The sequence below is a fragment of the Trichoplusia ni genome, chromosome 11 (genome assembly GCF_003590095.1).
Source record: "Trichoplusia ni isolate ovarian cell line Hi5 chromosome 11, tn1, whole genome shotgun sequence".
Classification (NCBI taxonomy): Eukaryota; Metazoa; Arthropoda; class Insecta; order Lepidoptera; family Noctuidae; genus Trichoplusia; species Trichoplusia ni.
Window position 1 is genome coordinate 1540308 of NC_039488.1, and position 72089 is coordinate 1612396.

The 72089-nt window shown below is 35.5% G+C and overlaps 7 protein-coding genes across 11 annotated transcripts; 4 read left to right on the forward strand and 3 right to left on the reverse strand.

The window, feature by feature from the left end:
- The first annotated feature begins 11114 nt into the window (after nucleotides 1-11114).
- Nucleotides 11115-12268, forward strand: LOC113498776. Its single transcript, XM_026878919.1, has 2 exons — nucleotides 11115-12036; nucleotides 12144-12268. The coding sequence occupies exons 1-2, from the start codon at nucleotides 11637-11639 to the stop codon at nucleotides 12266-12268; spliced, it is 525 nt and encodes a 174-aa protein (XP_026734720.1). The 5' UTR covers nucleotides 11115-11636.
- Nucleotides 12269-16175: 3907 nt separating this feature from the next.
- Nucleotides 16176-20694, reverse strand: LOC113498715 (protein max-like). 4 transcript variants are annotated; one of them, XM_026878837.1, is made up of 5 exons: nucleotides 20490-20693; nucleotides 19470-19538; nucleotides 18862-18972; nucleotides 18352-18475; nucleotides 16176-17999 (listed from the first exon to the last, which is right to left on the reverse strand). In XM_026878837.1, exons 1-5 carry the CDS (start codon nucleotides 20529-20531, stop codon nucleotides 17830-17832), a joined length of 516 nt encoding a protein of 171 aa, XP_026734638.1. In that variant the 5' UTR covers nucleotides 20532-20693; the 3' UTR covers nucleotides 16176-17829. The 4 variants fall into 4 exon arrangements, with proteins under 4 accessions (XP_026734638.1, XP_026734637.1, XP_026734639.1 ...); XM_026878836.1 differs by having other exon boundaries at nucleotides 18847-18972; XM_026878838.1 differs by lacking the exon at nucleotides 19470-19538 and having other exon boundaries at nucleotides 18847-18972; nucleotides 20490-20694.
- Nucleotides 20695-23694: 3000 nt separating this feature from the next.
- Nucleotides 23695-25597, forward strand: LOC113498620. Its single transcript, XM_026878699.1, has 3 exons — nucleotides 23695-24145; nucleotides 24520-24599; nucleotides 25298-25597. The coding sequence occupies exons 1-3, from the start codon at nucleotides 24040-24042 to the stop codon at nucleotides 25517-25519; spliced, it is 408 nt and encodes a 135-aa protein (XP_026734500.1). The 5' UTR covers nucleotides 23695-24039; the 3' UTR covers nucleotides 25520-25597.
- A 70-nt stretch (nucleotides 25598-25667) lies between these two features.
- Nucleotides 25668-28972, forward strand: LOC113498619. Of its 2 annotated transcripts, none has more exons than XM_026878698.1 (3): nucleotides 25668-26075; nucleotides 28421-28512; nucleotides 28656-28972. In XM_026878698.1, exons 1-3 carry the CDS (start codon nucleotides 25964-25966, stop codon nucleotides 28962-28964), a joined length of 513 nt encoding a protein of 170 aa, XP_026734499.1. In that variant the 5' UTR covers nucleotides 25668-25963; the 3' UTR covers nucleotides 28965-28972. The 2 variants fall into 2 exon arrangements, with proteins under 2 accessions (XP_026734499.1, XP_026734498.1); XM_026878697.1 differs by having other exon boundaries at nucleotides 25694-28211.
- A 69-nt stretch (nucleotides 28973-29041) lies between these two features.
- LOC113498618 (testis-specific serine/threonine-protein kinase 2) lies at nucleotides 29042-30575 on the reverse strand. Its single transcript, XM_026878696.1, has one exon. The coding sequence runs from the start codon at nucleotides 30262-30264 to the stop codon at nucleotides 29224-29226; it is 1041 nt and encodes a 346-aa protein (XP_026734497.1). The 5' UTR covers nucleotides 30265-30575; the 3' UTR covers nucleotides 29042-29223.
- Nucleotides 30576-31557: 982 nt separating this feature from the next.
- On the forward strand, nucleotides 31558-41971 carry LOC113498617 (exocyst complex component 5). Its single transcript, XM_026878694.1, is given in 15 exon segments — nucleotides 31558-31646; nucleotides 31719-31850; nucleotides 32199-32306; nucleotides 33269-33466; nucleotides 33721-33969; nucleotides 34247-34464; nucleotides 34692-34919; nucleotides 35323-35482; nucleotides 37233-37376; nucleotides 37675-37763; nucleotides 38225-38385; nucleotides 38388-38413; nucleotides 39230-39386; nucleotides 40490-40662; nucleotides 41271-41971. Coding segments are annotated over 15 exon segments (2172 nt in total). The 5' UTR covers nucleotides 31558-31613; the 3' UTR covers nucleotides 41367-41971.
- Nucleotides 41972-54980: 13009 nt separating this feature from the next.
- On the reverse strand, nucleotides 54981-56022 carry LOC113498707 (ATP synthase subunit d, mitochondrial-like). The gene is made up of 3 exons (XM_026878825.1): nucleotides 55869-56022; nucleotides 55383-55601; nucleotides 54981-55232 (listed from the first exon to the last, which is right to left on the reverse strand). The coding sequence occupies exons 1-3, from the start codon at nucleotides 55985-55987 to the stop codon at nucleotides 55052-55054; spliced, it is 519 nt and encodes a 172-aa protein (XP_026734626.1). The 5' UTR covers nucleotides 55988-56022; the 3' UTR covers nucleotides 54981-55051.
- Between the last annotated feature and the right edge of the window lie 16067 nt (nucleotides 56023-72089).

The window sequence follows — 72089 nt, forward strand, 5'->3', positions numbered from 1 at the left end:
CTGATATAAGCAAACTCGATTATATCGTAGATGGGTTATCCGTAAGTGCTTTTATTGTTTATCAATGTTATATGAACTTTTTTATGTTGTCCAACTGCTTGGTTTTTAGTTAAGGTAGATATACTATAGCAACGAACAACATCGCCTTTCCCGGTGTGGAAAAATCCCGCGATTAGTTATCGGTACTAAAAAGGCCTGTGTTACTAAAAACTTTTTCGAAACACTAGGCCTACGCTACCGCCACATTTTAAAGTATAATTTTTGCGAGGAGTACACCGTGTAATTCGCTGTCACGCTTTCACAACCATAGGAATATCACTATAACACTTGTCTGGCCCTTCTTGGTGTAAATCTTAATGTCACACAACCTGATACCAGTTATGTTGCTATGCATACATTGAAGACACCTTTTCCGCAAACTACCTAATGAATAAGTCCTTAAAAAAATAATAACCTACACTTTATAGGTGACATGGGAGTGTACATTCGACGGTGACCCTGTTTATAGATTTGACATTGTGGACGACGGGTCATTGTATTTCCCATTGGGACTGTCCGACTTAGGCGAGTAAGTTCAGTACATTTTAAAATACATACTAATTTTTTTCTTGCTTTTAATTGCAACGTAAGGTTTGCAGAAAGGTTTTGGTAAAACCGTGAGCTGTTTAATTTTGTGACGGTTTTATTCCACAGGTATATTGTAAAAGTAAACGTAGGAATAGTTGGCCAAGAAAGTACAGTTCAGGCGAAGACACGTGTCACAATAGTGGAAGCTCATCTGCCTGTTATCGAAGTAAGTTGTCACAATAGTTACTTCAATATCATACAAAACATTAAAGTCATCATCATTTGTCTCAAAGAACCCTCTGTTGGTGATAGGCCTCCCGTAGTGTATACTATCCCCCGTCTCCTAGCAATATTAAAAAAAATAACGGAAATTCCAACAAGTGATGAGCAAGCTATAATGTTTGACTTACATCGAAAACTGTTTATAAGCGTATATTATGTAAACTATAATATGTCTCTTGTGGCCCTGTATATTTTTTACTTATCATCATAATAACAAATTTGCTGCTTAAAACCACCACTATAAGTATACCGCGATCGTTTTTATTTTAACCTATTAAGTGAGATAATTAACTATTCATATAATATGTTTACATTACCTACAAAGATCACCGCTTTAGACAAAACAAAACACATTCTATTGTCTATGGGATAAAAGTGAGAGACGATTCGTGGCATTTAAAAGCACCGCATTTAAAGAGGAGATAGATTAACAATGACCATATATTATAAAGGCGTATTTTTGACATAATTTATGATTTCTTAGGATTAGGTATTTTGTTATTATTATTTTTTATTACTGTCCCATTTATTGCATTTACAGGTGGACTTAATGCCAAGGCTATTGAATGAAAATAGTGTTGTAAGTCTGGATGCTAATGTGAGTGACATGACCCCCGGATGTTCCATCAGTTGGTACTTCACATCTAAAGAATGTCTTCAAACGAATTCACCAGCATCAAACTGTAATGATAATGAGGTGAGTTTATAATAAAGAAGCATTTTGACAGGCTTCGGCGGTTTTAAGATTACCTACATTTTTGTGGTATATTTATTGCATTATTTTTTTATTGCATTTTCCGCGTAGTACTGGCCTAGCAATAGTCCTATATTACAATCAAGGAACATAAAAATATCCCGAAACCAAGAATTCAAGCTTCTCCTAAGCGAAGAACACGCTTTTAATACACAATAAAGTACTCTCACGGTAACCTCTCTTTAAAACATCGCGAACAGATTATTAACAAATAATAATCATAAGTACGATGTTAACAAGTTCACAACCCGCTATTAACATGACAAGCATCGTATTATTCGGTAAAATCGTTCCAAATAACTTGGATTATGAGAACAATATTCAATTATTTAGAACTAGCTGTTGCCCGCGACTTCGTCCGCGTGGTTACAAGATATAAATACATTCACACAATTCCACATTTTCCATTGTTTCGTTGCTCCTATTAAGTCGCAGCGTGATGGTATATAGCCTAAAACCTTCCTCGATGAATGGTCTATTCAATACATTTTTTTTCAATTTGAACCAGTAGTTCTTGAGATTAGCGCGTTCAACCAAACAAACGAACTCTGTGCCTTTATATATTAGTATAGATATGAAGGTCGAGCATTTAAGTAGGTGCTACGTCGCGTGTTTGAAGTTCGTTTCGGTCATTTTCATGTTTGTACCGTATTGTAGAGCGACGGTTTTATGGACGGTGGTCGGCTTTTGTTTGTATGGTGTGAAAAATATATCTTAATTAGAGTATTTAGGTTCAGTATTTAAGCTACTTGTTATTCTACAAGCTGTGTTGTTTTCTTTTTCATGTTTGTGTTTGTTACGTTTTGAGGTCTTGCCAGGTAATTGAAGTTTGCATGTGGATAGTCACTTTTCGCAATTTCTTTAATTTCTGAATATTTACGTTTATTCGGCTTTTTTGTATTGAATACATTTTTTTCAACAGGTGGTTTGAAAAGTTAACTCTTAAAAACTCTTCTTTATATCGAAAGCTACAAGAAAATTGTATCATAAATGCAACTTGTGTTTAATTTGGGAAGGTCTATTTGTCGTTGATCTGTCATTGGGTATATGGTATCGAACTTGTATGACGTCAGAATTTAAAATTCACCCTCCCGTCTCGTTGCTTTGACCTTGACGGTAACACAGGACTGACCGCTAAACATAAACAACATGTCTACCAAACATATTGATTACAATACAGGTAAAGGTCGTTACCGAAATAACAATGTACCATAATTTATTTTTTAGCTTATAATGTAAGTTAGTCTACGCACATACTTTAAGTAAGAAATGGGAATCGCACATTGAAGGATAGTTAAAAAAGTCAACTATACAGGGTGTCCAGGTGTGTATTTCAACTTTTAAATGTCTCTTTTTCCCTGATCTGTTATCACTTGGCCTTTCATCCGGTCTCAGATTATCGTTGAGTTTTGGGACACCCTGTAGGTATATAACTATACATAACTTGGTATTATAAAATCTGTAAAAAAATCGACTGTATAGCAAATTCTAGCAATCACAGTTCTTGAAATACAGCCGGCTAACAAACTATAATGATAATAGCTTTCTGGCAAAGAACCCTAAAACTCCAACAAAGCGAACCCATCTGATCCATCCCTCCCACAGCACGGGACACCTATATCCGAAGCGGTAAACTTTTATTCCCTCGAAGAGAACTTTCTGAGTGAGCTGACGGATTATTCCAATGAGACTGGCACCAAGCCGGTGGTTGCCGAGCTCCGGGCAACCGCGGGGAGGGCGCGGGTTATCGCTGAGTGCACCTGCACTAAGGCCTTCAATTGTACAAGCGAGGGATCTGTTTATGCTGAAGTCAACTTCCAAGTAAACGATGTGCCAGACGCTGGAGATGTCTTGGTAAGTTTTAGAAATTTCTTTGGGGAGAATAATATTGTTTGGAGGTTCAAATCAGGTAATAAAAAGTCTGTGAATGAACGAGTAAACTGTGAACTTTGAAAAGAGTAACTTATAAGATTATAACTATTTGAATAAGAGGATTTTGATATAAATTAGGAGAATATGCAGAGTAATGCATTCACTACTAGGTAAATTGACCGAATATGATACTTTACAAGTAATGACCTGTTCTAACAAACACTCGTAGACACTAAAAGCACACACACAGCGGTCAAACTTCTTAATGCACTTTTTCGTCTGGGATTAAAAATCCCAAATAAAACCTTTTTATAGGTGATGCCTGAAACTGGTACAGCTATGGAGACGGTATTCCGCATCAGTACGCTCGCCATCGTTGACCCAAACAGTCCATTACGGTACTCATTCTATAGCAGATTGAATGGGAATGATACTGTGTTGTTGGGCACGTATGTCGAACACTTAGCGGTGGAGACTCTGTTGCCATACATCGGTAAGGTTTTCCCAAATTTTAATCAATAACCGGGACAGATAGGTTGAACGCATTTTATCACCAGACTACTCAATTTACATGAATATGCATGGTGAATAGTCACCATATAGACTTTGATTTCAATGGTCTTCTTCTTTTCGGTTGTTCATATTAAATATACCTACTTACCAATTTTTTGGCCCAAAATGCACAACAAAACACAATGAAACGCGAATGAATACATAAGTGTTTACTTATACTAATAACTTTTCAGATGGCGGTACAGAAGTCTGGGTAGAAGTCTGTGATTCTTTGGGAGCCTGCTCTACTGGCAACTCTACAATAGTAACACTATCTAAGGGTCAAGCCCTCACGGTAGACACATTGATACTGGATGCTCAAGCGCACCTTCAGCGATGTGAACTTATGATGCTGCAGAGATTAGCTAAGACTGCACTTTTTACTTATTCTGTGAGTATATTGAGACTATTTGCGAGCGAGGCGACCTAGGTCTACACAGTAATTCTATTTTCCAAACTACAGCCACAGTACAAAGTTTGACTGCACGGATAGCCGAGTTTTCGACGTCACCACACCAAAAACCCGCACAGAGCGTCTGTTGCGGGTCACATCCCCGCGTAGGACAAGCGTTTATGTGATTCATGTATGCTTGTCCTGAGACTGGGTGTCTTTGTCTTGACACAAGCACAGATTCCTAATCGCGAATTCGTAAAATGTTACGCGGTAAATAAAGTGGTAATAGCATTCGTGGCCTCGCGTACAAAGGACTTAGAAGGTTTGAGGATTATATGTAGTAATCCTAAAAAGCGAGTTACACAAAAGTAGATTATAGTTTAAGGTAAAAACATGAAATTATTGTTATAATTAAAATCCTTTACAACAAAACAATTACTGTCTACAATAAGTAGATTGACAGAAAAGTGAATGTTCTTTATAATTTGTTAATAACGGATTAAGAAGTTATTGTCTGTGTAGGTTAATACATCAAATAAGGGATTAGCCGACAAAGGACCGGGCATATTTGACATATCTTTTGTTTTCGTTTAGGTACGTAATCTACCAAACCTCCTTGTCTAAATTTCTATTATTCTAGAATCACTTTTAATGACCCTGGTTTTAAAAATAAATACTCCGTACTTTAACTTAAATTACTTTCACCTATTTTTTGGCTTCTTTGACAAAATATCACTTTATGCGTATTTTTTTCAGAATGCTGGTCAAAATGAAGCTCTTAACAAATATAAGTCAACTGTGCGTGATTTTCTCGGTCAGGTGGATAATATTTGTATTAAACGAGACTATGAACAATATTCTAAGTTTTCAGATTGGTTAACAGAAAACGGAATCGGAAAGTAAGTTAGAAAAACTGATGTAAACATAACACTTAAATAAAATCTGATTTAATTTAACAATAGAAACGTTTTATTTTTTGGACTCATTTTGAGTTAAATCTATGCGAATACAGAGCGCCGTTTTATGTCGAACGATTTATAATAAGTGACTTCTGCAATACTTAGGCCAAAAAGATAATGAAACTCTACATCACAGATATGAATAGATACAACCGCACAACTGAAAACAAAATTCGAACCAGCATCAGCATTCAGCAGTTCAAAACTACAAATACAGCAAACATAAAATCATCTCGAACATTGTTTGAAACTCTCATTTTTAAACTAAACATACATAGTTCTAGTACATAATACGAGCAACATAAACGTATTTACAAGAACAAGAGCTCTCGCTGGGACGCTTGTTAGCGATACGCCAACTGCAGCGAGCGCCGTAACGACAAAGCAATACGTACGATACTTACCTGTGGCGCGAGGCATAAGCGGTAGCGAGGATTAAACCGCGGATTCATTATCTGTTACAATTTTGCTAAGAATGAGGAACTGCCCACCCTGTGCATGAATATAATAAAAAGCTATGCTGCAATTACATACTAATTACTAAATGATAAGTTTGAAACAAATAAGGCACTTGGTTTTTTTCCTATTTTGTCGAGTTTCTTTAAAAAATATAGAAAGTTCTCAGCCTGTTTGTTGAATTTAATAATTAACGTGTTTACGTAATTAATGGCGATCGTAAACAACAGCATAATTAATGTCAAGTGTTTGTCATAAGGAGTAAACAGCCAAATGTTGTTCGCTTTAGCTAATCACTTGTTTTTAGCTTATTGTAGCATATTATGATGATTGTTACACTTTTCGACTGTACAAATAAGGCACACATGACGTCTGTAAGTTCTTGCTGGTATAGTCAAAACAATGACAAAAAAATAATTCCATAAAGAGTACCCTAAAGAATTAAGCTATTCTCAGAAATGCTTTTTTGATATTCGAACACGTGTCTACGTTCAATTTAAGTTAAAATTTAAAAATTCTTTTGTCAACTAAGTATGTATTTTAAATAACAATCGATTTATATAACTGATTAAGAACGGGATTAGAGTGGTAAGGTAGCAAGTCGACTTGTGATCTTGTCGCCGCGCGCGCGTTCTCCAATTAGGTCCAAGACTGTTACACAGATTGACAATTATGAATCCACCTCACGATAATTATAACATTCATAATATTACCAACAACAGTTCCTTTTCCCTCCATGATCCTAAACAGGTCTGAAGACAACAACATTTGACTTTACCTTATGACTTGCACCATACATATTATACGTGGCGGCGCGAGCTCGCGTCCTCCGTTAACGAACCGATATACGATCGAAGAAAAACCTCCTTGCTGCCGCCGGCGACGTAACTCGATATGCGATACTTATTTATACAGTAAATACTGAACGGCACTCAACAATACTGAATACTCCTTATTCACGGGCTATGGAACCTTTTGTACGAATCAAATACTTAATAGAATTGCTTTCATATTTTTTTTTATTTATGTTTCAATTCTTTCTAATAAGAAGTGATTAATGAATTAATGATAAATGCGGACAACATCACATACTTTGCTCTGAACCCAAAGAAAGTAAGCACTTGTGTTATGGAATTCAGATACAACGAGGGTACTACAAACACCAAGACCCGGGAAAATGTAGAAATGTGAATTTTTACATGGACCCGACCGGACCCCAGAGCTAGCGACACCTTGAAACCGGTGCGTACACCACTCAACCACGGAGGATTGCATGATTGGACTGCCAATTTAATTAAATACCTTCTTCTTATACCTTCATGCAAAATGTCTATTCTAGTCCGTGTGTCCAGCCGGCAAAGACTACGATGAATTTTTTGATGCTCTATTTGAAATATTGTTATTGGTTTTTTTATTGTATTTATTTTAAGGGCACGAATTATTCAACTAGTTTGTGAACATTTAAGTAACAACAGTTTACATTATAAAATATTCTACTTATATTATAAAATTAAAAAAAAACTTTATAAGTTTCTAAAATTGATGATAGGAAACATCCTAAGGAAACCGACACACTTAAGACCTTATCAAGATCGTTTTTACTTGAGACGCCTACACGCCGTTGTGACTCTGACTCATACGAAAATAAGAATAGTTTACTGTTATTAAATGATGTAACGGTTTACTCTCGCGTATTTATTGAGGTAGCCCGACTAGTTTCGGACCCAACCGGAGTCCTTAATCATGAGCAGACGCGGCGGGATCGCGAGTCGAAGTCTAACTACTTTACTGTTGACAGATAAACATTTTTTTTCTATTGACATTTCTTTAGTTTCACCATTTTAGAGGACAAGCATTTATTCAATTCGGATTTATTTAAGTATGACTTTTATGTAAAACAACAAAGTGGTCGCGGTACGTTCAAAGAAAACATTCTGCTCTATGATCCAAAGGGACAAGAGTTGTTGACATCATATTTGAAGAATTTGGTCATTTACGTAAATATTTTTGTTTTGATGAAACGAAAAACATAAAACAGTTTTTGGACATAAAACTTTAGAGTACTGTTATTTCGTTGTGTGATGAAACTATAATATTTAGGAAATCAGATACATTTGTCAGAGCCCAACTTTTCTTGTAATATAATAGTGGGATTAATTAAGGAAGGTGTTAAATATGGATGGATATAGGGGAAGAGGACGACCAAAGAAACGATGGATGGATTGTGTGAAAGACGATGTGGCTGTAAAGACCAGCAACAGAACAGGCTACAAAAGACACCAAATAAAAAAAAAGGTTATAAGGACAGAAGAATGAACGATGATGATCTCACTGTAAGACTCTCGTTAGATGATTTTCCCGATAACGTCAATTCAACAACGATTTAATGGGTTTATAAAATTAAGCTTTTAAATAAATTGAATGTTAAGTTATCTAGCGCCCGCTTAAAACTTAACCGATTTAAACGAAGTTAGTTTGAATCTCAGACAATAGTACTGTTTGTTTGTAAAGTACATCTGTAACGACAACAACAAGGTAATAAATTACTGCTTTTTTAACTTATCTTTTGTATTTTATTATTTATTTACATTTTGAAGTTAACTTTTGATTAGCGGTTATCCGATTTCACAATTTTTAACTTAGTTCCGTTTATTTGTTTTAAAGTGTAGGTAATACTTTTGTGTTTAAAATAAAAATGAAATTAATTTGCAAAATAAGTCCTTCTTCAATCTAAGATATAAATTGATATTAAAAAAACTAGGCGTAAACCTTAGACACTACTCTGTTACTTAGTTAGGAGAAAGGCAAAAAGTACTCCCAATAAATACCCATTCACTTTTCAATAAATAACCCATACTTTTTACGAAATTAGCTTTTATTAAAAAAAAGAAATTTAACTTAACGTGAAGGTCTAATTTGTAAAGTATTCGCAAGGTACGTTAAGCTCGTAACTACATTAAACTGTAGCGGCGTCGTAGCAGCTCGTAGCAATGCTACGATAATCGTTGTTTCAATTCAGCTACACGACTACGCGTGCAGGCATTTCACACAATGTTTACTTATTACGTCACGCGATTGCCACGTTTATACATAGCATTGTTTTCTTGTTAACACATATACACAACACGCAAAACTTATGCTCTATTTAAAATATTCTAAGTGTGAATGAACCTTTTTATTGTACTTTCCCCCGAAAATATATCTACATATCTAAAAAGTATAAACAAACTACGTCATAATTTAGAAGAAACACCCTTAACTTAGGTATATTACTTATTGCAGTAAACACCCTATATTTCTTAAAACAGGTTCGGGAATTCCAAAAAGGTTGTATACTCAGGTAGAGAGGTCTCATAACACCTATTGTTCTAATTACGAATATTAAAAACAAAACATTTGCACAGAACAATAAAAAGTGCAAGTTCTTTATAATTAGTTATTAGCGGATTAGCGAGCTATTGTCATTAAATAGATCAGTAGGGGATTAGCCGACAAAGGGACAGGTATATTTGACACTTGGGTGTTGTACAAGGCTGTGACGGCTTGTACTAAGACGGATGGTAATAATACTAATAATGAAAGCAAAGTTCTTTGAAATTTTTAGGACTTTGTATCATTTCAAAAAGCTTTAAATGTATGGGTTATAGGAAGAGTTCTTGATAGAATAAGGTTTATTTCTCTTTGTGCTACTTCGTATTTTGAAATCAACTTTTGAACTTTGAATTTACTCGTATATATGGACATTGAATTGGAATCAATCAGGCGTCCATGATAAATTAAATAAAGGGGTAAGTAGTAATTAATTAAATTATTTAATCAGTTTCATATAATTACTAATTATTTCGGAATGTTACCAGTCTTATCAGTTTCAAATTATGCATTAATTAAAACTATTATCATCAATTAAAAAAACATTTATATACGTTCGTATGTGAAATATTGTATTGTGCCCAAATCATTTTCTATTTTAGTATGGGTGGTTTACAAACTTTGCCTATCCTATCCTGTATCATTGTATTTCGTGTTTTCTGTCCGTATGTCGTGTAATATTTTTCTATTCGTTATGTGGTTGTTTATTTCTCTAAAAGTTTACACCTAAAATGCACGTATTTAAATAACCAACTATATAACAACGTTGTTTTGCTTATCGAACAACCAAATTCTAAATCCACGGTAGTACAAATTCTTTGCAGACAAATATTTGAAGAAACTTTTCTAATAAAATACTGGTAAATACTTTAAAAACTAAATCCACTCAAGGTAAATCTTCCACACCGCATTGCAACCACCCGTATTCGAGTTATAAACCTATTGGATGCCTATTTCAATCCTATTGTTGACTTAAACAAAACCTTAATAAAAGCCTTACAAAGCTTAACATGTATTTACGAACCAGTCCAAGAATTCAGCTAATCTTAAAACAATAGAGCGCTCAGCCAATCAGGGCACGCGAAATCTTACCCCCACCCAACCCTTGCACCCAAACCTGCGCGTACGCAGGTAAGTATATAAAGTAAATCGTTATGTTACTCGTCTCATTATTTCGTTTGTCGCTAATTAGTGCAGACCATCCCTTAACACTTTAAATAAAAAAATATAAAATTAGATAAGTGTTTTAAAAAAATATAAGTGAACAATATGGGAAACAACAAGGTAAACAAAATTATTTTTAATACTTTTTTGTTTTTCTTTTGAACTAGATCTTTATGTGTTGTGTCATGTTAACATATTTTTATTTATTTTAGAAGCAATCACAAAGCGACGCAGACATACCATACAGACGTCGCGGCAGACCTGCCGGAAAAAATCGGGTCCCGCTTTCTCTAGTAAGTAGTATACCCCTTAAATTATGGTTATATATATCTATCGGTACAGTAACATGAAACTAATGTTTGTTTGTTTACAGGAAGAACGACGAGCCCGGAATGCCCACTATGAAAGAGAAAGACGCAATGAAACAGCTGAGGCAATGGCGGACTTAGCTGACGCTGTGAATTGTGATAGCAACGTGAGTTAACACTTCCGAATACTTCCAATGCCTTATGATAAGGCTTGTTTCGTTTGGCATCACAATTTAAAGCTGTTGTGTTCTTTTTTTTCTAAATTTTATTTTTTTATTCTTCAGATTTCTAACGCAGACCTCTTAGCGACAGTTATTACTAAACTCCAGACAGCCACCAGAAAGACCCCGTCACACAGTATAGAAGATCTGGTGCGCATCAATTCTAACCTAGAGTCACAAAGTATGTATCTAAACCTTAAATGTCCAATGGAGTTTTTGTAGAGTTCTTAGCTAAATTTTCTTTCTATTTTCAGTTTCAATGCTTCAAAGCCGATTGGGTCTCGACGACGATGGTGTGGAATTATTAGATGAAGGAAATAATGTACGTATGACTTGAATACATGATTCTATTTAATTTGACATTATTCAGATAACTCGAAAATTAATTCTATTTTTGGTTAGTACTAAAAGTTGTACTGTTTTCAGGACACGGTTCCAGTTCAATCACATTCAAACTACGAGGATGGTCAAAGTTTCTACGCCGAAAACAGATGCTCGAAAAACCAGGTAAGTGTTTACACAACACCTTCAAAGAACTCGTTTACTTAATCCATTCTATGACAACTGCTAACTTAATGTTTTTAATTTTTTTAGACGAAAAAGCGAAAACGGACAGAACATCCAAATTCCGAATACTTCCAACAAGAAAAACGAGCAAAAACTCAAACTCGAAAAGCATCAGAAACGTCATCTGATTCCGGCGTAGAGTTACGAAGCCACACAGTGTCCCCGCCACAAATGTGCTCGCAAGAAGACACCCACTACTTCACACCAAGTGAAGAAATCCCAGTGGAAGCTGAAGAAACACAATACATCTGTCAAGCACAAATAGACATGCAATCAGAATTGTACAATCAACTTTTTAATAACGACACGCAAAACCCTGAGGATGCAGCCATTATTCCCAATTGGGACTTTCCATCTACATCAACACAGGTAGTTCCCTGTATGGAGACCTTGACTCGCTCGCTGGTCGAAGTCCCATCCATAATCTCGCCTCAAGAACCTCCCGATGTGGCCATCCAACAGCCAGTTCAAACTGGTCCCCCTGTCTTACATGTTATGGAGCCTGCTGCCGATTTGAACACCGAAGAATGCGATTTGATACTGGACCAAGAACTGACCCTGGACTTCCTAAGTAAGTAACAATCTTTAATTTCTCTGTAATTGTGAACTGTAACCTCTAAAATCAAGATGCAGAAGTTGACATAGATCCATAACTAACATTTTTTGTTGTTGTTCCAGCTGACACCGAGAAAATTTTGCTGAACGATATAATTGGCTCAGAACTCCTGGATATGAATGTTCTCGATACCGTACCTGAAGAACAAATGAGACCTTATCCACTTGAGGATATCTCAGGATATTGAAACCCCAGTGATCTTCCAAGGAATCTGACCTCTTGACTGTGTAATTGAATTGTGTTTCTGTTATTTGCATGTATCCTTAATTGTGAATTGAAACGATTGGAATAATACAGCCGAATACTGTTACCAACTTAATTTCTTTAAAGTCTCATGCCGTCTCTGTCTTTTATATAAGTTACACGTTAAGGTGTGGAGACAGATAGACTTTAAGGAACTCCTTAAAATAGGTTGTTTAATGTATTCAGGCGGTATTTTACGGTTGATCGCATGTTACTGGTAATTTATGTTTTCAGCCATAACTCCTTTTTTTAAAGCGATACTAATGACAAAATGTAGCCATTAACGCGTCGACTGTCAAATGTATTAACGTTTCGTATAAAATGTACTTTAAATAATTTTCTTTAATACATTTTGTATTAATTGTAACTTGATTATTTAATTGTGATTTGTGTGTATTTTGACATTGTTAACAGCTGTAATTAATTAATTTCATTGTGATTGTACTGCGAAGTACCGAACGAATGGATTTTGAAACAGCTAATTAAATACATGTCAAATGAAAGCAAAAACATTTTTTTCATTTATCATCCCACAATTAGTATCACCGTTAAAGGTTTTCCTAGAAATGTAGGGAATTATCTATTCTGGAACACGTTTATTCCAGGTACACTTATTGATGTTGCCACTGTCATAATTAATAAGAGTAATCTGTGCAATGTCGATGCTTTAATCCGATTAGCACGCTTTTGTTCGATTTCAGTGGAAACCGATAATTAGCTGTCAAAAAATTACATTATAAATTACAAATAATAATATTCTGGTAATCGATTAGGTAGTCAATTACTATTGTTAAATGTAACGAGTTGTAATTACGTAGCAGTGTGATGCCTACGTGCTGCTACGAGTTGCTACGCCGCGACGTGAGTGAATCATACCAACAGCTTTAATATTATTCAGCTAGTAATGAGAATAGTATATATCTTTAACACAAATTCAATAAAATCCGAACGAACTAGGTGATAACTACGTGATTATAAATATGCCTTAATAATAAATGTTTTATTTTTATTAAATATTTTTAAATGCTCTCTAGCATTAGATATAACTAAACCGAGCTAGTAAAGTTTATCATTATGTAGGTATTTACTTTAAAATACTCCCACACTTTGGAATTAAGGTATTGTGCCGGAATCACAACATTAAGATCAATAAGTTTTGACGCATCTTTACTTAAAATACTATGAACTAGTGGCACACGAAAATAATCCGAACAATGATCGACTTAAAGTCCTCTTTTAAACCAGTCATATACTTATTGGATACCGTTTTTAAATCCTATTGTTGCAAAGGACCATAAAAAGTTTACATAGGGTGTTAAACTGAGAACTAATAAACATTATTGTAATCTAGAAACAATTGAAAGCTCGTCTTTACAATTTTACTTTAGGCTTTGAATTGGGGCAGGTAAAAACAATATAATATCGTATGGGGTAGTGGACGAACGCCGCGTCTAAAAGTTTTTTTTATTGCAGTTGTGGAAATGCAATTGAACACGGCCCTGGAGCCTGCAAATGCAATCTAATATATAAAATTCGTGTGTCGCGGTGTTTGTAGTCCTTGTACCTCCTCCAACTCGACAGATTCACATAAAATTCTGTGTAGGTCTAAAAATCGGACAAAATCTTTTTTTCATACTCCCTTTTTTTTAATTCTCTCGAACTAATTTGTATAGCAAAACAATGTTTGCTGGCACAGCTAGTATTAATATGGAGGGAGGTGGCACACAAACATGGCGGGGCTTTATGAGTCTGTAGGCTTTCTTCCGACATAACTGAGTTCTGTTGCAATCCAATCGAGATCAAGTTGATTCCGAAAAAATACTCTAGCACTGATTTGTATCATAGTACGAATTGGAAATATGCTCGATTGAAAGTTTACGACGATAATAAGTATAACGGACTCGCGTATCGATCTTGGTTTAGAAGGATACTAGGAGGAACTTTAACATTTCCGGACCGAATCGAAAACCGAATCAAAATAAAAATAACATAACCAAATCAGTTTCGAGAGTAAGCGTTCTGTATCTATGCATTTATTTTGATGAAGAAAATAATCAATTCATTATAACTTTAATCAAAGGCTTTAGGTGGATAAATTCCGTTTTTGTCTACAACCTTTTTTACCGTGAAAATAAGCCTAAGGTTTCGTTATATTACTCGATATTAGAAAAACGAGATTATGCAAAATGTAGGTCTCAACCGATAAATTAAACTTACAACCCTGTTAACGTTTTAATTATGTAACAATTATTGTAGGTATATCAAAGGTACCTACATTAGCTTAATACTTATGACTGTTACTATTACTGATTGTATTAGTAATTATTTGCAAAGTTATTCCTAGAACATAATTAAATGTTTTTTTATCAGATCGACGCAATAAGGCCAAACGCAGGATTTTACTGCTTCAAAATACGTTATATTTTAAGTCAATCTGTGTAGTGTATAGATATATTATCCTCCAAAACTTAAAACAGGAATAAATATAAGTTCGCCTGACACTAACCGCTTCCTACCCTAGAGTGCGGCGATACGTGAGAAAAAAGAGTCCCCCCTAAACAAAAGGCTACCAACCACCAATCAGTACTTCGCGAAATCTAGCCCAATAAGTCTGCAGATAATAAAATTAGCTGGGCTTAGCTTAAGCCTGCAAACAAAAGGATTACTTACAGGTAATATGAATTACTGCTATTTCTATAAAGGTCGTAGTTACCTTGGTAATAAAGAAAAGGATAACTCATGGGGCGGCCGTGAGAGCCTTATTAGGTACTTTTTCTTAAAACGTGAGATCTTGGTGGTGCCATTGCTGGAAGAATAGGTTAGTAGTTCCTTAAGTAAAACGTGTTGCTATGCTTAGTAGGTAGTAGAAAGTAGGTGTCAAAAGCCGAGGAGGTAGTAGTACCTAGCGTCTTTAAATTACCTGAATATATTTCTACCTACTTAGGTATTATGAATTAATAAGGAGCTGAAATTTCATTGTTTTGTTGAAATCTACTCTCTGTCCTCAAAAAACTAAGAGTTTAAATTAAATGTTGTTTGTGTTAAGTGCCTTTCTCGATAGACTCGAGAAAGGCTTTATGTGCAACACAACGATATGGCCAACATATGCAGAGAGAGACAGAATAAGGACGAAACCGCGGGAATCAATCTTGTTGTTCGATTTTAACGAATCAAAGCTTTAGTTTTGTGTGATTACTCAAAGAAAATGTATTTATAGTTACAAAAATAACGCATAACCAGTTAGGTAATTCCATATAAACAGCAAAAATACTTCTAGCATAATTAGCGCAGTAAATCAACAACTATCGAAAACTGCTGATTCAGAGCACCGACAGTCAAACCGGCAAATACCGAAATACCCGGCTAACAGATGATCAGGGAAAACGAAATAAAACAAGCGAAACGAAGTATTGCATAGCAAGCGATCCCACGCAATCTGCTAACGTTAGCAATAAATATAGGACAACTACAATAAAATGAAGTATTTTCAGATAAATTAACTATGTACAGTAATTTCAATGGGTAGAGAAACTATTTGAGTAAGTATTTTAATAATAAATAGTAGGTAAATCAACAACTTTATCAACTTTAAGTCCTACATGTTTTGGTATACGGTAATAGTGCGATTTCTGTGGGGGAAAGGAACTGGCTAAAAAGTTAAATACCTAAGTAAAATAGTATTATCAATAGAAAATTTGTTTTATTACTTATTTATTATATTATCAAGAGTTATGAAATTATATACTTTGGAACTTAATTATCATACCTTTGATGGCTGCACAAAAGCTTTCCAATGTCACAAGAACCCGTTGACGTTTGTTAATAGGGTGGATAGAAAATTAAAACCAACATTTAACAGAGTATTTATGTATATTTTTAGTTAAAACTATTTAGTCTTCGAGAACAAACACATTATCCGAAGGTTCACAATAACTTTAATCACTTAAAATATTTATACCTAACATTTATTTGCAATGACATAAAAAATAAAAAAATAACCTTAACTAACACACATATTGCACATTATTCCTATAAATATATAGGGTCAATGATGTTTTTACGATTTATAAAGTATAGTGCATTTGTGTTGATCTTAATAAATTGTTCAAGAAGACTAAAACTTATTTTCTATACACTTAATATTGTCAAAACAAGTGTCTGTAATTAACTCATTTAATTATTTTGTAGGTCAATGGTTCGTTTCACATTGATTGTGAAAAATTACATTAACGTTTGTTTTTAACCTATACTAACACTTCAGTATCTTTAATTTATACATAATTAATAACCCACCATCGTTCGTAATCGGGTTAAAAATACAACATGATAATAATATCATTTATTAAGTTCAATTTTCAATAGAAATTAAGATACGTTCGTTAGTATAATTATAATATTTATTCAAGAATTCAATATGAAGTGTATAGATATCAAAATGTATAGTTTACTTAATGTAATAATTACCTAATACAACTTACATAACAGTTAGAAAGATGAATCACTCTCAGCAATGACTGCCTTTTAATACACGAATAATTAACAAAAGTTTGTAAAGATTACTATTGCAGTTGTGGAAAAGAGAAAGCTTTCTACACCGTGTATTATTCTATCTCTTTCCAACAGGTGCAAACTTTAAGTGGTTGAGTAGGCCCCAGACACATACAAATTAGATCTTAGTTAAGCTTGTTTTTATCATAATTTTGTAAAGTAATATTCGATTTGTATTATTAAATACGTTACGTCAATTAGGTGGGCGACTGTTCATTAGGATTTGAACTTAATATCCAAGTAAGTCATAACGAATAATTGGTAAGCTTGTTCTTTTTATAGTGTGTCACATTCGCACAAAACCATGCAACCGTTTTCGACACGCGATGTTGCATTCGTTTCGCTTGGCTGGTTAAGACGTTAGTAACCTCCTTGCGTGTCGCTACTTCGAAAGACACATCTTTTTACTTATTCATATGACGTCAAACAATTCTTCTACAGTCAAATATCATTGACATCATTATACAATTGTTAGCCTAACCTTTGATACGCTCAGGTACAGCGCTGTTTGTCTATTGCATAAAATGTCTGGACACCAAATGCTGTCTAAGAATACGCGGTACTGTATAAATTACAATTACAATCAGACTACTCAAAATTAAACATTATCTGTATTACATTACAACTTAGATTCCATTAATGATTTTACATTTAACATTATGCAATATCGAGTAGATTGTAGTACATAAAACATTTAAAATCTCTGGTTTAAAAATTTCTTACTATATACAAAACAAAACAACAGAGATATGATTAAAAGAAGTTACTCTCAGTAAATCTATTCAGTGTACACATTTAATATTAATTACTATTTAGACGAAACACTAACACTCTAGACATTTACCTAATTTATGTAATCTGTATCAAAAATATATTGTATTGGAAAAGTAATTCTTTATTTAACAGTTTATGTGTGATCTGTTATCATTGGCCAAGACGTTCATCTCACAACCAGGCTTAATTGCTAGACATGACTCCGTTGATCTTGAGTTTCTTGACGCGGCGTGTTGTGGCCTCGCCGTCCGAGCTGTCGGTGTCATGTGAGTCGCCCTCCGACTTGACTCCGAGCCCTAGCTCGTGAGCGTCGGAGTAGTTGCCGGATTGTCGGGCCTTCTCTAATGCTCGTACTGAAAGAGGATACAAGATTTTTGTATTAATTATGTACATATGTATGTATATCTAAATGTGAACGTTGAATTTTTAATTAGGTTATTAAGCTAATTCTTTCCCACAACTATTTATGTGTGTGTTAAAATTTGGATTTAGATTCTTCAGCTCCTCACGTAAAATCCTAACATTAAATTAAGTGGGATAGAGCCAAATTGACTATTTGGAGCCTTTTCGTCTCCATAGCATCCGAGAACACTAAATAAGCTCTGTTGTATTTTTAAGGTACTTGTGCTCAGTTGCCTTATTAAATAGTTTTGAATTTCTAAAACACGTTAATGCAGTACTTCTATATTAAATTGGTAAACTTACTTTGTGACTCCAGTATTGTATTTTGTCTCTTTAAGTCATCAATATCCTGTTGGTGTGAATTGTTTTTCCTTCTCATAAACTGTATGTATTCAGCTGCCTTTTTTAATATTTGTGCTCGACTTGCCTTAAATAAAAACACTATTTGATAAAATGCTGAAAGATTGAAAAATTATACCAAAAAGCAATTTATTAAAACAATACAATTTCAAAATACTTCAGATTAATTAATCAGTTTTATAAGCATTTGAAAATGTAATTTCTTAACACTGATGTTCCTTAAACATGAAAAATGGTATTTTTTATAGAATATCTCCAATGTTAAGTCAACAATATAGCAATTATGCAGTCATTTGAATTTTAAACACACTAATAGATTACTGTACACATAACCTTGAATTTCGCACACCACTCAACTATTTATGGAACATCATAAAAAAAAACTTAAAGACTATAAAAATAAAAGGTCAATACCACATATAAAATGTGAATGCTTACAATTTTTGAACATACCACTTTCTCATTCTGGAGGGCTGGTACCGATTCCCTTAATGACGTAAAACTGTCTTTTATGTGGTCTCTCCGTTTCCTTTCTAACGCATTATGGTGTGCTCTCTTTTCAGCCTGTAAAATGTAATTTAGGTTAAGTTGTTAATTAAATATTATGTATACTCCATTTGGTTAGCTACAATGATAAAGGTAAACAATCTTGTCTTTACTTCTAGGGGTATATTTGAATTGGTAAAAGACGTTTTTGTTTTCCACTGGTTTTTAGTCACATTTTACATTGAAACCGAGTTTTAAACAAAAATACACAACAAGATTGTTTGCTTTTAGTTAGGTAACTAGTAAAATGGAGTATAGATTTAAGCAGTTTATTTAAGTATGTAGTATTCATGGGCCTTTGTGTCAAAACAAGATGATTTAAGGGTGTCTCAGACATTGTATAACATATTCAAGTTTGTAAGTTATAGTACTTCATAATAATCATAATAGACAAATAAGGTATGAAGGGTAAAGCGTATTTGTCATCTTGTAGGTAAGACTGGCTCGGAGGCTTGGACTTGGAGACTTAATTAGTATTTCAAGTGTCAACTCTTGAAATAGTGGCATAGTCATACCTGTGAGTAATAACCACTTCCACCGACACTGTTTCTAGCATGTGAACGAGAGTCCGAGTCATTTTCAGCCTGGAAATGTGCAAAAGTTTCATAAGTATGCAACAAGTACTCATTGAAGAAAGGATCCTGAACTGCAAGAGTTAATATCATATTCCCAATTATTGTAATCTGCATTTTAAAACATGAAAAATTGATATTACTGCTTAAAAAGTCCAAGGCCATTTTGAGTGTAGGTCTTGTACCAATCTAAATTAAATTGGTAAAGTAGTTTTGTGTTAACGGTGGACCAGGCAGACAGTGCTACTTTCACATTTCAAATAGTATAAAAGGTTCACATTGTTGGATCAAATGGACTCTCTATATAAAAAAAATTGTTTGCTAAAATTAACTCCCTAACTTGAAGCTGGGTATTATACTAAAATAAATTGCTATATATCTTGAAACAATCCTCAGTATCTGATAAATGCTGTACTGCAAAGATGCCGAGAACACGCTACTTGTCCATGTCAATTCTATCCCTATGGTAAATAACATATGCTTGAAGATGATTGCAGACCCTCACAAAACATAAATATGACATACAATGTGTTGCTTTGTGAATGTTAAGTGTGCAGACACACTATACATATTCCCAAGGTTTTATTTCTGTTAGAAACCATGATTGGTCATTATTGTGGAAGTATATGGTAGACCATTATAGAAATAACATTAATTATAAGAGCTCACAGAATGTCACCTACTTGTAATCCAGTAATATTTATTAATAAATACCGACTCAAGGGCAATGAGACTCCCAAGGACTCTCAAAACCTCAAGACGGTGAACTTATATTGCGTAGATCGGAATGTAAATAATTAATACTATGTGACTTCAGATTAGGCATTGTTACGAAATAACTAAAGCATCCCAAACGAAAACGTTTAAAATAGTTTTATGCCAATGAGTATTATCCGCGTAAACACCAGAAATCATTCATTTTAGCACAAACCCAATGAACTGTCAAATTAAGCAAACACCTACATCACTTTCAATATCGATGTCACGATCGTCGTCACTCATCATTTTGAAAGAGTTCTTATCTAAAGCACGGCTAAAATTATTAGTAAACAATCATGAGTGAAATGCACTAGTACAAAATCATACAAAACACGCGTTATTTATCCTTTCCAAACAGTACAAAAGAACGAAATTGAGTGGAAAACGCGTGACAATGACAGTTCCGATAAAACTACCCAATTTTGTTGGTAAATTAAATTGTGTGACAACTGTGCGCGACAGCACTATACAAATATATCTAAGATAGAAAGAGTTACAAATAAAATGTAAAGACATTTTAAATAAGCAGTATAAAGAAAGTTATTATTTTTTTAAACTCTTATCGACTTTGGCTTCATGGCTTTTTCTAAATGTTTAGATTTTGTCAATGGCCTAATGGTATTTCCATGAGTTACTTAAATTGATATTAAAAAATGTAATCATTATCCATGAAACAATAAAAAAGAGGAGCAAACTTTACAATTTTTAGCGCGTTCGTAAGCATATTTTTCATATTTTTTATTTTTGGTTTACATTTCTTTAGCATTTAAATAATTTAATCATTTTCCAAGAATGAAGATTATAAAATGTTTTTATTTATTAAACTGTTTACATTATACATAGTTGCTTTGCATAAACCCCGCAAAACTGTTTGCACAGTTTGTCTGTGGTCGTAATGACTTAATCTTATTAACTAACAATTTTACAATTAAACTTATTCTATCTTTTAGATAATAACTAAGATACTAACAATATATATTTTTAAGATAATACATTCAGACAACTTTTCCTTTTACTTGAATTGTTATGAACTTGTAAAAAATATATTATTAAATGTTTTTGTTGCTCTATGTATTTACGTAGTACCCAAAGCCTTAATATCCAAGTGTACAAAAAAAACACAATGCAGTAGTGTTAGCGGGAAAATTAAAATGTTTTATTTCATTCCTAAAAACAACAATTAAGAAATGGAGAATAAACCAAATGAGATTCATAATATCGACGTAAACAGTTCGGAGTTTTATGATAAAATTCAAACAGAAATGGAGTTTGATATGGCAAGAATGAAAAAAAGTGTTGAAGTAATTTTAAATTTGCGATGTAAGTTTTCATATACCTAATAAACGGCGCCATTGTTAGCATAAGCATTTTGATGAAACACAATTTTTTTTTAAATTTAACAAAGCCTTCTACTGACTTTATATAATTTACAACAATTTATCTATGATATTGCAATGAGGATTACAAGATGTGACTAAAATATTATGCTATAATGACACAACACGGTTTACTCACGTTTAACTATCGGGATTGCCTGAGTAGTTTCGACTTCGACCTAGGTATAATATCTATAATATTATTATACCTAGTATACCTACCTAGTCTACCTACGTTTTACTTGTCAGCTCTAGATTAAAGACTGCGGTTGGGTCCAAAATAAATAGGCAAACATTATAAATAAATACTAGTGAGAAAACGATTGTCATCCTCGCGAATGTATAAGTATTATTATGAAATAAGAAAAACAATAAGCATATTGACAAAAATAAATATATTTTAGTGGAAGCTGCAGAATTAGAAGTAGAGACAGCAGCTTTATTTCACTCGGAACTCTGGTATAATTTGCTAGATATTCAAGATGAAAATCAAGATATTTCCGAAGACGAAGACAGCAACGTCACGGAAGATGAAGATACAGAAATTACATAAGTTTGTTCAATTTTCCTCTAACTTGCAATAAACAGAAATTTCCTAGTTATTAAATTCTTGGAATTGTATGATTTGAACAAAGTTAAAGGTGAAACTGATTACAATTATGTTAAATATGCGGCGGTTAGGGTATCCATGAAATAAAATATTAATGAACTTGTTCTGTACATTGAAAATAAGGCTCAAGGTAGGTAGTACGTTTTTCTATTGCGGTGGTTTGGATCGCGCTCCCCTTGGTCTCAGGTACAAGGAAAGGGTGAAGCACTCCTGGTTTTAGCCGGTAAAAGTCAGGTAACTCTTCACCTTCCCCAGGGCCCCGATTCTACTATTTTACAATGGCCGATGAATGAATGGCAATTGGATTAATATACCTATTCTTTATTATTCTTTTAACCATTTTGCCAATACAATTATTAGAAGTTAATTGTATTGACCTTGAGTGTACCGTCCCATAATGAATTTACAATTACTGTGTAGAAAAATGTTTAAGAGAATACCTACGTAAATTGTCATTTTAAGCCAAATTTCATTCATTTATCGGCCGTGTAAATAGCCGAATTGGGGCCCAGGGCGGAGAAAGTCCATTAGGATTTCCCCGGGTAAATAAAAACAAAAAGGTACGTCCTTTGGAGTGTTCATCAGGCACCAACATAAAACCTCTGCCATGCTAGGAGCCAAAGCAAAAAAAAACACTGACCTACACTTGATACAGAGATAATAATTAATTAAATGGGAATAGTTTAATAACTGAGTTAAAATTCAGTTCATAACTCGATTCAGTTGGTACTTCACGGATTTTTCGAGGCTTTCTACTTAGGCCTATAGTTAAATAATAATTTTTATTTCTATCAGATTATAGATACAAACGTCTAGACATATTTTCAGTAAGTATAACCAATTAATTAACGTGTTGTCACTATGGTGGCATACCCGACGGTTCTGATAAGAAATATTTATGAAATCATAAACAACTCTCGTGATAGTTCCGTATAGTAATTTTATCTGAGCCATTCTTCTAAGCCTTTAGCCTATTATAATCGAATATAAAATATCTGAAACTTATTTATGATCTCTGAAAGTAGGTTGTCTCCCTCCAGACCCCACACACCTCCTTTATGTAAGTACTACACACGTTTTTCATAAGTTTATTGGGTTGTACTAGACGTCTCCGCCTTACATAAAGTGTATAACAGATAGAATCGTCAAGATATATTGACCGTACTGTAGACGCACGTCCGTCTAGACGGTACGATTGAAGTAAAAGCCTGCTCGGTGGCTAGAGCGGCCGGTCATGTCGTCTCAGTTTACAACTTTTTAAGAACACACCACAAAATATCTCAGGAAATACAACTTATTAGCCAATAAAGTACGTAACAGATAATGATTATGGCGTTAATTTATGAACCACCCAATACGTTTTGCTGCACGACATCATTAAAATTATGCACTGTGACTGATGATATGGGAATGAGATGGCACTATGAAAAGTGTAGTGCGCCGACTCTGTTTAAATGACTTTTGAAACAATTCGGGAGTTCATACTTTCGGCACGGGGTTCACAACAAGTCCCTACCCACTCAGAATCAATAAAATATCCGTATTGGTTAGTCTGAGTGGCTCGGGTAGTTTTATTTGCGTCTCATTATTTGTTTCCATAGTAGCAATTTAAAGTGACCGGCGACGGACGTCAGCGTCGATTAAACACCGGATGTTATTTAGTTCCACTACGGATCCCTAAAAACCAACTGTTGAATCATTTTAATCAACGCGTAACATTTGTTAATAAAGTAAATAGTTAGCCAGTATTGTGTTTATTCTCAACAAGATGAAGTGTTATTTAATGATATTCATTTTTCTATTGGCCGTGTTTGGTTGTAGCGGTAAATCTAAAAAACACTATTCGCCCCCGCATTGCACACAAGTGACTAAAGGTAAGAATAATATTTTTTACTTTTAGCGGGGACAAATTGTTGAAAAAGTCACTGTTACAAGAATTAACTACTACTAAGTTATCACTAATGCCGATAATTTTTCATTACATGATATCCATTATGTTCATTAGGTATGGCATATAAAGTACCATTAATCAAAGTTTAATACTGTAGGACCCATCTAATGGAGCCAATAAAGATTTAATTCTGTAAAAACCTTTCGTAGTTCATCGCCATTTATCGAACGTCTCTTCGCATTCCCGATCCGCTACGATTGCAGTTTATTAATCGTACATACGTCTTAATTGAATCGATTTGTAGAACATTTCAATGTACACACAATACAATCTCTACGGAGTTTTTACCAATTTCAGATACAGACTACCTATCCAAGTTTAAGTATGACTACCCAATCGCTTATATTCAGCCAGGCCAAAGAGAAGCTTATCAACAAGTAAGTGATACATTTAATTTTATATCCTAAAAATAACGTCTAACATCATCATCATCCACAGGCCTTGTCCTCCCACTGCTGGGCATAGGCCTCCTAACCCCTTTTTTGGTCCATGTCTACAATTTTTCGAAAGCAATAGAAAAACACTACAATTAGCTTTAAAAAAAATACAAATAATTTGTTAACAGAGTATACTATGTATGTAGATCTTCATATCAAAGGGTTATCTTTTGTTTTACGGATGGGAGTCATTGAACTCTCTAGCAAACCTAACTCTATTTCTACGCACAACACTATCTTGATAGTATGAAGTCCTCGCTCTTCATGTTATAATGTATGTTTGTAAATAAGCATTTATGTTCGGTATATTTAGCAAGCAAGATAGATATCGATGTATGACTTAAGTTTCGTAGATAGCTGTAGTTAGATTACAATTACAGTATTCATTTCTCAGATTAGACGAAGTTAAAACGGATTCAAATTTCAAAGATAAATTTAAATATTCAAGTAGGATCCTTAATCCGTTAATTTTTGAGTTTGTCCTTTACATTTGGAAATTGACTGATTTTAAAAAGTCTGATACATTTTTCTGATCGACAATATTCAGAAAACCTACTTATTCATTATTGAAAACTTCCTGCAACCTTGAAACTCTTTCCAAGCGTATTTTCTGACTGCCGCATTTTTAACCTTTCCAGCTCTTCTGCGTAAATCCGCCAACAGTGCACAAGGCAGTCACTACAGTTTGTGACTGGACAGCTCCCCCACAAGTGCAGTTCACTCTGGGCGATGAGTACATGCATGTCGTACGCCAAGACCCAACGGGCCACTACATCGGAAACGCCGTCATAACGACCTACCAACTTTGTAACCATGATTTAGCTAACTTTACTAATTCGGTAGTAGTTTCGGCTTTGTAAGTTTAGTCACTGACTCTTTGAGAAATTAAATAAAGTGATATTTTAGGTGCTGTTTAGTCCCCGCTAAGATATAGGTAATGTTGCATTTCTTTTTCAAACCTCCGATACAAAGTAGCGTTTTGAAAAGATTCAAGTGAATTTTTAACGTAACGAATACCTTTTTCAAAATGTTTAAGAGGGAAAACCCGCGAAAAATTAAATTATATACTCATTAATATTTCTCTACTACCTATGTATGAGCAGTACCTACAAGACAATATATTCCAAAATTAGAGAAGTCAAGCCAACCTAAAAACTCAAAGAATATTCACTTTAAAGTTTTTCGTAAGTATTTGAAGAAACAAATAACAATTTGATTGCAAATTGCCACGGTTTAAATCAATTCGCCTAGAGGAATAGAGTGAAGTGAATCAATGTCTCATCTAAAGTGCTTGTTTATAGACAATGTTGGAAATATTACAGTGCATATTAGGATTTCTCTATATCGGCCGATACTGTTATGTACACAGTGAACCTCATATGAACTCCTCCCACTACATCGATTTTTACGAATACGGTAAGCAGAAATTAATAGATATTATATCAAACCATCAGTTGCATAATTAATTAAAAATTAAGATATTTATAAAAATGGCCTGGCGAAACCCTTTTTAGCTCACTTTGTTTCCCATATGTTTGTCTGTCAAGGCCCTTTTTGGGTACTTCTTTACGTGGAGGTAAAATATAAAATGGGTTTTTCAAACCATACAGGGCGAGCCAATCTCCTTACACTGAGGGTTCCGTAAAATGCTAAAAATATTGCAAAGAAAATTGATCACCAATCAAATCAAGGTGAATCGACAATTAAGCCAAATTAATGCCCGTGCCAAAGTTGCTTCACCTCTTTTTCACTACCTATTTATTGTTGTAGCGGCAGCCTATAATAAATAAGTCATGTCAAAATTTTAACTTAAAGATATCACAATTCAATACAGCCTGGCGACAGACAGGTTTCAATTTCACTCCTTGAGTCCGGCAAGTGTGTTTAACTCGTGATTTTTGATTCACTGTCCGTTGACTATGAACTATTAAACTTTGCAAGTAACTTCATTATAGACCACAGGCATGTGTGAAAAAAAAAACGCAATACAAAGTACGCGATTCAATAATAGAACCATTTTTATAATGAAGTACGTACGGAGCCCTCGGTGGCGAGCCCGACTTGCTCTTGTTTACGTATAATTTTGTAATGTGAGCTTTATTTTTTAATTTCTGTTTTAATTCGCTGTTTTTTCTATTTCATAATCTAAATTTACTTATTTTACGTTTATTCAACTAAAACATTACTTACACTAAGGTGCCCATGTCGCTGGAGAGGTATTGTCGTTCCAAACAACCGGGTATACAGAACCATTCGTAGCGGTTCACGTTCAAAATGTAACGGTATGTACCTACACAATGCTTATCTATAGATTAATTTTGACAACTGTTAAGGAAGTACAGTCAACAGCACAACAGATAAATCAAATCAGAAATTCAATACTCATGAGCAGAATTCGCGTGAGACCTGTGTGGCGTCGAAGTGATTCAAAAGTATGTAAACCAAATAACCTACTAGCGAGCCCAATACAACTACGCTAATTTCTACTTTCTTTACTATTGGTACATAATATTTCTTTTGTGCTATACAAATTTTATGTATTTTAGCCTCAAAGACGAGATGTGGAACAGCGGTACAGTCATCTAAGATTGGAATATGTCAGCCCTATGTCAGCGGTAGAGATTATCTTTGATACAAAAGAGTTTTTGATTACGTTTCACGTAAGATTTCCTATATTTACTATACCCTATGGAATTGTTGGTCATTCTATGAAGTTAGCTACAACTCATACCGGAATTAATCATGTGCGGAACTCATGTCATAAGTAAGGATTAATACCATTTATCATACTGCGTAATTACTTGTCTATTAAAATAGAATGTTTTGAAAAATGCATGGATTTTAATACCCTTTTTCCCTTTTTGGTAACACCTGCACAATGGGCAATGGCTAGGCTAAGTCCGCTACGCAATATGTAACCGCATGGTTGGGTTATAAACATGACCATGTTATAACGTTTTCGCTTAAACGCTAACGCTTAAAAAGGTACTAAGAATAGGTGGTAGGAGCTTGCGCGGCACTAAAATACGACATTTTCATTTCCAGTGTTAGGTCCTCCCAAAGTACAACTAAAATGATTTATTTAATTTACAATCACATTTACGTGCGTTCGTTTTAAATAGAAAGATTTGGAGACTCCACTCCTCGTCGTAAGGTAAAATACTCATGAAAAAAATCAAAAAGACAGGTCTCCAGAGTGTTTTCATTTGATGACCACATTAACTATTTACCCAAGCCAGGAATGTCACAGATCCCTTCAGGGTCTTCTGCATCTTATTTTAAGACGATAAATGGGACGAAATGTGCAAAATACCTACCTACAAAACAAAAGGCGACACTCGGTTCAATCAAGAACTATAATTGCAATTTTCATGGTTAAAATCAATTATGTTTTCACTGACAGACAAATTAGGACTGGTAAAACTGCTTTAGATACATCTTCAGACAAGACAATGAACGATAAAATAGTGCTTTTGCCATTATTATTTCTGCTGTTACTTGAGCATATACACTGCTACAACTCAACGCATCGTTTTATGACTTTTGAAACAGGTATGTATTATTTTAAAGATATCTATTCTTTGCAAACGTTTGAAAATAAATTCGTTCGATATAACAAATCCCAATTTTGATTGCTAATGATTGACATTTGGACTGAAATAGAGCTCACGTTACAAGATTAATACAAAATCTTTATGTCGAATATGAAATAGCAAAATTTCAATAAGTAAAAGTAACTTAAATTAAAAATTTATGTGAAGGTATGCATATGGAAGGAGAGGAAATAGCGTATACACGCATGGGTTTTATCCCACCCTTCACACCACTATACATACACAATATAACCATAGCGGTAAGCGATTTCCTAATAATTTTAACAAATTTTCAAACTTAATTTTAAAATAATTTGAGGGGGGACTTGGCAGCACTACTATCCCTGCCCTTATTAAGAGAACAAATAACTAAATGTTGATAATCCTTAGGAACGCTTTTTAGGAACCCAGAGAAGATTTGGAAAAAGAATTTACCTACTTGAGAGTGGAGTACATAAGCCTTGTGTCGCCAATAAAAATAATATACAATGCCACTGAGTCCACGATTACGTTCCACATACTGTTTCCATTTCTCAACATACCCTTTGGAATTATTGGCTACTCTCTAAATGTGAATCATTCCAAAGTTTACAATCAATGGAACGATACCTCTGCAGAGACCAAGATTACAACCACTTCTTCAACTACCGCTTCCACCACCACTGTTTCTGGATTCTTGACTGAAGCACCTCTAGCACAACCTTTGCCGTAAACATAAATATTAATCATTTTCCAAATAAGCTGTAAATAAATAATGAGGAATTAGAAATAGTTTATGGAAACATGATATTGGTAATTATATATAAAATCTTTATTTTCACTATTGCCGACCAACAATAGTTAAGTCGTCAATTGTAAAAAAAAATCAAAATAATAAAGTGAATTTTCAATTTTTGAAGGTCAAAAATATTTCAAGATTATAACACTTTTTGCGTAAACATTATCGATACATATTATATTGATTAGGTGAGTTAGTCGTGTGAGCGCATGTTGATGTCGTCGTGCCGCTCGCGCTCGGTCTCGCGGTGGTCGCCGGAGACGCGCGCGCCGGCCGACGTGCCGGCCTCGTCGTGCTCGCGCTTGCCGGGCGAGTGCGGCGCCGACGGGGCTGACTGCACCAACCGCCCCATCAGGCTAGCGCTCTTATCCTTACGAGGCCTGGTCCATTCGTGCGACAGCACCCGGTCCAGCGTGAGGCGCAGCGTGATGTCAGGCTCGAGAATGTGTCGCACGATCGACTTGGCCGCCGGAGTAACTGTATCGCGGATCCTGGATCTAAAAACCCAGTTTCGCGACATTTGGTCCTTGAGTAGTTTGCGCAAGTTCGAATCATCGAACGGCATGGAAGCGTTCAGCATTATGAAGAGGATAATTCCGAGAGACCACACATCAGCTAGTTTGGGATTGTAGGGTGTGCCACTCACCACCTCTGGGGCGGCGTACGCAGCGGATCCACAGTATGTTTGACTGAGCACACGCCGATTCTCACCGTCCGTGCAGAATCTAGCAAATCCAAAATCCGCCAACTTCACATTGAAGCGTCTTGATAGTAAAATATTCTCGCATTTCAGATCACGGTGTGCTATATTCTTGCTATGCAGATATTGAAGGCCACTAGCCATTTGTCTAAACCAAATCTTTGCTTGGTTTTCTAGCACAACTCCGTTCCGTTTTATAAAATCTAACAGATCGCCGTTGTCAGCATATCGCATAAAAATAAACACCCTTGGTCCACGTTGTAAAATACTGTGCACTTGAATGATATGGGGATTTTCGATCTTAGTCAATATGTCAAGTTCACGAGGAAAAAACTTTTCTAAAAAATCCCGCGGAGCTTTTTCTTTGTCAAATATTTTGCACGCGAGGTGCATCCGCTTTGGGCTGGCTGAATCGCAGTACTCAGCCAGGTGGACGGTGGCATATGATCCTTGTCCGATTTTCTTGCCGATGAGATAGCCTCGTTGTTCCAAGGCATTCACCTCGGAGCTTCGAGGGCTGAGGCGCTCAGCCATTGAGCTCTATCGACTTTATCCTAACCCGTTTAGGATACATTGGACATCTCACTACTCACGTATGTCCAAGGTTTCAGTGGCCCTCCTGTCAAAATGTAGGCTTTTCGATTGATATAAGCTTTCCACACAACTCTCATGAAAGAGAGTAAATCGATATAATAATAATTAATCGTCAATAGCACGCACAAAATTTTGTTAAAATATTACGACATCACAAAGAATTTGGATATAAAAAACGCTTTCACTAGTAAGAAATCTTCCAAAAAGACGTATTTGCTACATGGATGACTTTTTTTTCTTTTGTTTCTAAAATTAAAATGATATTTTATTTCAGAAAAGCCAGTTATAAAATATATTTCAAAAAGATGTTATTTCGCTTACTGCGGATCTATGCAATGTGAAATGGGTTAAAAGAAGGTAGAAGATTTTAAAAGAGGATTATTACGATAATGTTTTGTCTTTTGAGTTTTCACATGAAAATTAGTTCAACAGTATGGTGTTAAAAATTACCTTAATTGACACAATTTAATTGTCAGTATACTTGTGTATTTCTATATTCTTACGCAATTGCTCTTTAAGATTCAAGAGGAACCGTTTATTTATTTTGAAAGAATATCATAATTTGCTAATGAAAAAGTCTCACAAAGCTGTTTGTGCAATTAGGCTGTGAGGATGAATAGGAAACCTATTTCTTAATCTCAATTGCGAAGTACAGTTTAAATTCGTAAGTATTTTCTTGAAGTGACTAAAATAATATGCAGATGTATGGAATCGTCAATCTTGACTTTTTGTTATAGGTAAATGGATTTTCACTATTATTATTCCTTGGAAAGTTATAATCTACCATTTCCAAACCTTTGAACTTTATTTTCAAAGTACCTACCTACTTAAATCTTAACTGAACAAAACAATTACCAGAACCTGGGCATATTTATAATAAATAGCAAAAGAAAATTATTTGAACAGTTAATTATGCTTTTATTTTTATCGCTAATTATGAGAGAGTTTCATTTTTATTTATATCTATGTTACCTACTTTAACGTTATAGTTTTGGTTTATGATTTTCTGAACAAAACAGAGGGATGACGTTACAGTTAAATAAATTCCATAGTCTGTGGCTACACGAAGTTTTTGCGTAAAATGTCAAATTGAATTTGTCAATGTCAAAACATTGTTATTTGTCAATTTGTGACAGTGAGATTACGCTATTTTCGGTTTTGATTTGATAGAAAATTTTGTAATAAAGTAGGCGTTTTCATGAATAAATATATTTTATGTAGTGTGTAAGATAAATAAATAGTTTGTTACTTGTTTGATATAGTAAAAGTGACATATTAAAGCCTTCAAAATGATGAACCAATACATAAAAGAGTTGGAGCAAGTAAGTACATATTTAAAAAATGATGTGTTGTCTTCTCTTTTGATAGTCTCTATATACATAGTTTGATTACAGGATCCTTTCGACCCCGATGAATTTGTGGAGAGGATGGTTCGGAGGAGCATGCAGGAGTCGCGATTGCAGGATGATCAGTTTGATCCAGAAATGATTCATGACATTTTTACTCAAGCTATCCAGGACCTGAAGGTTTGTGCATTGAATTGACAAATACAAATCCACTTTAACGCACATCAAAAGAAAACATTTGATACAGTAAAATAACATGTAAAATGTACAAATTGGCGGTGTTATCGCTACTTGGCGATCTCTTCCACACAACCATTGTATGGAGTGGAATGATCCGAAATCAAAAAGGTAGTTGATGCGCATACACACAAAACTATAGTTTTAAAAATTTCAAGCCCTACTGAATAGTTACTAATGCAAGACCAATCGGAGATAATGTAACTTTAACAGTTTGTAGATGATAATGAAAATCAATTGTCTGATTAAACTTGTGTTTTAACTCTAATATTATTGTATGTGTTCATTTAGGTTCTGCAAGAGAGGCAGGAGAGGAAATGTGCAAGATTAGAGCAATCGGTTCAAGAGGAGGAGAAGTTATATGGTGCTAAATTAGCTGAGATCATGGACCAACATACGGTATCTACCATATACTATGTTTAAATAAAGTAACGATTTATTCACAATTGAGCTGATACTACATATTTGTTGCCAAGTGAGCCCCAAATAGATAAGTTAGTCCAGTTAGCTTCAAAACTAGTTGGGCAATTTTGGTATATGGGCGTGAGTACACCATTGCATCATTAAAATATGAATCATCCTCAGGACCCCATCTAAATATTTTTATTTTTTCCTATAAATCATAACAGGAAATGTACTCGGTAAAATGTTTGTAACTAGTATTTACCTACTATAGCCTCATTAGGATATGAAAAATAATTAATCAACATATCTAAAAATAATAATCAGTAATAGGTATTGGCGTAGTTGTTTATTACACAAACAATTGTAACTATAATATAAAGTTATTCCAATATATTGATTTACTTCAATTTATTGTTTAAGTATTGGCAATGTCTGGATATCATAAATTATAAATTTACGTTGATCAAAGAAGGTATGATAATTATTATATTAATAAGTAAAAGTAGAAGCACCTATATAGAATGTTAAATCAAACCAAATTGTCTATTGTAATTGATAATGTACACTAACCAGTACTAAAACATAAAAGGTAGAGAAACAATTATGGATTCTGTTGGATTCTGAAAACAGCAAATTTCAAATAATCTGGTAGAGAAACAGCACTTGATTTATTTTCCTTGTTTTAACTAACATTTATTGTACAGTTCCATTGCACTGCTAACTATACATCTAATTGCGAATAATATTTATTCATACTAAATTTACAAAATATTTAATATTGATATCAATAGATTTCTTAGTTTAACCATCCATCCATCCATTTAGTCATTCACCATTGCTCCTGATTACTCCTGAATAAAGACAACTTACCAAGCACTAAAGAAGTATCCTTAGCCAAAGTATCTATAAGAAGTTAAGATCACAAATATTATGTGCCTCAACTCTCTTCCTTTCAGCATTGCGTAGGAGTATTCAGTACATTGGATGAGCGTATGTCTCGGTGCGGAGGTCGTGCGCTCGACGTCGGTGAGAAGCTGGGTGCGGCGCGAGCGCCGCGAGCCCGGGCTGCGGCCGCGAGGGACTTGCTGTCACACCTCTCACACTTCTTGAGTCCAGGACCTGTTCTTATTGATCTGTTCAATGATGCAAGTAAGGTAAGAGTGAAAAGACCGAGTTTTATATGGTATAAAATGTTGCTTTAATGTGCACTATTTACTGTTTATGTCATATTATGGTTTAAAAAATGGGATTTTGTACTGTGTGTACTAAACCATACCTATAATAAGAAGTTTCACTTTACATTCAAGGTAGGAATAAACCCGTCAACTTGATATGATTACATGCATTGCAGATCAGAATGACGTAAAAGGCAAATTAAACTAATAAACATTGATATTTCATTTTGCAGTTAAATGAAGCAGCAGATGTCATTCAAAAACTTCATACAATCGCACAAGAACTACCTCCGGACAAGTTTGAGGTTGCTAAAAAGAAAATAGAAGCGAAATACGATGAGATCGAAAGAAACCTGATTGAGGAGTTTGTAAAGGCACAGAACCAGGGCAACTTGGCTAAGATGAAGGAAATAGCTAATATTATGACCAACTTTAAGGGGTACTCGCAGTGTGTGGATGCTTTTATTGAAACCAGTCAGATGGTAAGATGGCAATCTTGTAAAATTTAAGTACAAAATATATTCTTATCTATTTTTGTTATGTATAAGTAGACAAGTTGTTAAATACTTCTCTGCTATTAGTTTTTTTTATTTCGTTAGCAATTGTTTTTGTTTTGTTAAAAGTTAGAAGTAAATAAAAAGGGTTAACTCGTTATTCCCTGTCTTTGTATGCACATATTATGTCCGTGCTCTTTTCACCCTAAAGACGAAACGAGGCCTGCATTAATGAATTCTAATTTTACTTCATCCACATTTTCAGAACACGCTACTAGGAAAAGATATATTCTCAGCTGTCTTGCCTCTATGTAAGAAGAACTACACAATCATAAGCAGTGTGTTTCCCAACCCAGACCAAATCATGAGCAAGTTTGTCCTGAACATCTTCCACTTGAAACTGCAGAAGTATATACAGACGAAGCTCGCTGATAAGAATGATGTGGAAAAGTATTTGAAGAACCTTTATGATATGTATACCAGGTAAACAGCGGTCCTTAATATAAGTGTTTTTAGCTTAAGTCCCTTTTTTGTATTAAATTAGACACTGTTGACGCAAATGGGAATAGCTTGAAAAAAGATGTTTGTGGGTACATACTTTTGGAGTGAGAATTTATTCTTGTAAACTGAAATCTGTCTTATAACTACAAAGTTAAGGTTCATTTTGCAATGGTATGCCAACAAAAAACTAATTCCATCTTACCGTTCAGTACACAACGCGTATGCGACGAGTTGGTAACAGCTGGTCTAGTATCCGCGGAAGGTAACACAACAACAGGCGACCTCCGCCGCGACGCGCTCGTCAACGGCGCAATGGCGGGCGCCAACGACGGGTACGCGGCCATGGAGACACGCAGACTGAAGGCCGTCTTGTCTAACGCGCTCAATGTGTACTATACCGAGAAGCAGCATATTAAGAAACAGATACAGGGTGGTGGGTGAGTGCATTAACTATTTTTTATAATAATAATAGATTATTACTGTCTCATCGTCAGCCTATTTGTGCACACACGCAGTTGACGCAATGCCGTTCATACTTGACCGGTTTTTACTTAAAAGCGCTTGGAACTAGGGATTCTATATGTAGTATTTAAGAGATGTGTAAATCCCACGTGTTGATTGCTTATATTAATAAGGCTTAATAAGGGCAACTATAAAACCCAAAATCACTGACGATAGCCGAACCTATGATTGAATAAATCAGTCAAGGCCATATCTATTTTAACTGTACCAGTTTCAAGTTTCGCCTTTCTGCTTCCAAATTCATTACCCGACCAAAGGATTTTTTTTACAAGTATTGAATACTTGAAAGAATACTAATTCTTTTATTCCTTTCCTAAGCTTCCAAGAACTGAGACGTGACTTGCAAGCGGTGATAGGAACTCGCGCTAATATCAACATAGCTCAGATCGAGAACTACGGCGGGGAGACGTTCCTCAGTGAACAGCTCGTGCAGAAGATGATCAACGACGCTAAGACTTCCTTCACTAGATGCAAGACTGTGAGTAACTTAGTACATTGATTTTATTTTGTATCTTAGGTTTGCCACCAGTTTATAATTATACTAGACAGCCAGCCCGCCACCAATGATTCCATGGAACGTTACATCGGCATAGTAGCTAGCCTAACTGTTAACTGTCCTGGTTATAAAATAACTGGGTACCAAGGTTTGTCTAAATCCCATATAATTCAGTGGTTTTTGCGTGAAAGAAGAACTAACATCCAAAAATACAAACTTTCGGGTTTATAATATTAAGGCCCGATTTTTCAATCGTCAGATAACTTTTATCTGAGGGATAAATATGGCCGTTTGACATATTTTTCTATACAAAAGCTGTCAAAACGTCAAACATATTCCTTGAATAAAAGTTATCTGGCGATTGAAAAATCGGCCCTAAGTAAGGTTATAGAAGTTTCGCCTCCACTTTATACATACTTGTTACTTATTTGGATATAAACTTTAACCATTTTTTTTGTCGGTATATTGTGAAATGTGAATTACGCTTGGAGCGTTTCACACCGACTAGAAAAACAAAATATACTCGTATCATAGCAATTTAGTGACACATACATTTGTCATGGCTGCTTGTGCAACTCAACTTGGCCGCTGTGGTATCGATATTGGCGGTGTTCACCGCCTCACCCTATTGTGAATAAATATATATTTAATTTCCAAAATTTCAATATCACCTGCATTGTTTACTGCTTGTTGTTTAACGAAAAATGGGAAAAATTGTCTATGCAGGCCAAGCCGGTAATTACAATTCAAATAGTTGTCTATAAAACTCTTTACTTTTGCTAAATATTAATTTAGAAACTCGTTCCTAATAAATTAGCGATACCTTTGTAATATTGCATTTCCGCATAGTGTAAAATAATTTGTAATGGATTTCTATTCCATCATTAACTGTACAAGAACGTTTTTATGCATGCGATTATTCAAAACTATTTCATGTCACATAAATATGAAGAAATAGTACACCCGCACACAAAATAAATAAAGACTTTAACATTATACACATAAAGTTGAAAATCCTTTACAGCTAAACACCTAAGTAATTTACAGTATAAGCAGTATTTTTCTGCGAACTGTGTCGATATTGTTTATATAATGTTTAGGTACTTTGGATGACATTACGATAATACAAGTCATGTATTGTGAGCTTCGGGGCCGGCGACTAACTGTCTAGCATTTTATCTGACTTAGTTTGTTTATAACGGGACAATAAACTGACTTATTAATTAAGTTATTTTTATTTTATCTGAGAGATGAGATGTATAGTCTATACAGTTCTTTTTTTTCATCTAACTCAACTAATCCAGTATCCCTCCGGTTCATTAATAATGCCTCATAAAATGATTAACTTCATTTTTCTTATTTAGTGTCAATGAGTCTTTTATTTGGATTATTGTTTCTACATTGTAGTTTTGGTTATGTGTTTGAGTACTACAAAAGGTCAAAATGACAGATAAGGAGTAACTTAAGTGTGAGCAAAAAATTATAATAGTTTTGTAAAACTATTAAAACAAACAATGCTGGCGATTGAACTTTATGATTCCGGTAGATTTTTGCATGTCATTGCTGGCCTTTGAAAAATGTCTAATTCGAATTCGCGTGAAGTGAAATTAAAACATGACTGGAGTTCAACTCCTTTTTTCTGAATATAAAAATAAAGGCAAAGGCAAAGCTAAGCGTAACTATGAAGAAACCTATATTTCATGAATACTCAGCCAATTTGAATTTGTTCCAGCTGTGCACTCCTACCGAGTTGCCGGGCACGACGGTGGCGCTGCTAGACGTGCTCATCCAACACCTGCTGATAGAGCACGTGGACTACGCGCTGGACCTCGGACTGCAGTCCATACCGATCGCCGAGAGCAAGTCACCGCCACAGGTACAAATGAAGTAGAATGATGTGTGAAAATAATGCTAAGTTAAGATGGCATTCAAAACTCTAAGGTTTAGCATAGCAATAATATTGTTTTAACTACCGACTTCAAATAAAAAAGTGCTGAGCCTAACTTTGTGAAACTTTTATGGGTTTAAGTTTAACTTTTATGGGACCAGATGATAGCTATTTTACGTTGAATGAAACAAGATGTCAAACTCAGCGGCTAAGGTGAGCCTTTGGAGTGTCCGACGGTCTCACCTCATTAAACATATTATTATTTTGTGTTTATTTCGTCTACCAGATTTATTTCTTCGACATCGTGAAGCAGGCTAACAAGATCGTGCGAATGTTTGAAGAACATTATCAAGAATCTGTTCAGATCTGCATGAAGTGAGTAACATTAGTATAGACTAACAACCTTTTTCAATAACCGAGAAGGACTGTCGTCATGCTGTCCTTGTCATGTTCATGTAAAATATAGAGACAAAAAGGCATTTTAGAAAACCACAAATAATGTGAGTTAAGAATATTATGCCGACGGTTTCTGTTGGCTATCCTGAAAGTTCAGAAGGAGTTCAGTTTTAAGCTTACTAGTTTAGTTTTTTAAACGACTAATGCACTAGGCAATTGAATCTTTGTGAAAATTCCTGAGCTAGAAGAGTTCAAAAACATTAATTCCCCACGCACTAGACAGCCAGACTCAGGACAATCGTTTGGGGATCACACAAACGCTTGTCCTATGCGGGGATAAAAGCGCGTCGCACATAGTTAGCGTGGTTATCTCACCAACCACTCGCCTATCGAAATTCGTGCACAGATTGTGACTCGTATTGATGTGATATTTTATTCAGTTCGACACAGAAACAAACTGACTGCCTGCAGAAAAAGAATCAAATAATGGAACAGCTTGAGAACAAGCTGGACGCGGGGCTAGAGCGAGCTATAGTGGCGATAGTCAGCTGGGTCAAGCTGCATCTTCAAACGGAACAGAAGAAGACGGACTTCAAGCCAGAAGGGACATCGATACTCTTGCCTCACCGGTAAAGGAATTGTGTTTTTTTTAATATCCTTTCGCATTGAAGGCATTGGGTCTCTAGAGATTAAATGGTATGATTTAGGGACGTATAACTGCATTTCCACTGAAATAGGAAATAATTATGGGTTATAGTTCACAAGTTCACCAATAGAAACGCTTTGTCTATAGAAATATATGAATATTCAAGTTACCTCACTCACCAAAAGAATGCATAGGCACACTTGAAGTTTTAGAAACTTTAGGCATTTAAAAAGTGCAATAGACAATTCGTGTGGCGGGTGCAAATTGATAACTAATCAATTTAGACAGTAAACAATATTTATTATGACCTTGTAAACATCAAATTCTGCTTATAAAGACAAGTCTTACATCAAATAATTGTTTTCACGAATGTTACATTTTTCCGCTGACGTCTTAAATCTCTTACAGAATGCTGATCATGCTGTATTCGTTTTTGTTGTTTTCTATCTGTAGTAATTAATTTAGGTCGCGTAAACATCAAATTGGATAAATTTTTAATTGCAAATTCAGACGTTTTACTTCTTTTACTTGAAATAAACTATTTTTTTAAATATCTGTCTGACTCCAATAATCAATTGCCATTTTTAATATTTAAAAACGCAGAAAGCGAAGTGAATAATATGAGCAATTAAATACAACGAAAGAAATTTAAAACCTAGACAGGACTCGAACCTGGGAATCCTGGCTATACGCGCCACTCGCTTTACCGACTAAGCTACCGAGTCCTGTTTAGGATTTTTTTGTGTACTTAGTATTTAATTTCAAACCAAATACCATTTCAACACACTGACATCACCAGGCATGTCTCGCCGTCGTATCCTACCTGAACAACGTGATGGACAAGATCCACGGCGGTCTCGACGGTGACAACCTCCACGCGGTTACTCTGGAGCTGGCTGTCAGGCTACACCGCGTCATATACGAACATCTGCATAACTACCAGTTCAATTCCGCCGGTAAGTTGGTGTAGCTATCGGCGGGGATCTTGAGCGCTGACCTTCACCTGCGCAGAAGTGATTTTTTGGGTCCCCTTTGAGGTATGAAGTGAGGCGCGGGGCGGCTTAAAGTGCAGTGATTGTTCCGCAGCGCATCGCGTCATAGCCGTCATGAGTGATTTGTTCTTTGATGCAGTTGCATGGAACTCAAGACTCAATTGATTTGCGTTATATTTCGTCATGATATGATGCGCAAAGCGATCCCCACTCTTTCGCCGAGCGCTCAAGATCCATGCCGGTAACTATAATAGGCTAAAGTAAACTAATATTGGGATTAACACTGATTTAATTAGGAGAAAATAAGCATAAACTTACCAAAAACCTTGAACGGAGAGCGAGTGACAATTCACATCAACTGTCAACATTACTAACAGGAGTGTTTACAAAGTTTGCTTATTTTATTGCATTTACGAAAACACCTTTCTAACAGTAAGTTGGTGATAGGCTGAAGAAAAGGAGGTTTTAAGTTGTGCGAGTTTATGGGAAAGGGATTTTGAATATGATGATTACCGTTTTGCTGCTTGAGGTGTGAAATAAGGGATTTGATAGATAGGTACATAAAGTACAAGTGTACTCATGCTTAGAGATTGTATATTACACAACAGCTCAATAATTTGTTGAGTTGTTTCGTTGGTTAGCTTTGTAAAGTGTCTATATGACAACTATAACGCTGACCTTGCTATAATATGAGAATATAAGTAGAATTACAATTTAAATGAAAACCAATTTAAGTAAAGCATATATCTTAAAGGTCCAATCAATTTGAAAATGAGCTGATACACATGTAAATACTTGAAAATGAAAAAAAAGATGTTTTTTTTTAATGACTTGCGCTAATCAATTTCTCGTGTGACGGGGATTTCATAGCCATCCAAGGCACTTGCACAAACACTAATGCTCGACCTACTAGTCCGCGCCACGTCGCGCAATTTCGGTTTGGTGTCGAGGCCACTCGACTGCATCACCTTTGCTCACTGTAGCAATTTCAACCAGGATAAAAAATCCTACTTTTGCGTTCGATATAAATAATAATTCCAAGCTTTAACCACCCCTCTCCCACCCAGGTGCTATGATAGCAATCTGTGACGTCAAAGAGTACCGCTCGGCGGCGTGTGGCCGGGGCGGCCGCGCGGCCCCTGCGCCCGCGCACGCCCTGTTCGACGCCCTGCACGCGCTCTGCAACCTGCTGCTCGTCAAGCCCGAAAACCTGCACCAGGTCTGCGAGGGAGAGACTCTTGTGAGTAAAATTAAATATCTATTTTTATTAAAAACAATCATATTTTTTATTAACTTTTGTGAGGATGATTTATTATTAAATGATGCAACTATTTACTCACGCGTATTCATCGGAATTGCTCGACTAGTTTCGGGCAATCAGGTTCGCGACCCCGCTGCCGCGTCATTTTATGATAAAGGACTCCAGTTGGGTTCGAAACGAGCTGGGCAATACCGTTAAATACATGCGAGTAAGCCGTTATTAAATAATTTATTATTACTTCGGTTCGGTCCGAAACTAGTCAGGCGATCCCGATAAATTCGCACCTATTTAGTAACGCGGAATCAACATTGCGACATTTTTAAAAACCATTTAAAGTAAAAAACCTGAAACTAGACTCGTCAGAAACAACTAACAAAATATCTTTATCCCTGTCACACCCTCCATTGATGTGTAAACTCACTCTCCACTCTATCCTTATTGAAACTGTGTAATTCCATTGTCAGTGTGATTTATTAATATAAATTAAACAAGTTGAAGGTTGTAACTACCTATTTCGTCTAACACGAGACCGGTAGAGCCAATATACCTGAACTGCAATTGTCTTCAATAAACATTTTTCTGTACAGGCGGAATTGGATCATTCAATACTACACAACTTCATACAACTGCGGGCAGACTACAAGACCCACAAACTATCGAGCTTCCTCAAGGGACTGTCTTAATAGCGTAAATCGATTAGTTCCTGGTTGATCTAGCCAGTAATAAAAATAAACAGCCGTTACGTTCTATGACTATTTCGAAAATTCGAAAAAAAACATCAGATGTGGAAAAAAATTCGACAGCAAATTATACTCATTACGAATCAATTTATATTCTTATTTTAAAGGGGATTTACATTGCGTCTGGTGTTTCCATATTAAAAATATACCCTTTCTATAGGCAACAGGCTTTTTGTTTTGCTTGAATTTGGTCCAAAGTTTTTATCAGGTGTTATTTTTAGTCTACGTTTCGTTATAATAATTATAGTATCTGTGAAGGATATAGGGAGCTATTACTTACTCCAATTATTTTTTTCAATGGAAACTTTATGACTTTGAGATATCATAATAGAGCTCCTAAAATATCGGCCTTAATACACAAACCATCGACAGAATTGTACCACCGCTTACCTACTGTTGAGAATGGTCTCTAAGTAATGTCAAAGACAATTTATACTTAAGTATTTATACTTGTATTACATATCTAAGTGATATACCTATAATATTGTTGCTTTGTATATTAGTAATCATTATAAGTTTTATAAGCAATAAAAATATTTAGAATGCTATTTCCTTCTTTTATTTCGTATTTTATTTATAACTTTATTCGCTAGTAACGATGACCTTATATATCATTAATCTTTTAATACGCCTTACCTAAGTATTAGCGAATTCATTAATATCATTACGAAATATTGTAAAGATAGATTGCATTACGCTGACAAAGAGGATGTAGAACGATTAGTTTATTGGGCAGCGGTAACGGAGGCGAAGCGATCCGCGACTCGTATCATGTTGTATAATGCTTGCATAGCGCCTTATCAGCGGTATCTATACGACATAGCTTCACTACGTCCATTCATAAGTTCGCCCCCCCCCTCCCCGGCCACGTTATTTGAATGGCGCGCGTGTGTGCGTGCGCGGGCGCGGGCGGGCGCCGCGCGCGCCGCTCTCGCGCAGTGCGAGCCGAGCGCCCGACCTGCCCGTACTGTCCCGAGCGCGACGCGTGTCTCCCCGCTCATAACAGTGATATGCCCACAAGTTCAGTGTAACAACACATTGATAACGATTTTACCAAGTGCTGTGACGATATCGCTAATCTGGATAAAATTATAAAAATTGAGAGGTAAGCGACTCCACCGAATATGTTTATTTTCATTCAAGCCCCGACGCCTACGCGCCGAGCTGTGTCGCGATTTGTGAGCGACGAATTTACATGTTATAAGTTCATTCATTGGACGTTTGGGCCTATTTATATTATTATCAACGTGCGTGCCGTATGAATGGGTGATTAGGGCGACTCATTGTGACGGCTCCGAGATCTGAGATGACTGATTCACGGCGATATGACGACGCGCAGTTTACCTACATAGACATCAGCTTCGTAACGAGGTCTTTTTGAGAATTTCTAAGTATTGCCGTGTATCGCTCTCAGCTATGGCACGACTGTTCTTTTTGTCGGGCGATCGCGAGCGTTATCTAGGTGAGACCGGCCGCGTCCGCTCCATTTCAAGTGGCGTTTTTATCCCGGCGCTACCTGAGTATCGAGTCGAGGCTGTCTCGCGACTCGGTCCCGCTAATGGCTCGCCGCATCTTATGGACAGACACCGCAGACCACACCTTCGTGCGACTTGCTATTCTGCGAGCCAGCTCTGCTATACACGAACCACATACTATTTATAGAAACATGTTTAGGAATTCTCATCCGAGTACCAACACACGCCTACACACATTTCATATCATTTCGTAATAATTAAAATTGATCGTTAATCGTTATCAGTGGCAAGGTGACGAAAAGATAAAGAGCAGTAAATCATATAGTTTACGGTCGTGTTTACCTAGCCGGCGAGTGGCGGGCCGCGGCGAGACGTTACAATAATTTCATTATGCATGTTATACATAATGTAGGTGGCTGCATGTATACATAATATAACGACATTCAACAGAAACTGACGTCACACCCGAAATTAATATCACGAGGTCTTATTTACGTATATTTTATAACGTTATTTCAAAAATAACACAACAAACTCACATCCGAATTGAAATTTAAAACTAGTTCAATCGAAAATTAGTATGAAGTAGGCAAAAAACAAAACCATTATTATCAATTGAAAACAAAATAATTCCAAAACCGCAGAATCTGGGTATTGCATAACATATATCTTCAAAGTTTGCAAAACAGCACTTATTTTTTTACGAACCTTAACTCAATGAAATTGTTGATACGTAGCGACACTAAAACAAGGCAAATGTCGTACATATGAGCTAAAATTTAATCACAACAACGGTCTGGTAAAACATGATTCAAATACTAAGAAAATTGAACAAAAGATTTGGTAGATAGGGAGTAAAATATTATACCACGTGGGAGCTCAGCGTAATCGTCGTCCAAACAAATCACATTAGAATCTAGGAGGTGTCACATCACGAAAACACTTTAATATCACTTGTATAAGAGATAAGTACTGTTATCAGATAATTTATGATAAAATTAACTTTTGTTATTATTGGACAAATTATAATAGGAATTACCCAATCGCATTTTTTTAAGATAATATTAAAGACTCCATCATGATTTCCTTTTGAGAGAGAGAAAAAAGATTGTGTTTTTATCATGCAAGTTTGTACGTGTTTCTTACGTATCTACAAAACTATTTCACTGATCTCCTATCTGGCGGATATTCCCATTTAATTTCATAACTTCTGTATTAAATCCTATCTATGGATTAATTATTCTAAGAAAAGGTTCTTTTCTGAACCCCCTATTTATGTCTAAAATCCAAAAGGGCTTAGAAACGATTTACTCAACTAGAATTGAATCATAATGCATCCTGCAGTCTATGAAAAAAAAACTTTCAATAAAGTCCTCAATAAAAACTGATAAAAAAGGTTTTATAGTTACAATTTCTTACTTATTGTCATATTTCGCGAAGCACTACTCAATTTTTGGTCTCTTATTACACGAAGCCCCTTTTGATCCCATACGTCCGGAGGCCGGATAGACGCATATGCACAGGTACTGCGTCTACAGTTGTTCCGCCCCATCACGCATACACGTGTAACATGAGCAAGTTCTAATTGCAGAAACATTCCCTATTCCTGTTTTCTGGACATAATAAATCAAACTTCGGATGGACGTGAATCAGGAAATGAAAATTTCAGTCACAATCAGGTTATTTTACAGGTTTCAGTTCATTTGATGTTTTTTTGGTCTACTTGTGAAACAAACGGGTTTTCATGACAAGGTGTCCCAATATACTTCGGTTAAAGAGCTTCAAACATTAAGTATGAATAGTGCAAAAGACGTTCACCATATATTATGACTTCATAAGCTTCAAATAAGCAATCATCTAAATCACGATACAACTTTTGAAACGGACACAAAAATTTGCTTTGTATGAAAGTATCAACACTTCTAGTCTAGGACACACGTAACTGAAAATGTTTTATAATTCTTCGTGGAGGTCACAAATTAGACTTCTCCGTCTAAAATCCCAACGTTTAGCAGCATCCGGTGACACTAAAACATAGAAAAAGACTTCAGTCTAGCCTAGACAAACAATTGGAAGCATGCGCTCTCTACAACATGAGCCTCATGCCGTCATGAATGTTGTTTTACCAAAACATCCTCTGCCTGTGTCTTCGGGATATGCACCGACATCGATGAACTAGCCGTGTGTAATTCCCATCAACGAAACGACGGCACTATTTAACAACACGTTAAAATTTCGCGTAGACATGTATAACTTTCGGAAGTCGAAATGACGAATATAAACAGGTTTAATTTATTACTTTTACGTTCATTTGTTTCCACAACTGCACATGTTGATACGGTCAGTCCGTGGATCCATCTGTGACAAAGAGTTTCGCCGTGTTTCGAAAGGCACGTTAAATTGTGGGTCCTGACTCGATAGGGGTAGTGAGGGTAGAAAGTCTGACAACCAGTCTTGCCAAGGGGTATCGTGATACCTAGTTAATTGGGTTGAGGAGGTCAGATAGGCAGTCACTCCATTTAAAACACTGCTACTTAGCTGCATACGGTTAGACTGGAAGGCGACCCTAGCATAGTTGGGAAAAGACTAGGATGATGAATGATAGATTAAAGTGTCTTCCTCGTGACGTTTGTAACACGTATTCTTAAATAAGAAGCACTTTAGTGTCGCGTATAATTGTCGTTCGCTCGTTAGCTCAACAACATAATCCCAATATCAATTGACTCCAAACAGGTCCCGCATTAATCCAATATTTCGTCGTGTAGACCACCAACAGATGATAAATCAATTTCTCTCTCTCAAACAATTTATATAAATTAAATAATTAACCATAACATTCTCATCATTGTTTAAATTTTAATACTTACTTTGATACAATACTGTGTTACAGTTCACAAGAGTAAACCTGTAGCTCATGTGCGTCTGGTATTCCGTTGAGTGTAGACTACTTTGTCGAACATTTACGATCCTAAATAATATAGTAATTATATCTATCTTAAGTAATGATTGTATGTTTGTCAATGTAATTTAGCTATGGAATAAACGTGAATCCTAAGACCTCATATAAGCTACTTTTGCTGCCTATCCCTGACATCCAAGCGGGCTCAGCCGTGCGATATATGTACCTGGTTATAATAATTCGCTAGTTTTCCCTGTTTTTCCCTATCCGAAACTGAAACTATCACAATGGTTATTGATTTCATATCTTAAAAATTCACGATAAAAAGAAGTGGTTACAAAATCTCTAGGTCGGATTGAAACATAAAACAAGCAAAATAAAGTCAAGTTTATTTTTACCAAATCGGACGTGAATCTATTATGTAGTTCGAAAGATTTGCTCGTAAAAAGTATTATAGTATTGCCTGTAATTCATCGCAAAACGGTAAAGTGAGTAGAGTAAGGCTGGCTGCACACTGGAGTAACTTACATAAAATGGTTTAAGGCTTAGAGTTATAGGTGTGCGTATTATTGCCGTTAATATTTTAAGCCGCAAGGGAAACAAGGAGTTCGGAGCGATTGCTAATTGTTTCTTGCTTCTTTTGGCTAGTGTGTGGCTAGCCTTAGGTTATTGCAATATGTAATCGGCAATACATTGGAGGTTGTTTGTGTTACGTTGCGGCAGTTATCGATTACAGTTGCATCGCCATAAACCCCGTAATGGTTATTGGTGAAATAAAATATCTTACACGTGATGCTTCAGCTCACCGTGAAGGTTGTAACATTATACTTTTTAACATAATTGGTAATGCTTTTGAAGGTCAAAGTCACAGTATTGTTCAATCTTTAATCTAGTTCGATGTTCTTTGTTTAACTTTAGGGTCCGTTATTTTGGACAAATAGTTTAACAACGACCAAATCGAACGCGTTGTGGGAAGCCAATTTAAGAAGAAACAAATATAGGGGAAGGTGGGGTAAGACGGGGACCTTAAGGTATTTCATAAATAAAACCCATCTTATTTAATTGCACAACGTAGGAACTTTTATTAATTAAATAATCAGTCTTTCTTCTTTTAATAACAATCAGTCAAAACAAAAAAAAATAAGTTCTTCTCATAAAAATATAAACTTTTAAAAAATAACTGAATCACCCCATCTTACCCCACCTATAGGGTAAGATGGGGTATACCCCTGGGGTAAGATGGGGTATAGACTATTTAAGCGCCGTCATCTTCACAAACCGGGCAGATATGTTCAGCTTCGTCATCGCTGTCTTCCACTCCTGCACAGACACAATGCGCTCACTTGCCTCAAGTACGATAAGTGATACAAGTATGATAATCGGAATACAAGCCGCGACAGTATAGACATTCTGTATCTTCTTCTTCTGTGCCTTTTCGCTTTTTCGGTTTTTCAAGTTCTCTTTATTGCTATTTTTGTCATTTACTTTTTGTTTGTTACATGTGGTTTTAGTTTCTACCTATTTTAGTTTTCCTCTCATTCTTTTTTATATAGAAAAGCAGTAATAATAGCTGCTTTTCCCCTTCTTCGAACTTGTCTTGGTCTTTTTTCGGCGAATCGCGAATAAGGCATTAACTTTTTCGGGCTAACCAGATGGAATGCATCATTATCTATATAATCATTTACTGTTGCCTGCTTGAGACATGAGGTTGAAGCAGTTGGTGGAGGTGGAGAGTTTGCTAAATGATTTACGGCGGTGTAGCCATTTAAGCATCAGGAAATGACAACATTACTGTTTTTGGAACTGTACTATAAAAAAAAGTTAATGTTGAATGCAATCTCAATACAAACTGAATAACAACTCAGCGGATAAGATCGGGTACCTACCCCGTCTTGCCCCACATAAGTGTCCCATCTTTCCCAAACTGGACTTAAAAGTTGTATTGAATTTTTAGAGGTTATAAATCAAAAGAAACCGGCATGAATTAATGAGTTTACAATAGTAAAATAAATACAAATTAACAAAAAAAATATGTCACACATTATGTTTATCATACATTATAACAGTCATGCACTTTATATGCTTCAATAATTAGATAAAACCACTTCAAATTTTAAAAACGTACTTACCATGAAGAATCGTGCGCTCCTTCGAACAAACTTTTTGCGACTCTAACAAGTACTGATAAATACGACTAGATGGCGTCAAAATAACTTTTCAATTAATACTGTATTATATATTTTTGGAGGGTCCCCATCTTACCTCGCTACCCCGTCTTACCCCACCTTCCCATAAACATATACAACCTCTACGATTTTTACATCTGTTAAATACACGATGCGGTCTAGGTGTCGAATTGCCGAAGACGTTTTGCCTCTAACATAAAATTACCATGTGCATATTGATTTATTCAACTTATTTGCAAAATTCCCTCAATTCCTAACGGGAACGCTGATTTTTATTCAAATGTAAACCTCTTAAAAGCCGCATTTGTTAATAGGTAGTGATTTACATTCAGTCTCCTCTTAGGCAATCACTTTGTAACACAATGACTATTCATTGGGACTGCATGTAATGTAGAAAGAAGGATCTTTGTATAAAATAGTTTGAATCTATTTGATTTAATTTTGTCTGGGCTAGCTAAAAAAACAACGTAGTTATCTCCAGTCCATATTTTTCAATTGAATTTTCGGAAGCCCCATTCCGCTATTGTCACCGGTTACAGGTTATATGTAAAGCGTACTTATATCACATACTTATATAAAATTTTAAATGTGTTGTGGTATACATAATTTATATGACCGTCTTCGTAAAGAATTCCATGGAAAAATCACTTAGACTCAACCAGGCATTACCATAGTATCTGATACCTTGTTATCTGACCGCCTGAAGGTCACGAGCTCCCGCCGTCTATCAATTGTAATTCTATCTACGATAATTCGCTTTTTTGCAATATCGAGGTTACCGAGATAAATATAGTTTGCTGGGAAGGTAAGGAATAATGCTATCTCTGAATCGCATTGTTGTGAACATTTCAAAGAAATTAAAAGAAAGACTTAATCCGTCGATGGATCTCAATTGTACATCAAGTCTCAAGGCTGACTTCTTTAGGTGTTGTTTCGAAGCAGATTATGGGGTTAGTAGTTAAGCTGCTCAGTTTAAACGCCACCTACTTATTACTGGTTAAACCAGTATCCAAGAACTACTCAAAGATGAGCAAGTCTACCCCTACCTAATTTGTTGGCCGAAGGCGCTCATTTTATCCCACAGTAAACAAAAAATCTGTCGATCAACATCTGACGAGCTAGCGCAGCTGAGGTTCGGTGTACTATCGGGCGCCGGCGGGGTTGGGGGGGGGGGGTGCGGGGGCGACATCTGCGCGGGCGCAGGCTTGCGTGTGTGCGTGTCGCCCAACGAGGTGCGCGTGTGTGCGTGTAGGGTGCACTACACCTTGCACGCAACGGGACCCAACCCCGAGCAGGTAGACGCGTCGCTCGCCCGCTGACATAATTTGGGACGGATCTCACTTTCACGATGCGAATATGGTTCCCGAAATCTCAGTTATAATAGCGATCGATTTGGCAAACTCGTAAAAATTCCGTGTATTTTAATGTAGCTACAGAATGCTGCAGATGGCATGCGTGGTCTTATAAATGTTATGTAGATGTGGAGCAATATTTTAGTATCTGATTGATGTGGAGCATTTGAAAATGTCTGCAATGCCAACAGATCACGACTATGTACCGATAACGACCTAGTCCCGAGTGTCGAGTTGTAGGAATAATACATACTGATGGCACATTGAGAAAGCAGCATTAGGTATGCGCCGGGCTTCGGATAATAGGTCGCGAGTTGAATTGACGCAAGAAACTGTTTACCAATATCTAGGAAATCTGGAGTAAACACTATGAGGAAAATCCTGGGATTCGTATCCTATGTACAGTAATTTTTCATAGAAGAGCATGTTGCTTTTTTAGTTAGTTTATTAAGTGTGTACAGAAGGGAAGTTAACATAGTATAATTACTCCAAGACAACATTATTCGTACTTTAGGTATGTACCAGTCAGTACAGAATACTGTAACCTTAACAAAATACTACATCAGCAAAAACGTGCATAAAAGCGTAATACAAAATTATTATGCAATTATTTGCATTATGAAAATAGAACAAGCATTCAACAAACTTTTGAGAAATGTGTTTATCTCTACCAATCTTGAGGAATAAAAATCTTAAAATCATTTTTTGTGGTTCGAAAAACCGATATTAGCAGATGTTCTCACTAGAAGACTCGTTTACTATTGACACACACACACACACACAAACAACACGCACACATACACGGTCTCAAGAAACGCAAACACGGGCTTATGTCACAAATATTATCTGTCATAGCCGTAATGCCGTAAGATGATGACTAATACAGTCGATGTAAATATATGAATTATCTGTTTTTTTAATCATTTAAATGAGTATTAATCACCCTTTATATCTCTAGCTTCACACATATCTGCGAGTTGGCCTTGAAATCACTAAATTAAATATAAACTTAATTTTATAATAATAGACTCGTAATTAGCGTGTATAAGTACATGAAAATTACGTGCCTGTATGCCAATCGGCACAACACTGTACGTATGTACGTAGCTGGCACAGTAACAATTCACTGGTCGAACTAAATATAGCACAAAATAAAACAACTGTCTCTTGCCCTTCATTCAGGCACCCTTATCAGGGCACAAATGAACCCAATGCATGCGGCCATAGTGTCCACATTCACATGATGCGCGTGGGCAACGTAATTGGTTGACGCGGCCGCATGCGCGGGCGCACCAGAATTTTTAATTATGAATTAATTAGTAACGATCAACAACACAAACGCGCCTAATCCTGATTACTCATTTTCAACACAACGTTCTCGTTGTACAACTGTAACATGTGATTGAGTAGGCTATTAGACATACAGCAGACTAATGGCATAACACTTAAAAAAAAGCGATTTTTTTATCAAAGGCCACTAAAACCACGACTGACTAAATCTTCAAAAGTAGCTCTACTGTTTCCAAACATATATATATAATATTGATGTAGAGATTGTGCTATATAATTAGCTGATAAGTTATAACAATTAATAATATGCACACACACGCCCATGTGCTGGGGTCGTCGACTCTCCGATATAAATATTAATACTCGAATATACCGCTGTTCCCGACATCTATCTATTACCATAGCGCGCAATCTATATTCCTGAGCGAATCTCTGATTGTTTTATGACGATCTTTATTTAGATATAAGTATCTTTTAATGCCAATTTCCCTGTAATGTTGAGTTACAATAAAAGAGCTTGAATTTTAATACTAACCTTTTTTCTGAGACATTTTTAGATGTGAGTGCAAAACTAGATCCAGTCTTGACTATCTGTTAACAAATAAAATAGTACAATTAATTTACTTTTAGAGAAAATACACATTGCTCATTTGAGTCTCTCTATTTTTTTCCATATTTATTTTCGTGAGATTCAAAATTATTTATTTTTATTTTATTACGGTTTATTCACGAGTACTTGTCAGTCCTACTAGTTTTGATACTAATTGGAGTTGCTAATCATTAGCTGTCGCAGCAACTGATTCAGGATTCAGACCGGGTCTGTAACTACTCAGGCAAATCCGACAATTCCGGTTTCCTGCAACTTGAACAAATCATAAAAACCTTATCAGTACTAGTAATTTTCCTCATATCAGCTCAAAGTCTTACATCATTTACGATGTGTCAAACGAACTTAAGCCCTACTTTCTTTAGAAAAATATAAAGAGTCTTATGACTGTACTAATTGATGCCAAAAACGTGTTGACGATGACGTATCGAATGTTAGTTATTTATTTAGTATTTACACTCGTATCTCTTCCACGAAGCGGTTGATGATCATGTGTCTTCAGAAAACCATAGAGAATGTATCTTCTAGAAGTATGTCGATGGTAACGTTAGTCATATGCTGCGCTGCAGAGATTTCGATAAGACTCTACAAATATAGAGCTGTACCGTCATATCTTAAGTACCTATACCTACCTCAACTTTATTGCTCTGTTGTATTTAATTAGAATAATGTACTTGGAGTGGTCTTATATTACAGTTATAGGAAGATAAGTCCGAACAAGGGCTGTGTAGTTTGATAGAAAATTGCTATGATACAAATTGCTCATTTTGGGACAGACTCAAAGTTAAAACCATCGCAGAACATAAAGTAGAGCTGATTTAGACGATTCTGAAATTGAATATGAATATAAAAACAGATCTTTAAGGTACTATATTTTCTCAAAACCTTAAGAAGTTCACCTCAAACAGCAAACGTAAATAATTCTGGAGTTGTTTGTTTAGAGATATCGAATCATCGCATTGAGAGGCCAGCACTCTATGGACTATTAATGCATTTCGTAAGAGAGGCTAAGTACAAAGGGATCTCTCAAAACCTTTGATTTGATAAATAAAACAAATATATCCTTGATTATCCATCTCTTTCTGTTGATTGTAATACCGCTGAGCTATTTCTCCGAACGTATAACAAATTAAAATTTTGACGCTAAAGACGGTCTGTATTGTAATGAATTTCACAGATTTAACACAACCTTGCCTGATTAATGACCTGAGTGCTGATCTACTGTGATTGTAGAACGATTTTCATTTCACAAAACTAAAATTAAATAACGAAGTCACTGGCCACTTATTGGACCACCATCCATAATTTTGTTATTTAATCGTTTGCCTATAACTTCCATCTTTCAGTACCCAATAATGTTGTAAAGCTATTGTACACACAATTCTGTCTAGTCCGCACATTAAGGCTGTTGTTAAATGTTTATTCAGCGGCATTCCTTTGTGCGAGTTGTGTTGCATTACAAGTGGGTGTCAACTCGCCGCGGACTGCTGTAGGCCAAGGCTTCTGATTTGAATCTTTGTTACAATATCGGTGTACACAAAAACAAGCTTGATATTTCATTTCTATGGCAGAACTTTTTGATTTGATATTTGGAATCATTGATAGCAGTATCTTGTAGTCTGATATGAAATAAAAGTACGTACTTAAATAAAATTAAACACTCCTTTTTTGAGACTTATTTTAAGTACAGATGTTTTAAAAAACAAAAGTTAAAAAACAAATTGAACTTCACTGTATGCTCGGAATTCTGAAAGCTTCAGAATAAGAGCGCTTAAAGTACGTCGCACTATTCGTTTTACAGCAAGCAATGCATTTTACATTCTGTTTCACACATTAGTCACCGAGTTATGAATGGATGAAGGGGCGAGGGGGCGCGGGGTGGGGCGGGGGCGCGAGGAGTTGCTGCTAAATATAGCGAGCCAGTAACAGGTGGTCGCTCCTCACAGTCCTCACCCTTCCACATCCACCCACGCGGCATGTGGCCAACACACCGCCATTGTGCATAGCGGTAAACATACACTGAAAATCTAGACCAAATCCTGCTAAAAGCACTAACGAAAATAAACCAAACCAGAGGAGGATTATGTCTCATATAACAATTACTAGACCAACTCTTAACAAGCTCACCTCGCTTCGTCATATTTTGGAGGTGAATATTTAAAATGATTTCTCTATCCAAGAAATTAGGTCTCAACTTGTGTGTTTTATTACTAAGCTGTTCCAAAGCAAATCACGTTTGCGATGACAACGTGATGATATATTACTGAGATACTATCTTCCAGTTCTGCTTTGCATTAAAATACTTCACATGCTTAATCAAGAATCTCTATGCGTTGGATGGAATTGTTGGTGACGAGGACGGGATCTTGCATATTGTGCACGGTTGTTAACATCTGTTCTGTTCCTCACGAGCTCGGAGTGCTTGACGATTTGTATATCCGTCCTCGGGCCGATTGATCCGCGATTATCGGTGACCGTCTCCATCGAGGAAACGGAAAGGGATGTTACAGTTTTATTTTTAACTCTATCTTCACGCGACGAACGTCCTAAATGATTATCCGGAACTCCAAGTGTTTGTTAGTTCAAGAATAAAGAGTCCGTTTCCGACTATTATAGAGTGGCTGTCGACGCTTTGAAAATAACTAATTTGAGGATGTTTAAAAAGCTCAACTATCCTGTCTGACAATATGTTTAATGTACCGTTCGAGGGCACTTTACGTACCGCAAAAGCTTTTATTAGCAAGGTGAAGTTTCAGATAGAGAGTGATAATTAAATTCGAGATCTCTTTCCGGCCGCGGTATCGAATTGCAATATAATTGAGCGTGCTACTTATAATAGCGTCGTTTATAATGAAATTGCTAACATACACGTACAGAGCGAGTTTTCTCGGAAGAAGCTGGGGCGTCTGGCCGGAGCGGTTAGTGTACGTCAAATGCAACAAACTGCGCCCGCGCACAAACTCGGCGTCCATTCAACAATGAGAGCTTTATACTGATTTTATCGAGTGTTACTTTATGTCTATTAAATATTAATCAGATTTATTAATAGCAATATTATAGTATCGTGACGAATGATAGGCACACGCGTAATAAATATTAATAACTATGATTTATTCAGATACAATTGCAAAAAGAACGCTATTCCTGAAATAACTTTCGTTCTTAGCGCGGTAATAAATAATTCTAGTGATGTAAATTAAAGTGGAACCAAGTCTGGGTGAAATCTAAACCTATCATCAATCATAATTTGCCTCGCGCAACTTGTTGGCCGGTGTCTCCGCGGCGACCCTGAACACGACACTATATTTAGAAGGAGTGTGAGCCCTTTAATGCGATTGCATTAGGGTTGGCAGATTAAGAAAGCAGAAGCAACAAAACTGCGGTTATTTTATCTTAAATTCCTACAGAATTCTTGGATTGTAAACAAACGAGGCCGTTCATCCCTAAGTTTTGCAGAATCTGTTTTCGGTTAGGAATATAATTGGACAGTTTGTCGCTGTCCAGTAACCCTATCCCAAAAACATAAGTCACGCGATGTTTGCATGAGGCCCGGGGCGAGGAACGCCGGCAGCCTATCGGGACGCCTGGCCCCACACATACGCATGTGCAGTCTACTCAGAAACTCTTAGAAGCTATTCAAAGAAACGTTTTGTATTCCGTATTTATGTAAATTTGTTAAATATTTCTGCGAATAAGCAACTGAATTTGAATGAACGTTGCTGTGGATTGGTAAGGAATATAAATGTCGTACATACATACTTTTTTAATCATTTAACGCGGACAGGTTATATTTTAAGTCTAGGGATTAAATAACATTCTTCATTTTTCAATTTTCTGCGTGGGGTCGACGTAGCCCAGTTGTTCGTCAGGGGTGTGAGGCCAGAACGAAGGCTTCTTCACGAAGTCCATGGCTTGTTCAGGATAAACATCGTAGAATACTTCTAAAGTCATGTCTTCGAACTTTGGCAAAGCTTCGATTCTCTTTACTTCTGCATTTGCTCTATGAAAATAATATAAGATTAAATCAAAATGCAATTTTCTCTCTTGTGAATTATTTAAACACTTTCTTGCCGATTTTTTGCTAACTACTAGATTTCAGAATACTACTAACTACCTAACTACTAATTTCTAACTCTACAATGTGACTAACTTGTCCATATGAGCCTGCATCTCATCAGTATACTTCTTGATCTCTGGTTGCAGAGCCAGCCACTCCTTACTGACTTCAGAAGAGTACTTATCCTCAGGATATGGAATCTTCAAAGCTTCATACTCTTTTTGGAATTTCTCCACGAGACCTGGCACCGGCACTATTTTCTTGTAACCTTCCCAGTCGATTTTCGGTGATTGAGGAGGATTTGACATCATCCTGCGAAATAAATAAAAAATATTATATTGGTTTGTCGAAATCCTTTTAGACATCCTTTGTCATTTCACTATTGGGAAAAACATTTTTCCTTGAGATAGGTATTTATTTTTGATTTAGTGATTGTTGTCAATTTATACAAGATTAGCATTTCATCATTCTCAATATTTTATATTTACTTAAATCTTATAATTTGTGCAATATCTAGAATAGAAATTACAAATGGAAATGATTTATTTTCGGCCAATTTCTCTACATAACCTAACTGACCTTCGAAAATACAGTTCAGCCCTTCCCTTAAAAGCAAAGAACTTTCCTCTTTGTTCTGGCGGAACCCTTTTCTCTAGTTCCTTCCAGTTTATAGAACTTTTTACAAACCGTTTAGCCATTTTGTTTAGTAAACAAAACTGACAGTCGCATCAATCGTTTATCTAAATCCATGGAAGTAGCCAAGTAGGTGGATACCAAAAAGATTTTAATTAAGTAATAGATTACATTATAATTAATTTAACACACTGATAAAGCCTCAAAATTGTCTTTTCCTGAATTAAAATTAATTTTGAGTTAGATTAAAAATAGACCCTTATACACTCTTTTAACATCTGGCAATAAATTTATGTCAAAAAAGCAAAACGAGAGAGAAAGGTTGTCCACCCCATAATTTAGAGATTGGCTGAAATTTGTTGATTAAATCAGGCATAAAATGAGTCAATTATCAGTCACGCGATGCGTGAGACATCAGGTCCTCATACTAAATTGCGTGCTTACCTCCAGGCTCGTGTTTCAAAGGTTAGAGATCATTCAGTAATTGTATAAGCCTCGGGCCGGTCCCTGCTTGCTCATAACAGTCAAGTTCTAGTAATACCAGGTTCTCTGTCATGGACATACGTACAATGTTTTATTACCAGTCACTATCATATCAATTTAGGATAGCATTGCACAACTTGATAAAAAGTTTCATTTCGTCTTTGTCGCGTAATGTATGGTAGAGTCGTAGTACATCACGATTCTTTGTTCCCAAACTGCGCAATAAATTAAAGGGCTCGCTGTACGAGAGTCTATGAACAAAATTATTGTTTTAAAACAAATGTGTGTAACTATTTAGAAGGGGAACTCGCTTGTAGATATTATGAGCTATTTGTGTTATTACGTACTGATAGCATTATCGCTCTGTGATTAGATAGGGCGAACATTGTCATTTTGGACGGTCATACGATAATTCGCGAATGCTTGTTACACACATTGAAATATTTAGTGTTATTGATGCGTTACACTCGAAAGGCAATTCAAACATCCTCGAATTAAGGCTCAAATTAACATATTTTGTTTTGCGTCGTTTATTTATTCACAGATAATACGCTTGTCGAGAAAGTGCCTCGATGAAAACTGTTATATTTTCCTTGTAGCTATCTTGCATTTACTTCACACAGCGTTTTATTTCTGAAATCAGAGTGTTGTTTCCGAATTCCCGAAAAGTAGAATTTGTCGATGAATTTACGAGACACGCAAATAGAAAGGTCATGGAAAACACCTCACCCCATTCAAGTTGATGAATTAAGTTCGAACATCAAACAATTGAGTAGACGCATCCTCTTCAATCACTGGCTTCTAATTTTGGCTTGAGGGGAATAGATAGACTACTGTATGTCAGAGCTTCGGGGTTATCCATCTTCCCCTAGCCGTGCTACCCCGACATTCAAATGAACAAATCGACACGCCGTTTCAATTACATGACAATAATGTCGGGTGGTGTCAGATCGTGCCGTATCCGGCGGATATTAGCCGTAACGATCCGGTCCCGGCTTCAGACGCGCCGAATTCTGACGACACATTTAGTGTATAATGTTCTGCTTATTCGAGGAACAACGCGCCATCGACTTTATATGTATGTGTGATATATGAACTTTTTCGAACATTTATGGTTCTGTTTTTGGTTTGCACTTCCCAATGCTTGGCTATTTCAACATTTTCCAAAATTATCTTTATTTAGATTAAAAAGGAAACATACTAGTTCTCTATCCACTTTTTTTTTAGTTTTCTGGCTAAAAAAAGTATGCAACGCAACAAGCTTTGAATTTTAACGGATCATAGAGCTAAGAAGAAACACTCTTACTTCATTAATCTATTAAGTGAGCGTACAATACAGAGCTACATAACCCGTCTCACACCAACTTGGACATTCATTACTAAAACAAAACCAACACATGATTCCTACGAGGTTTACACAAAAAACAAAAGACGGATAGAACGAGTAGGTGTTTATAAGGAACAGGTTTGATCCCTTATTCAGGCTTCGGCGGCTAATTTATTCACCGTCCCTTTCGTTTCCGCAGCATGTGAAAGAGAGGGTAGAGTATTAATAGTATGATATTGGCGATAGTAGCTTCGCTTGCGGTCACCGAAGCCTTATTGAGACCTGATCGAGATACGTTGTAAGTAGTCATAAAAATAAATGTTGATGGGCGAAGTCAGAAGCAGATTGCAAGACGTTTTATTGGTGTAACGAACTTTACTTATTTTAGATGAAATCATTTATTCTATAACTAGGATATATTCGTAACTTTTACGCGTCTGGAGTCGACATTTACTATCTAGGTATATCTATTGCCTGAGAAGAAATGTCGAAACAAACTCAACCGTCTCTTTTAAAGTCCAGACAATTTTAAAATGCTAGCATACTTAAGTATAATTTTAAAGCTAATGTAGAGTGTTTCTTTGGACAAACGTTTTTAGACACAATGTTACTATGAGATGGTTTTTAAGATTTTGTATTTGAAAATCATGATGAATAAAGTAAGAGGACTTGATTGATTGAGATAATCAAGAATTAAGCGATTATAAATTAGGGTTTCATAAATAGGCTGGATTAACGTATTATTGGTGTATATTTATACGTCGAACATGACTTGAAGTTTCATAGAATATTAAACACGTATTTTATTTTAGTTTGATATTCGTTTATCAAAAGAGATATAAAAATAATCAAGTATTGAATTTAGATAGAACTGTTTTATTTGTGTTTTGTGCTTGTCAGAGACTATTTATGTTTAGTTGTAACTTTATATTAAGATAGCTTATAAATTAGAGTCATTTTAGGTTATTTTTCAAATAATCTATTTATTACTTTGTTTTGTTTCAGCCCCAGCAGTATGAAGCTGGAGTGGACGGAAAGCGAGTCGGACTACGGTCTGGAAGAGGCGGCCTTCTACGAGGGCCCGCCGGTGGCCGCGCCGCCGCCCACCAAACATGTCTCCTTCAGTCTCAGGCTTGACCTGGTGAGTACTATCAGTTACATAGCTTTAAGTTTTCAATAGCAATCCTAAGTGGCCAAACCAGTAAAAGTACCTAGCGTAGCCGTTGAATGACTCTATAATAACACATGCGCCGCGTTTTAGCGTATCCTCTGGTGAAGAACGGTATTGTGCTTTCGCCCTAATATAGTTACTTCGCTTAAGGCTTACCTTAATACTAGGAGGCACTGAGGGTCGCAAGAATTAGTCCAGGAAGTGCTGAAGCAGTCAAAGTACGCGCTCAGACTATCTGCTGTAGGTTTAAAAATTATAAAAACTTGTGAACATTTAAGTGTGAGTGGTTTATGTAAATATGCAGTTTGTTTCACTATTCCATCATACAATTGACAGTTTTCATTCAGTACATACTCAAGACAACATAATCTTACCTGAAATCTTGGCGTAATCTACTGAAAACTCGAACTTGAATAAACTGACATAATATTCTATTTTTATTATTGTCTAACTTGTTTACATTATGACGTATTTACAACAGGTTTATTCATCAAAGATATTGAGTGATAAGCAATCGTGAACACGAAATTAATTCCGTTATTAATTTGTAGCAGTGCTATTATAGCTATTTATATTTATACTTGCTTGATGAATGGAACATAGCTACTGACAATAAGCCTGTATAAATTTGATTGAAAAGCGACATTAAAACTCAAATTATTTCTTTTACCGTCAATTCTAAAAAACAAAATCATTTAAAACTAATATAAAGCTACATAAACTAGTTTTACTTTGCCTATTACTTGCACGGAACCCGCGTGTCGCGAGTCTCACTCGCACCTGACCAGTTTTTTCATTTATTTCCTTTTAATAGTCCTGTCTGTACAACTTACAAGGTTGCTCTCGGTTATGAAAACCCGTTATATTTGATCCAGTACTCAACGACTGTCAACAACAAACAAAATGTTTTTTTGATCTGACTTGTATTCGCAGAAATACTCGTAATATTATGACAACGATAGGCTAGTCTGTTTACGAAAATTGATGTTTTAGTTGTGAATTACTTGTAACGTCCTAATATAGAGCATTATTCGTTTCTGGTTTCCGGGAATCTGAATCGCAACGATTCTGGATAATGTTATTTTGTTGAAGAAGTATAAGATAAGTATTGTAAACACACTAATAGTAAGCTAAAAAACATATTTTTCGGGTCCGTATAAAAAACATGCCATTTTAAAAGTAAAAAATCATTCAAAAGGTAGCCTTATATTTACCGACGCACATTCAAACCAAGCATTATTTTAAAAGTTGTGAAACAAAGATATGCCTACTAAAATTATAAATTATGCGACATGCGTTACGTATATTCACTACATTTCATGTAACTGTTGGTCTATGGTCGTGAGTTCAAACGGCATCAATGTCATGTGTACGCGGGAAATGTCAAAATGGCGCCATAGAATAGCGCAATTGGCAGACAGGGCATTCTAAACATTAAATATTTTATCATAGAAACACATTACTGTTTCGCGTTTTTTTGAATTACTTAGTCACAAGATTAACTGACGCTGTTTATCCGGGTTTGAATATGCACGCACATTGTTTAAAGAAAAAGTATCATAAATCATTTGTTCTTTATGCTGAATTTAGCATTTCTTAGCACTTAGCACTTCTGAAATCTAATCGATTATAATTGGTAATTGCCGCTGATTCGCCAGCACCAATATCTGTGATTTTTGCTATACAATCTCGATTTGGTGCCTTTAAGATTTATATTTGAGTTAAATTATAATAAACTCAATGCATCAAAATAATGTTAAGTTAAGAAAGTATTTTTTTTTATTTAATATGAAAATTTAAGCTTTGAACAATACTATCTTCGTCTGTATTAAGGTTCTCTCAAGGTGTTTTCCTCACCGTCCACTATAGGCGTCCATTATATAAAATTAAGAGAGTTAAGTACTCTCTTAATTTTATTATAATGGACCTTACCTTCATTTCAAAATCTTATATTCATAGACCTTAAACAAGTAAAAAGCATTTTCTCTCCTTTATCAATGTTACATGTCCAACTTTCTGTCTGTCTGCTCTGTAGACCAACTTTGTCTACAGAGCTTTAAATAGAATTATGAGTGCTTTGGAAAGTAAATGCAGTATTTATAATTGATTCCTTCGTTCTGATTAAGAAATGAGAGGAAATCCGTAGGAACATGAAAAGGCAGTAACGTTTATGTTAAACGATTAGTTTCTTTAGAAAACTGGACGCGACGAGTTTTAGCTGATAGTGGTCTGTATCGTCACAATCTTTATACTGTGTTTGTAAGCTCGACGTTATGGAAATACAGCTTTATGCCACTGATATTACTTTTTTATAAGCTAGTTATAATATTTATCTGTGGAAATAAACATTTTCAAAGAAACAATAAGAGCTAAAAAAATATGATTGAAAATGAGGGAAACCTTATTTTAACCTGATTTTATATTCGATATTTAAAGTATGTATTTTATCAATGTAGAGAAAGGTCGATGACATCATTCCGATTTTAAAATTCGAATTCTTTGATTTGACTATCAAAACCAAAACACAAGGAAATGTTTACATCAAAGAAAATGTATGACTGTAAGATCTTGTTTATTTTAATACGTAAATCCGATTCTATATACCTATATACCATCCGTCTATATTTTATCAAACCAAAGGAAGAAAAAGCATTTTATAGTTTTATGATACAAGATATTATACTAAGGCGATAAACTGCAGGTGTATATTTTGCTGATAGAACAATTGAAACACGATATTAAAACAACAACCATTAAAATATCGTAATTAAAAACATACAAATATAGAAAGCTCCCATCAACAATGTATCATTCCAGTTTGTTTTCCTTTTCCAAATGGTCTATGCCTAGAAAACAGCCTGTTCTCGTATGCGTTTCCGATTGAATACTATAATTAGTAGAAGTTATTCTAAACTGCTCGTACAAGCCTCATTTCGAATGAAAACAGTAGCGTTTTTGTAATTATATGGGCGTAGAAACCGGTGCGCCAGGCCTTGGAACATATGTAATGTGTATCATTAAGTAAAGCAGATTATTATTTATGTTTATGTCTTCTGAGGGCATGAACCTGACTCCTGATATAATGTAACTCGTTTTTAAAAGACTGTCTTTATTTATATTTATAACGGGATCTTTGTCAGAACGTGCGAAAATGTATCGATCCAACATTATTATTCTATATTACTGTTTAACAAATACGACAAATTAAAAAGAATATTTAATAGGTTCCTGTGTTAATGAAAACATTAAAAAAAACGTGTAACGAAACTAGTTTGTGTCCAGGGGTGAAATGGTGTCCGCTCATACCATCCCCGGATGTGTAACCATGGTTCAATGGACCGTAAATACCCCGATCAACTTGCACTCTCTGACAATTTATCACTGCAATGTTGTCCTTACATTCTCCTTTTATAAATAAATATGCTTGTGAACATATTATTTACGTATTTTCGCACCTGCGTGTATAAATATTTTAATAAACCCAAACATAACTAATGTTCCAAAAAGACGCTAGTCTAAAATATGTATAATTTTGCTTTATACCACGGTAAACTGTTTATAATAATTTACAAAAAGTAGTCTTCACAGAATAACATGTAGACGGGCGCAACACACAAATACTAATAGATAATGCATTTAACCAGGCGATTAGACTTTTCATGCGTCTGCAAGTATTTAGCTCAAACAAAATAACAATAAAGAAGTTTATTTCATACACCTAAGCTGAAACACACGGTCAAAATCAATCAACGACTCGCATAAAGGAGTATCGAAAACAAACTCGAGTGCTTATTTCAAAGATCCCGCTCATTTTACTTTTTTATTTTTAAACTTGTCCGTGACACTGACGCTAAGCTGCACTAATGAGTTTCGACATTAGCTGACTACAACGAAAAACTATTGGAACTTTTTACGAATGGGTTACAGAGAATTGTATTATTTTTTAATGATTACGAGAGGGTTCGGGTGACGAATTGGTGGGATAATTACACGTAACGTGAATATAATTATCGGTTGGATTAACTCAAGATGGGGTTGACATTTCTTACATCGGAAAAAATATTTTAATTCCAATTAAACTAAAACTGTTCTATTTCAAGGAATGAATATTAAGATGCACTCAATAGCGCTTGAATAAATAAATATTTGTTCAGAAAAGTACACTAAGTCTATGAACCAGAGTTTCAATGTCCTGAAATATTATCATAAAAACTTCAAACTTCTCAGACAAAATACTTTTTAAATAATTAGAAGCCACATAACTCAATTCTTCGGGATTTTATTTACAGACTATACTTAAAGACTGGGCCTATCATTAAATCATATTTAAGGCAGGCTCGTTAATAACCAGGGGTAAGATAAAGAGGCCGTCAAGTGTTATGACGTTCACACTTCTATGCAGCAGAGAGAGCTACCATAAAGAATAAACGGTGACGTGATTTACGTGTGCGCGTGTCAACATCCAACTTATAAACGAATGGGTATAATTGAAAAATGTATTGCTTTAACCTCAATTTAAAAAATAAAGACAAAAATACTTCTATAAATTATTTAACTACGTATGTGAAATTACATAAGGCAAAATATTTTCTTTTTCGAAAGCCATTTATACCCTGTAAAGGGAAACTTCAAATTTTGCGTTTAGGTAGGTACAGTTCAAGCGTGAAGGCAAACTGTAATAAGTTTGTAACAACTTTCAATTATTTCAAATTTCATCTCCCTATAAACAATTTGAAAGAAAATGCCTTCTATAAAAATGCACGCACACATGACGCTTATTACACTTTTATTCTTTATATCTTCATTCCTAGCGACAATATAACTCCATAATAATAATTAAATAATTATTTATGTGATAATACGGACGAGACCCGGTTTATCCACGCGTATCTCATTAGGGTGAGGTAGGCGATATCCGGCTACTAATTAAAGGGCGACGCTAGTTACGTTCGCCTCCAAGGATATGACAAATTTGTTCGGATTTTTTCTCAATAATTGGCCCTATATTTATACCTCTTAAATTGCAAGCAACATTATTAGAAGACTCAGATTTCAAGGAAACATCTATCAAAAATATCTAGCGTTCGAATAAAATATAAATGTTTGTATTTGTAAATCGGAACGTTATGTTCTCTTGATAGTGACATCTGCATCCTGTATTTTAAATTGTGCGTTATTTGTTACATATATTTGCAGTTATACCTATTAAAAATATTGTAAAGCATTCGCACGTTATATCTGCGACACAATTGCGACATTTTCCTTGGAAACCTCGAAATTGTTGATAAAACTTGATGTGTTCATAATGTTTTGTAAATAACAGTTACGTTGTAACATTGCACGTTTAACTGTACTCTAATCAGTTATTTTTTCGCCCAAACCTGCCTTCATTAGCACGACTAATTATATTTGAAGCAATTTGAATACATATCCACTAATTACATTACCTACTTCCGTAATCCTTATATTTATTGTGTTAAATAAACATGTTTTTTAATATCTAATTTTATAGAAATAGTGTAAATATCCTGACAGACCCGTCTCATTAATTATCTGTGCCGACAACTCAAAAAAAGAGCAATCATTCACTCTCCGTGACAATCGGAATACAATTTAATCTTCTAATAATTTAGTTTTTTAACGCCGTTTGAAGGATAATAAATAAGAAGGGGGATCAACACGCCAGATATATCAGGCCACGTTTAAAAAGAGATTCTCTTGATGTAAGGAGACAAGATCTTGACACCGCACACGTCTTACTATTACGTTTGTAAACGAGCGACAAATTGACAATTAACCTCGACCATACGTTATTCACTTTTTTTTCCGGCTGTTTGTGTGTTTCCCTAGCGTTTTAAAAGTTATAAATATGCACAGTATTTATGTTCGACTGTTCGTTTTTAAATTCTTCGGTTTGTTTATGCTTTTAGTGTATCCATTTTAATCACAATGTTTTCTAAAGACTAGATTTAGGAAGTAATGATTTTTTTTTATCAACAACTTCTATAGTTTTATCTACTGCACTCTTTTCTTAATGAATTTTTAATACGAAGGACTTATACGCAGGTTTTATTACCAATCTCAACCGTTGCTTTGCTGCTTCGTCGACCGTTACGAGTGTTTTCTGAATATGTGGTCAGTTGGACCCTAGCTCGTGTCACACAATCACGCCAACCAGTAGAAAACATTATCGTCATGAAGTCCCCTCTTAACGCTTCAGCAATTTAAGTCACAATGTCCCCTTTTCCTGTATTCTACTTAAGTTGTAACGGACATGGCCTCATCACTTTTGTTAGATTATTTTGATTTTTCGAGTATAGCTATCAATAATTTTAATTCATCATAACAGGTAGTTTATTAACATTGAATCACTTTTTCAGATGGTATTCATTCGAATTTAGTTTAAAGAATTTGTATGAAACTTGAAATTAAAAGTTAAAAAATAAAATCCGTGTCTACATACTCCAAAACGCCTCCCTACCTTTCAAAAGAACATATCGGTCGCGCGTCAATCGACAGTCGGGGTAATAAGAGGTGTTCGAGTGAATTGGGATCGTGCCCCTCAATATCTTTAATCACGTGCCAAGGAACAGGGGTGACCCGACCCCACACTTTGAACCGAACCAAAATACCCCATGACTGTTTACGGGTTAATCAACGCGCTCGGATCATTGGACAAGGAATTCATTATTCTGCCATATGCACTCAGTTAAGATGTGATTTTGTCCTCTTTTCTAACTAATTGAAACCTTCATGGTAAATTATTGTTATTTGTATGGAGAATTTTTCTTTAAGAATATTGAGGTAACTTTTAGGATGTACCTCGTATTTAGTTTTTGTTTGAAAACTTGTAAATAATTATATCATCCTGAAAATGTCATATAGATTGGCAAAGGTTTCGTCCTTTACTGACCTAAATAACGATAAGAATTGAAAGTTAATTAGAATATGTCCAATTCAAGACATGTTTTCTTTTTATACAATATCAAATTAAATAGGCCATCCTTTTGAACTGAATAGTATTTTTATACAATGAATGAAGTTGTTTGTATCAGCATTATGACAGGGTCTCATAGAGCACGATGTGGAGCGCGGCTGATTGGCCCGAGGGGACGCTGATTCGATTTTGACGTTTTTATTGGACCATATTGATATACTTTGTGATTAGGAGCAGTGTCATGGGCCACGATATTCAATTGAAGGGTCAGAGAGGGATATGCAGAAAATTTACTACAATATAGTTACATGTTTGCTTCTTTTTGTCGTTTTTTTTTGTAATTGGACACAAGCATTTCTGCTCGCCTTCTGCTGTTCTCTCTGGCTCTGACATTTTTGTTTTGATAGTTAACATAAATTTGTTTTACGTAGAAATCTATAACCTCTGAATCTTGTAACGTTTTTTGTCAGTCTAGATAAAAATATAGCATTTATTATTATTTATATCATTAATCAGTCATCGTCATCGAAATGTATAAAAATCAATGGACTTTGCACTTAAGATTAGTACAAAGTCCATCGATTATCTTAAAGAAAACAATATATAGAAAGGCTGATTAGATTTTTAGGACTATTACGGACGAAAATGAACTGACCTAGGGCTAAAACTATAAACTACTTTATAAAATAAAAGCATCGCCATTGATACCTAAGTATTCTATAGATTTATTGTAAAGTATTTTAAATCGTGTTTACTTTTTAGATTTCCGTTAGTAAATTCATTTGTTTCTACTTAAATAATGTGACATTATAATTTACTCTGCTTCACGCAGAGCCGTTGAGCACATATTTTCTTTGGCCATTTATAAATTTATCAGTTTGAAACCTTGAACATTCTCGGTTCGCTGGAGTTTATTTCTTATCGTATACACTTTATTCCTTTGAATAAGAATGAACATAGATCAAAGGATCTTTGAACAATTGTATTGTGAATATTTTTTAAGCGAGGCATGTCCGAAGAGCGAACGGAAGTGGCCAGTGTGTGAACAGCATACTGACTTGTCCTCATGTAACGTGAGCCGGCCCGATCACCGCCTGCTTCGCTACCATATATAAAACAATATCCTCTTTTGAGGGACACATTGAGGTTTTTAAAAGCCTATCAGATGATTTGGGAGTCTAATTTCGTTGTGATTTATCGTTTGGAATCAGTTCATCGGCGCCAATGGTAAAAACTGGAGAGTTGACAATAACCGTTTAAAAAATTCCATGCGAGTTTTGCATGTGTTTTTGATCGAAATCGATATCACGCTTTTAAGGAACTGCCAAATCCGAAATTCTGAAGATAAAGCAGATATCTCTTTATAAATACTGCGTAATTTAGAACGATCACAACACTTTAACATAGTCACTACGACGTCTTGTAGTTTCCAGCCCAACTTTTAAGAACATTGGTAACAAAACCAAAGGATTGTATAGATTTTAAATTCGTTATTGTACGTTTGCAGTGCGATGAGGGCGGCGGCAACGCTGATGGCATCAAGACGGAGCCGGTGGAGGCTGAGGAGCCGCGCGCCATGCAGAAGGTGCCGTCTCTCTCCGACCTGTCGGATCCCGAGGCCTCGCTAGGTAAGTCCACTAGTACCTAGTATATAATCTTCTTTTCAACAGCCTCCTAAAAGGAGGTCTGTATAGTGTTTCATGTTTGTTGCCTCAGAATTTCGTACGAGATAAACGGATTTAATCAATTAATTCGTTTCTTGAGACCTTTTTTAATTTTATGCGTAATAGCTGTCATGGTCTTACACATTTTGTTAAATTTCGCTCAGTTTTATTCATATTCGATTGTATGGTTTTGTTCTTAAAGCAATATTGAGTTAATGCTAGACGAAGAATTTTGGGACATGTATTTGGTCTTCTAGTCGAACTAAGGCCACTTCACTACATTGGGATGCTTTTCAAATCGATAGCCAAAATGTTACAAGGTCCAAGTATGGACCCGAACATGGCTTATTTACGTAGTTCAGATATGTGTGCCGAAAAAAAGGAAATTTCGGAAAGTAAATATTCCAAAAGTGATCAAATCTGTTGAACCTATATTTAACTAGTTTTGGGATTGTCTCTTACGTGTATGCTCGCATAGGTAGCAGTAAGAACGTTAGTATTCTTATACATGCTATCGAAACTCACTACATTCTAAACATATTGAAATTAGCTACTATAACATTGTGAATAAGTAACAGTTCATACATTTAAAACAGTCAAAATAATTTATAATAACACCAGCTAATTTCACTAACATCGAAAGTACGTGAACATTAGCCCGACTTTATTATTTCCGTTTTTCAACTATTTTTAACGTTACGTCATCGTTTGTTTTAAACACTTTATTTTTAACAAAAGGAAATGGGGAATAGACATCTGCAAATAAATTTACAACGCATTATTGAGTGGGATGCATACTGAGATCGTCAGTATTTTTCTTTAACTGATCTGCTTTGCATTTGCCAAATGCAAAACCTAAATTAACAACATGCCTTAAGGATCAAAATAGCTTGAAATCAAGTTAGTGTCTAAAATAGTTATGTCATAAATTCGTCCAATCAATTCAAAATCTTTTCCATCTATACATTTATATAAAATGGGAGTGTCTGTTTTAAATATTGAAGTAACCGTTCTCAAGTACATGTGCTGCATATTAATTTAGTAAAAATGTATACACCTTACATCCTATACCAAAATAACATTTTTTTTTACTCTTCTTTGTTTCGGCTTTTCTTTGACAGGGCTGGACTGATTTTAATGCGACTTTTATCGGCACGTAGCCGTTTTAATACGGGGTAATTAAGGCAAATTTTATTTTAGAAAAAATAAAGTCGTTATTGCTAAATTTTTACACGGACAAAGTCGCCGATACAGCCATTAAGTCATAAATAATCTCGGTGTTCACCACCAAATAATGTCGGTGTCTCGTCTCGCCAATCGTTTGAAGTAACTACGTTGTCCTGTGCGAGACTGGAAGCTCTCCTCCCCGCTACTAAATCACGAGGAGCGGAACCGGGCGGAGTCTGTCCGCTTATACGTCCCGTCCAACACGTTGTTCCTGACCTCCGCCGGATCTCAATGCTTACCTCCTCACACTTGATCTAACATCATTTGTCTTTTTGACGGATACTTCCTTGGAACTAGGTCTAAAGTATTCACTATTCTTTATTAGTTTAAGCTAGCTCATGATCAAAAAGCAACACTTTGACTATTTTCTGCGGTGGTCTATATATTTCCCAAATGACTAATTCCAGATTGAAACAAATACCCGAAATCAATCCCCGATAGTCCTCCAACCCGATGTCAATAACTAACTTAATTTTGCCAATGAACCCAAGCTGTCTAAATCTAAAAGCAGAAAAGCTTAACTCCGCATGAAATGGCCTTATTTGACGATTACGTATCGAAATATATTTAATAGTGCAATATCAGAACCAATCATTCGATCAAGCGAAATCCACATAACACGCCTGAGTTTATGTCATTCTCTTGGCTTCACTCCAAAACTTCATTAATGAATTTCGCTGTACCTACGTAAGAAATACCCTAATATAATAGGTGTAGGGGACTTTGAGTAATTGAATCATTTGGCTGTAACTAGCGCGGGAGGCATAGCATGTACTAATAAATAGGTGAAGCAGAATAGGATAATACGCGGCATCCTTATTACAACGGGTGCAGTTTCAGATTCGTCCGGCGCTTTCATAACACTGCATTATACACCTATGATATAGAGCCATATAGGTATTAAGTGCTATGCTGAGGTACAGGTATATTTGCACGGATGTTAGATTGGGAGGTCTGTCGTGAAACACGAAGACATAGAAATAGCACTTTAAGACAACAGTCTAAAGTAAAAGATCTAGCAAAAAATGGTGCTTCTTGAACTTGCTTTGTTTCGAATTATTCAAGGTTAGCGTAATTAGCCTTATCTTTCCAATGCACAACACATTCTACTTGATATTTCAGCTTTATCTCTTCTTAAATCATCACTCCATCCATCGTTTATCCTGCCTACCGTTATCGATTTAGGCAAATAGCGTCGTTCTTACTTTTTTCTTATAGGTATATTGATTTTATTAAACCCCATTATACCCCTATAAAATAAAGACTTTACACTTAAGTTATTCTAATCGAACACCATTCCGTTCTTTATTTAATTTATATCGCTATGCTTCCAAATCTTGACCTTCACCGGTCAAACAAGCAGCTGCTTGTGACCCAATTAAGAGTGCAATCAGATGTTTCATTATTTGCACGTCATCAAAGTGTGTGAGTACGTTGACCTCCTCAGAGTGCAGGCTCCAGGGTGGGCTGCATACGGGCTTATTGTTTTCTCCCGTTCGTCTGTTCAGGCGTGAGAACCTACCATATCTCACCACGTGATGTAACTTGATACAGTCAAATTATCTTTCCTAAGTAAATGAGCTGATTCTAAAGAAAAAATAAACAAAAGATAAAAAATATCTACAAAACAAATATTAACATTTGGGAAGTACGAGCGTGTATTAATTAATTACACCGGATTTTCCTCTTACATGTTACAAAACACAGGAAATAAAGTCGTATGAATGGGCAACATTATCAGGACTGTCGATAAAAACGGTGTTCCTATTTTCATTTCCTTCCTAAATCTTAGAATTCAAAATAAACTGATCGGTATCGATTTATCGATATTTTACTTAACCGTGATTGATTGGGATTGCTCGATTGATTGTTCTGATAACATTCCACATATTTGTAAGTTCTCCGTACAACGGTTATAAGTGTTCAGATAAAGATAAATATATAACCGGATATTCCTTCAGCGTTATAAACAAAAGCTTAGTGTTTATGAATGGGTTGGGTGCTGAATCTTTATTATGTTGTGTGCGACATGAATGCGACATGAGCGAGTGTGCGCAGGCGCAGGCCGCCGCGCCGCCTGCTTGCCCGTGATAATTAGCATGCTGTTACTTATTAGCTGATCGCGTTAGTATTGCCACCCTCGACGCTGGTGTTGCCTACCTCAATATGGCTACAGAAATCAGATGCTGTATGATGTAGATGGAGCAGTTATGCTTGGAATTAAATGCGCTTGATTTAATCTGCTACTGCGTTCTGTTCGAGAAATGAAAATATGTATTGGGATTCTGGTTGGTTGTAAAGTTATAGATGAAAACTAAAAAAACTAAATAATCAAAGACTCGATTAATTTGTCATGTCAATAGTACATGTACATGTCACTGTAATTATAATAGGTAGTAGATCATAAGGAACTAATTAATAACTATTGTTAGGTATGTAATAAATAAAATAAAATGAACATTATTTAGAATAATCATTTAATTGTTATGTGCATAATAAACTATAAATAAAACGTATCGTTGTGAAAGCGTCGGGCTTGATAATGTTGAAATTACAAATTGTTGGGAGCTTGTTATCATATCACAGTTCTAACTACCGGCACAATGGGAGCAATTTGTTGCATTATCAACTGTTACCCGATATTATTTACACGTATTATAACTATAATACAATATAAGCGGTAGCTTCAATAAGGGACTGACCGACAGACTGACACTAGTTTTTAATATTGTTCATTGTAAATTGTTTTGACGTTCAAAAGTGCCATATACTGGTCGAATTGAAATGAACAATTTGACTTTGACTTATAACTAGGTTTTGTAAAGTGTATATGTGTGTTTTGGTTAGTTTTTGTATCGTTATTTTAAAAAAGGTATTGAAATTTTAACGCAATAAATCTTGCACTGTATTTTAATGTTTAATGAATTTGGTAATTTAAAAAATATTTGCCACAATATAAAGTATTTATTTATGACTACGTGAACTTAAAACGAAAAACTTACCTTAAAGTACGAACTCTTAATTCTTTAAACTTATTACATTCGTCTTTTTTCCTCGAAGGTTAAAATTTTAATGATAAATGATCCATTCTATTTATTTTATAAAAATTGAATTAATAACATTTGACCTGGTTATACATAAATCCATAAAAATGCAATAAAACGCTGAAGCCGGTGGAGGCTTGGTCACCTCAAGATCGGATGTTGCGGTGTCCATTTCCCTCCCATGTTGTTCCCTCTACAGGATGTTGCCAAAACTACGACGTTCTGTGTATACTTTACTCGCATAACTACTAAAGTTACACAGTTACGTGGAAAACAATTATTATTTAACATTTAGTTTACAAACACAAGTTTTA

What these genes read in the sequence shown, in the direction of transcription:
- LOC113498620 (XM_026878699.1), top strand. Translation starts at nt 24,040, where the DNA reads ATGAAGTGTTATTTAATGATATTCATTTTTCTATTGGCCGTGTTTGGT. An exon ending in TTGCACACAAGTGACTAAAG is followed by an intron (nt 24,146 to 24,519) that starts GTAAGAATAATA and finishes TACCAATTTCAG; the next exon opens with ATACAGACTACCTATCCAAG. An exon ending in AAAGAGAAGCTTATCAACAA is followed by an intron (nt 24,600 to 25,297) that starts GTAAGTGATACA and finishes TAACCTTTCCAG; the next exon opens with CTCTTCTGCGTAAATCCGCC.
- LOC113498776 (XM_026878919.1), top strand. Translation starts at nt 11,637, where the DNA reads ATGTGCTCGCAAGAAGACACCCACTACTTCACACCAAGTGAAGAAATC. An exon ending in ACTGACCCTGGACTTCCTAA is followed by an intron (nt 12,037 to 12,143) that starts GTAAGTAACAAT and finishes TTGTTGTTCCAG; the next exon opens with CTGACACCGAGAAAATTTTG.
- LOC113498715 (XM_026878836.1), bottom strand. Translation starts at nt 20,531, where the DNA reads ATGATGAGTGACGACGATCGTGACATCGATATTGAAAGTGAT. An exon ending in ACATCGATATTGAAAGTGAT is followed by an intron (nt 19,539 to 20,489) that starts GTAGGTGTTTGC and finishes GCACATTTCCAG; the next exon opens with GCTGAAAATGACTCGGACTC. An exon ending in GAAGTGGTTATTACTCACAG is followed by an intron (nt 18,973 to 19,469) that starts GTATGACTATGC and finishes TACATTTTACAG; the next exon opens with GCTGAAAAGAGAGCACACCA.
- LOC113498618 (XM_026878696.1), bottom strand. Translation starts at nt 30,264, where the DNA reads ATGGCTGAGCGCCTCAGCCCTCGAAGCTCCGAGGTGAATGCCTTGGAA.
- LOC113498619 (XM_026878697.1), top strand. Translation starts at nt 27,950, where the DNA reads ATGGGACGAAATGTGCAAAATACCTACCTACAAAACAAAAGGCGACAC. An exon ending in TTTTATGACTTTTGAAACAG is followed by an intron (nt 28,212 to 28,420) that starts GTATGTATTATT and finishes ATTTATGTGAAG; the next exon opens with GTATGCATATGGAAGGAGAG. An exon ending in TACACAATATAACCATAGCG is followed by an intron (nt 28,513 to 28,655) that starts GTAAGCGATTTC and finishes AACGCTTTTTAG; the next exon opens with GAACCCAGAGAAGATTTGGA.
- LOC113498707 (XM_026878825.1), bottom strand. Translation starts at nt 55,987, where the DNA reads ATGGCTAAACGGTTTGTAAAAAGTTCTATAAACTGGAAGGAACTAGAG. An exon ending in GCTGAACTGTATTTTCGAAG is followed by an intron (nt 55,602 to 55,868) that starts GTCAGTTAGGTT and finishes TTTATTTCGCAG; the next exon opens with GATGATGTCAAATCCTCCTC. An exon ending in ATGCAGGCTCATATGGACAA is followed by an intron (nt 55,233 to 55,382) that starts GTTAGTCACATT and finishes TTATTTTCATAG; the next exon opens with AGCAAATGCAGAAGTAAAGA.